Below are 72,089 nucleotides of genomic sequence, written 5' to 3'. Positions count from 1 at the left end.
ATATATTAACCCATCGGATTCTATGCTTTTTGGGCAGAGCTGCACCACCAAGAAAACCATCTGGAAGGATCAATGGAACATTGTTGGGATCCACGAAGTGGTGATATTTTCCTTATTCTTTCTCTGTCACTCTCTTTCTGTCCCCCCCACCTATTTCCTTTTTCTTTCTTTTCTCTCTCTCTCCCTCTGTCTCTGTCATATTTACTATTAAATAAAACCCATGCTATTGACTTTGGCATATAGTCTCATTTGCACCTTAATTCGGGCAGAGGCATTTCTAATAACTTTAATAACTGGATCATAACAGGAGCATAACCAGGACAGCTCACTCAGACTGGCCAAAGGGATATTCCACACCATAGAACGTCATGCCCAGTATATAAACTGGGGGAAATTGTCCGTGAAGGACTGATTGCTACTTGGAGATGGGCTGAGCAATTGTATTGTGTATCACTTGTTTCTCTTGAGTGTTATTCTCGCTTTGTTTCCTTTTAATATTATTAATATTATTATTATTATAGAATCATATAATAGAATGGTTTGGGTTGGAAGGGATCTTCAAAGATCATCTAGTTCCAACCTTCCTGACATGGGCAGGGAACCCACCCATTAGATCAGGTTGCTCAGGGCCCCATCCAACCTGGCCTTCAACACTTCCAGGGAAAGGGCATCCACAACCTCTCTGAGCAACCTCTGCCAGTGCCTCACCACCCCTCACAGTAAAGAATTTTCCAAGATCTAATCTAAATCTCTGCTCTTTTAATTTAAAGCAACCCCCCTTGTCCTATCACTATCTGCCTGTGTAAAAACTCTACCTCTTTTTTATAAGCCCCCTTTTGATGCCATGATGATTATTTGCCTTTTCTTTTATACCCCTTTTATATACCGTTTTATAGCTTTTGTATTCTCAGTGTTTTTTAGCTTACATTCTTAGACTTGTCAAGCTAAGAGACTAAACATCTTAGAAGCCTCATAGTTAGGGATCAGAAAGCCTTAGACACCAAGGTCCTCTCAGAACACATTTTGTAAACTAAGATAGAACCATCCAGGGGAAGGTTCCTTGGGGACGGAGGCTCGCTTGAGCCTCTCATTGGGGAATCTTTGATAGACATGCTAATTACTAAGACCTATAATGATATACCCGGTCTATTGTGTGTGTGCATTGCAGTGTGCATTTTGGTGCATTCCACCTGGACGTGGTGCACCTAAAGGCCCTTAAAATTAAATACTGAGGTAAAATCCCTTTTTCCCTTCTAACCGTGTTTGATTCTTGATTTTAAGACCAGGAAAAGGCATCATTTAAGTACCGGAATGCCACAATGAGATCTCCCCAGAGCCTTCTCTTCTCCAGGCTGAACAACCCCAACTCTCTCTGCCTGTCTTCATAGCAGAGGTGCTTCAGCTCCCTGATCATCTTCATGGCCCTCCTCTAGACTCCTTCCAAGAGGTCCATGTCTTTCTTGTGCTGAGGACTGGACACAGTACTCCAGGCAGGGTCTCAAGAGGGCAGAGTAGAAGTGGAAAGAATAATTTCCCTTGACTTGCTGGCCACACCTCTTTTGATGCAGCCTAGGATACAGTTGGCCTTCTGGGTTGCAAGCACACACTGCTGGCTCATGTCCAGCTTTTCATCCACCAGCACCCCCAAGTTCTTCTCCGCAGGGCTGCTCTCAATGAGTTTACCTCCCAGTCTGAACTCATGTCTGGGGTTGTTGCAACCCAGGTGCAGCACCTTGCACTTGGACTTGTTGAACCTCAAGAGGTTCTCATGGACCCACTTCTCAAGTTTGTCCAGGTCCCTCTGGATGGCATCCCATCCTTCTGTTATGTCACCTGCACCGCTCAGCTTTGTGTCACCTGCAAACTTTCTGAGGGTGCACTCAATCCCTTTGTCATTGATGAAGATATTAAAGAGCACCAGTCCCAAGATAGAGCCCCAAGGGACACTACTCATCACTGATTTCCATCCAGATATTGAGCTGTTGACCACAACTCTCTGGCTGCGTCCATCCAGCCAACTCCTTATCCACTGAATAGTCCACCCTTCAAATCCATAGCTCTTCAGTTTAGAGATAATGATGAGTGGAATTGTGTCAAAAGCCTTAGAAGATTCTAGGTAGATGGCATTGGTTGGTCTTCCCTTGTCAACCACTGCAGTCATTCCATCATAGAAGGCCACCAGATTGGTCAGGCACAATTTGCCCTTAGTGAAGCTGTGCTGGCTGTCTTGGATATCCTCCTTGTTTTGTTGAGCCTTAACATGTTTCCATGACATTCTGCTCCATGATCTTCCCAGGCACAGAGGTGAGGCTTACTGGTCTGTAGTCCCCCAGGTCTTCTTTTCTTCCCTTTTTAAAAATAGGAGTGATGTTTCCCTTTTTTCTGTCACTGGGGACTTTTCCCATATGATGGAGAGTCACTTGGCAACAACATCAGCCAGTTCCCATAAGGATGCATGTCATCAGGCCCCGTAGATTTGTGCCTATTCAATGTTATCAGGTGGTCTTGAACCTGCTCTTCACTTACAGTGGGAGAGGCTCTGCTCCCCCAACCCCCACCTTGAAGTCTGGGGACTTGAGAGACTTGGGAATCCTGACTGATGGTGAAGACTGAGACAAAGAACTTGTTGAGTACTTCAGCCTTCTCCATATCTGTTGTTACCAGTGCTCCATTCTCATTTATCCAGGGAGTTGTGAGAGACTGTAGGAGATCGCTGGCTCAAAACATTTTGTGTGTGTGTGTGCATGTGTGTGTGTGTGCGGGAAAGGGGCAGGTCGGGCCTTGCCTTTGGTGAGGCAATGCACTGTCTCTTATACCCCACCCTCTCCGGGCCTGTATCCCATCCCCACAGTGGCTGCCAATCACTGGCACACTGGAGGGAGTGCTCCATGCCTCACCCCTGATACCCCAATCTAGCCCCAGAGTGGCCAGGTGACTGGAAGTCCCACCTGGGGGAAGGGCCCAGGAAAGCCAAAGGGTACTGTCTTGGTTTGAAAGACAGATGTCTGCTAAGGAAGGCAGAAGACTCCCTCAGAATGGAAAATATAACCTCCTTCCCTCCGAATTGTTAAAATTTTGAAATTAAGGGGCTTTCAGGCAAAGATATGAGGAATAGGAATAACAGTTCTTTACTATTATATATCTATATGTGTATAACAAGGCAAACAAACAACCATAACTATGGCAGTAACAGCAAACAGAACCACAAACCCAGTGCCAGCCTTCTCGGCTGTCAGGCCCTTTCCCCTTCGGTGCAGTTACCGTCGCAGCCCGCAGGGGCCCTGGTGGCTCCCGGTGAGCAGGGCAGGTGCGATGATTCCCCGCGGCTGCAGGGGGTGCTCCGGAGCGAGCTCGGGGAGCATGAGGCAATGGCGGCTTGTGATCCTGGGAAGAGACGGAAGAAAGACTTCACAAACCCCCTGGGCAGCCGATCCTGGTGCCCAGCCAGACCCTCAGGAACAGCAGGATGGAACAGCAGGGACGAGCACAAATCTCAGGTGGCAGACAAGATGTATCAAACTGCGGAGCTGCAGTGGGAACCCCGGGACGTCCCGGCAGGCAGGGCGTGCGGAGCTGCAGTGTAGCCAAGGCTCGAAGCAACGGCGGCAAAGGAACAGTGGGGGCAGGGAAAGGCGTGCTTGGGATCCCGGGGTATTTCCCTGAGGCACCTGACCAGATGGTGAAAAGGTCCCTCTCTTAGTGGGGTAGGGTGTTAGGGTCCCAGTGTAACAGCCGTTCCAGCGAGCAAGCTCCACTCACGATAGAAGGAAGGCAGCAGAAGGCAGAAACCTGCAGCGGCTACAAATTCTCTCCACAACAATGTCAGCCTTTTTTTTCCTCCAAACGCCGGGAGAAAACAAGAGCCCTAGGGGCTGTACCCAACCCCTTTTTCCCAGTTCAAAATCTAGCATCATCCCTGGCCTACACGAGAAAACCCCAGGTGAAAGAGAGTGGCCAGTTGGACCCCTCCCCCTGTATCCGGGTCTTTTTGTCTCTCTTAAATACTCAGCAATTTGTCTCCTGGCAACACGTATGGGGAAAATTCTTTAAGAGAAAAAGAAAAACAAAAGGAGAACTCCTAAAACCCCAACATTATCCACCCCAAATTTTTCCCATACTAACATGTTGCATCAAATTTAAACCTTTTAACCATATACATACATGCATTACCCTAATTATATACATATATATATGCAGATACGGATAGAAGTACAGTGCCATGGGTAGTTCACCCTAAAACAAGGTCCCCTTGAGGTATGCATCGGGTCTCTCCATTCTTTGGCATCACCCACCAGGTGCAACCTGGTCCCTGAGCAAAAACAACCCCACGGATGGGTTTGTCTTTGCTCAAGGCAGACTTTACCCAAACAGTTTTTCCAAGCATACCTCTCATGTGCACCACTGGAACCTTATCCCCGTCTATTGTTTGTAAGGGTTCAAATTGAGCAGGGCCTGCTCAGCTGGTGGAGCCTCGGGTGTGAACTAACCAGGTGGCTTTTGCTAAATGCATCTCCCAGGTTTTGAAAGTTCCCACACCCAGTGCCTTCAAGGTGGTTTTAAGTAATCCATTACACCGTTCAACCTTCCTAGCTGCTGGTGCATGGTAAGGGATATGGTACACCCACTCAATGCCATGTTCTCTAGCCCAGGTGTTAATAAGGTGTCTCGGTTTTGAAAGACAGGTGTCTGCTAAGGAAGGCAGAAGCCTCCCGTGGAGTGGCAGATATAACCCCTTTCCCTCCGAGTTATTATAATTTTGAAATCAAGGGCCTTTAGGCAAAGATGTGGGAAATAGGAATAACAGTTCTTTACTATTATATATATATATATATATATACAGTCAAACAAAACAACAACAACTATGGCAGTAACAGCAAACACAAACCCAGTCCCAGCCTTCTCGGCTGCCGAGCCCTTTCTCCTCCGGTGCAGTTCCGGTCACAGCGGGAAGGGGCACTGGCGGCTCCCGGTGAGCAGGGCAGGGGCGATGGTTTCCCCGCGGCTGCAGGGGGTGCTCCGGAGCGAGCTCGGGGAGCACGCGGCGCCGGTGGCCTGGGATCCCGGGAGGGACAGGACAAAGGATTCACAAACCCCAGACGGCTGGCCCCGGTGTCCGGCTGGACCTTTGGGAACAGCAGGCTGGAACGGCAGGCTGGAGCTGCAGGGATGAGCAAAAATCCTGGGTGGCAGACGCGATGTATCCAAGCGGGGAACCCCCTGGAGGTCCAGGCAGGCAGGACGAGCACAGCTACAATGCAGCGAAGGCTTGAATCAGCGGCGGGGCAGGGTGGCCACAGCTCGGCCTCCAGCGGGGCAGGGAAGGTGGGCCGGGGGTCCTGGGATCTTTCTCGGCAGAAAGAAAAACGGCCGAAAAGAACCAGGCTCCTCTCCCAGAGAACGCCGAGAGCGAACTGACTCCACACCCAGGTGAAACAAAGGAGTAGCTAGGCCCACCCCACACCCAGTGGGCAGCTTTTTGTCTTTCTTAAGTACAGCCATTTGTCCCCTAGCAACATGCATATGGGAAAAAATTCCTTTAACAGGAAAAAAACTAGGACTAAACTAAAACCCCAACATAAGGCTATTCTTGAAATGAGTACTGTTGTCAGATTCAATTCTCTCAGGGGTACCACGCCTCCAAAGGACTTGCTTTTCAAGGCCCAGGATGGTGTTCCGGGCAGTAGCATGAGGCACAGGTTAGGTCTCCAACCATCCTGTGGTGGCTTCTACCATTGTGAGCACATAGCGCTTGCCTTGGCGGGTTTGAGGCAGTGTGATGTAATCAATCTGCCAGGCCTCCCCATACTTGTATTTGGACCATCACCCACCATACCACAGGGGTTTCACTCGCTTGGCCTTCTTGATCGCAGCGCATGTCTCACAGTCATGGATAACCTGGGATATACTGTCCATGGTTAAATCCACCCCTCGGTCTCATGCCCACTTATAAGTGACATCTCTGCCCTGATGGCCTGAGGCATCGTGGGCCCATCGAGCTAAGAACAACTCTCCTTTATGTTGCCAATCCAAGTCTATCTGTGACACCTCTATTTTCACAGCCTGATCTACCTTGTTGTTGTTACGATGTTCTTCATTAGCCCGACTCTTGGGGACATGAGCATCTACATGACGGTGATGCCATGATGATTTTTTGCCTTTTCTTTTATACCCCTTTTAAATACCTTTATACTGCTTTTGTATTCTTAGTGTTTTTTAGCTTACATTCTTATGCTTATTTGTCAAGCTAAGAGACTAAACATCTTAGAAGCTCCATAGTTAGGGATCAGAAATTCTTACACACCAAGGTCCTCTCCAGAACACATTGTGTAAACTGAGATAGGACCATCCAGGGGGAAGGTTCCTCGGGGAGGGGGACTCACTCGAGCCTCTCATTGGGCAATCTTTGATAGATATGCTAATTACTAAGACCTATACTGTTATACCCGATCTATTGTGGGTGTGCATTGCAGTGTGCATTTCAGCTCATTCCACCTGGACGTTGTGCACCTAAGGATCCTTAACATAAATACTGAGGTAAAACCCCTTTTTCCCTTCCAACTGTGTTTGATTCTTGATTTTAAGACCAGGAAAAGGCATCAGGTAGCTGACGACCACAAAGAGACCCTAGAGGCCTTGAAACTCACAGTCTTGGGTTGAAAAACATCTTGCTTTGCCCCTCTCTTTCTGCCGGTGAACTACAGAGGCTGAAGTGACAATCCAGGACAGTGACCAGGGCTTTAGGACCCAGCACGGAAAGACAGAAGCACAGAAAGGGAGGTCAGTTAAAAAAGAGACTGGTATTGTGCTAGCACTAGGGAAGGAAATCTCCTAGGGAGGTGGAAAGGTTGGGGTTTGAAAGTGTGGGCAGAGAGGCCCTTGTAAGGGGAAAGCTTAAACCCTTCCCCTGCAGATCTGTGGAGAGGAGGGGATGCCCTCCGTTGAATCCACAAGAGCCCAGAGGCTATAGGTTGGTTAGTTGGGAAGTCGGGAGGCTGTGAATTCAAATCCCGCTCAGACTAGATTTTCACTTACGCGCATTTATTCCTTGTTAAAGTTAGTTGCTTCTAGTAGTTTTAAAGTGCTGTAGTTTGTGTAGTAGGCTAGATAAATTGCCTGGGAAGTGGGAATTCTGAGGCCAGATTGCAAGCTGAATTCCGGAGCTAAAAGCTTTTCTCCGGCAGAGTTTTTCTGTTTGTTAGTAAACATGGGTGGTGTTTCTTCAGATGAAAACGTGAAAATTCCCCATGACAGTCCTTTAAAGTTGATAATAAAACACTGAAGATGGCTGACACGGCAGAGAACTACCCTTGACACCTGAGAATTGATCAGGTTGCCTGTGGGTTCTTGGGAGCTTTGGGGTTCAGTCTGGACCAGGCGTAGACGGATGGTGACGGGTGGGAGACGGTGACGGACGGATACGAGGAGATCTCTGAAGTCAGATCTTGGAACATGCGGTTTATTGCAAAGGGCGTGGGTACAGGGGCACTGCTTAGAGCTGCAGCTGGCAGCTCTGAGCAGGCCCAAGAGAGCAAGAGAGAAAGTGGGTAAGTAAAGAGAGAGAGGGAGAAAGAGGAATGAGGGTGAAGAAGTAGTGAGAGAGAATGTGTGTAGAGTATAGTAAGAGTGAATAGTAAGAGTGTCTGAAGTCCTGGTTACAATACAATAAATCATCTTTTGTACTGAATATTCTAATTGTCACTAACCAATCTAATACAAGATACAAATCCTATAGCATTTACATACAGCCTATAAGAGTTCTTATATTACCATAGAGTGTTACATCTTAACTTCTAAAAACTACTCTTTGGACCCCTTCTGCTGAGCTAGTAGGGTCTGCTCTGACCCTTGGACCTGCCTGCAAGCAGAGGGTATTGTTCAATCAAGAGGGGATTACATTCAGTCGGCCATACCATTGTTTTCCAGTTGCTCAGTAACTAAGACTTGGTATTTCAAAAGTGGCTTTCATTTCGATGTCGCTTATAGTTTTCATATTCCCAAAATCTTTTGTCAGGCAATCATATTTATAAGGCTTTCCTGTTTCATCTTCCCCAACATCTCCCCCGTTCTGACGCACAACTAAGATATTAGAAACAGTCCTACTTGTCATTTTTTGCACACACTGAAGTATACAAGGTACTGCTACTAAAACTATAATTATTACTACTAGAATAATCAAGCCTATCTTACAGAGTTCCCTTAGCCAAGGTGCAAAGCTCCAACCATTAAACAAACTGTCTAGCCAAGACGGGTTATCTGTTGTAATTTGGTTAGCTAGGTCCCTTAGGTTTTGTAACTGTACTAAAACCTTCTGGGAAAGGCACTCAATAAGTTGAGAAAGGTTTGTCAGGGCTTGTGTCAGACAGACAGATGGTATCGGAGCCTGACGATTTGGCTAAAGCAACCCAGACATTTGTCTTTGGTTGATTTACAGGTAAAGCTTCACTGCAAAAACAAAAACAAAAGGTTAAAAACAACATGCATCTACACAAATAATACTAGAACTCCATTCTTTTCTTGAGCCGTTTCTGGCAGATGATCTTCTCTCAGTGGTTCTGCCTAGTTCACATTTGGGTGACGGCTTCTCGGCTCCCACTCGCGGGGTCACTGGCTGAAGTGGAACCGACAGCAGGCTTTGATGCGTGGTACAGCTTCACGTTCTTTGCTGGAATCCACTTGGTTCCTTCACCCGTGGAGAGACATGCAAATCCCTTTCCCCACATTATAAGATTGTATGGTCTTTCTATTTTTCCTGACGCTAAATTCTTAATTAAAACTGGGGGGTGTTCTTTCAGTTTTGCTTTTTTATTGTTCAAGAAATATCTGTAAATGGGGGGATCAGGCTCTTCTGCAGAGCTGTTCAAGAAATTAAAAACATACAAGGTTTATTCAACCTTCTTTGAGGTGTAGCCTGGGCTTTTCCCCCTTTCTGTTGATTTAAAATGCGTTTTAAAGTTTGATGTGCTCCTTTTAGGGTACTTTTTAGCAGTTGTTTAAGATACGGTGAGCAAATGCCACTGTATCTTACAGCCTTTTTTAGTTCTTTAATTTCGAGAGTGGGGATGGGAGCCCACGTTTTAGGACTGTCAGGCTGTTGGCTAGCTATCACAGGCTTAGCTAATAGACTAAGACTTTCATCTTTACAGATTTGGAGTCTTATTTCATGCCAATCTGTTAATTGAGCATAATCTGAGCACTTTGGAGGATTTTTTGATTCAGAAGGTAGCGCTGACAAACTCTCGGAACTCGTTTTCTCTTTCTGGGTTGCAAGATCCCCGTCGCTCGCTGGCGGGACTCTGGGACTCATTGCAAACAAATCTGGCTGCTTTTCAGAGTTAACCTGTGTTAGATTTAAAGCATCAGCTCCGGCAGAGGGGCTCTCCGTCTCCCCTGCCACTGGAGCTGCATCATTCCCATCCGTTCCCTCCCTGCTCGCGGCTTCTGAGGCGAGGCTGCCCTGCGTGGAGGGATACGGCTGGGCGGCGGCGGGATACGGCTGCACAGTGTCGGGGGACCCTGGCGGGGGCGGCTGCGGCGCGGGGATGGGGCTTGGCGGGGGCGGTGATGGCACAGCAGAGCTCAGGAGTGGCGCAGCCGATCGAGGCAGCGGCGGGCGAGGAGGCGGGGGGACCACGGGGGACTCGCTCCGTGACTCCGGCACGGCCGATTGAGGCGGCGGCGGGCGAGGAGGCGGGGCGGAGCTGCGCGGCGGTGGGGGGGGCGCGGCGAATAGTTCCATTAACGCTGCACAAGCCGGGATGAGTTCTGCGGTACTCTTGTCCCAGCGTGATATGGCATTAAATAATTTGATTCCCACTGAGTCCCAAAAGTCTCTGGTGTAGACTGCTGAACGGTCAGCATTTGGGAAATTAATCAGAGTCCATTCTAAGAGGTTTTTTAGCTCCTGTTTAGGTAATTGTCTTGAACCAGAGCTTGGTAAATGCTTAAGTTGCTTATAGAGATCTCTGTCATGGGCAGAGTGCATTTGTCCCATTATTAGACCAGTATGATACTCACTTAGATGATGTCGTAGGAGCAGTGTCCTTACTCAGAGGTCCGTCGTGGGGGGCTGGCCAGGCACTCCACTCGGCGCTCAGGATGCTGCTTTTGGGTCCTTTCTCAGAGCTCTGGTTTGAGGCGTCGCGTGGCAACCGCTTTCCGTGCTCAGGACCTCACGGGTGGGTCTGAACTGAGAGCTCCAGTGTGGGCGGTGCTGAGCACTACTCGCCTGTGCTCGGGGTGCACAGCAGGGTCCCTCCTTAGAGCTCCGGTCAGCATTGCTTAGCAGCGTGTCCGTGCTCGAGGGGTGCCACGGCAAACTTCCTCAAAGAGCTCCAGGTAGCCGCTGTGCAGCAGTGGCCGTCTGTGCTCGAGGACTGCCAGGCAATTCCCTCCAAGAGCTCCAGGTAATCCCCGTGCTCGAGGGTTGCCTCGGCAGAATTATAGAGCTCCGGCTTTTACGATGCGCAGCAACAGTATGCCGTGCTCACGACACGTTCTAGGTGGCTATAACTGGTCTTTTAGTTACCGTCCATGGAGAAGTCTCCCACAGATGGAGAAAGCTGAACCGGGCCTTCAATCACGTTGTGCGCCAGACTGTAGGTGCTCGGGGGGTTCGGCAATCACGTTGGGCGCCAGACTGTGGGAGCGAGGGTGGGTGCTCGGTGCGGGTTCGGACGGTGACGAGTCGGAGACGGTGACGGACGGATACGAGGAGATCTCTAAAGTCAGATCTTGGAACATGCGGTTTATTGCAAAGGGCATGGGTACAGGGGCACTGTTTAGAGCTGCAGCTGGCAGCCCTGAGCAGGCCCAAGAGAGCAAGAGAGTAAGCGGGTAAGTAAAGAGAGAGAGGGAGAAAGAGGAATGAGGGTGAAGAAGTAGTGAGAGAGAATGTGTGTAGAGTATAGTAAGAGTGAATAGTAAGAGTGTCTGAAGTCCTGGTTACAATACAATAAATCATCTTCTGTACTGAATATTCTAATTGTCACTAACCAATCTAATAAAAGATACAAATCCTATAGCATTTACATACAGCCTATAAGAGTTCTTATATTACCATAGAGTGTTACATCTTAACTTCTAAAAACTACTCTTTGGACCCCTTCTGCTGAGCTAGTAGGGTCTGCTCTGACCCTTGGACCTGCCTGCAAGCAGAGGGTATTGTTCAATCAAGAGGGGATTACCTTCAGTCAGCCATACCATTGTTTTCCAGTTGTTCAGTAACTAAGACTTGGTATTTCAAAAGTGGCTTTCATTTCGATGTCGCTTATAGTTTTCATATTCCCAAAATCTTTTGTCAGGCAATCATTTATAAGGCTTTCCTGTTTCATCTTCCCCAACAGTTGCCTACTTGGGTTTGGCCGACTTTAAAGTTAAGTCAGGGAAGTTAGCCTCGCTTTGGTAGCTTGGAGAATGATCTCATTACTGACCTGATGGTAGAACTTAGATCATTATGCAGACTTGATGAATTAAGATATGCAGAGCTTTTTACTATGTATCTGAACAGAGAAAAGGCATATGTGATAAAGAAAAGCAGTTTAGAGATGACTTTGAGAAGAAGGAAAAAAGAGAAAACAGGGCTGCTGCAGGCTAACCTTACCGAAAAAATCGATATGACAGATGTAGATATGATAGCCCCAGCCTTGCGTGGTGGGGGGGGTCTCCCCTCCGTTCAACCACCGGGGCAGCCCGCACAAGTGGGGGTAGGGGATGGAAAAGCTGCGCTGCCGCCACCACCGCCGCCACCGCCTCCGCAGTCCCAGCAGAAGGACAAACGGGCGGTTGTTCCAAAGCCAGATGCAGCTGGCCAGGAGCTGTGGCGCGCAGCCGACTCAAAGCCAGAATCAGCTCTGCACGGAGTCTCCCTCCCCTCCCTCTTCCTTGCCTGGAGCGGAGGGCAGGCACAAGGGTGGAGCGGAGGGCGGGCACAGGGGTGGAGCGGAAGCGGGCTTGCCACCGCCCCCTGACTGCCCCAGAGGCGGGAAGGGGCGGACTGGCCACCGCCCCCCGATTTCCCCGAACACGGAAGTGAAGGCAGAATTGGACAAGGGCGGTTCCGGCCGCGTTCCCCGGCACGGCGAACCGCAAGCTTCAGAGCTGCAGATAGGTGCTGCAGCTCGCACTCCCCGCTCTGCCACGGGGCCAGTGTTAAAGCTGGCGTCAGACGGGATGGCCCCGACCCGGGTGGCTCTTGCCGAGCTAGGGACGGAGGAAGCTGCTTGCAGCCCCTGCCTCCCTGTGCCTCTAGCGCCTGAATTAAAAGCGAGGCAGTCCCTGATCAACATTCAGCTGAGACAATCTTTAATACCAATGAAACAGTTTCAATTAAAAGCGAATGGGATGATTCCGATACAGATGGTTCCTGCGGGGAGGGTGGTAGCAAAAGGGGGAAAATAGCCCAAGAGTTCATGAAAGCAGTCAGTCCCATTGCTAAACACACAAGGTTAAAAGCAGATGGGGGGGGGGGGGGAAGACCTGTATTGGAGGTACCTCTGAGTTGTCCCTCGGAGAACTACAGCAGTGGAAAAACTCAATTGGAAAGTACAGGGAAATCCCAGAAAAAGTATCTATGTGGGTGGAAATGGCCATCAAAGCTCAAAACCCAGATTGGGGTGACCTGAATGTTATGCTAGATGAGTTATTGGATAACACAGAGAAAGACATGGTCAACAAAGCTGCTATATCTGCTATAGAAACTCAAATTGCAGCTGGGAATCTCCAAAAGTCAGTTAATGACATTTATCCCCTAGCAATTCCTGGCTGGGATCCCAATGTCCCAGAACAGATGGAAAAGCTGAAGCGATACCAGAAATGGGTGGTTGTTGGGTTAAAATGTGCCATTCCTAAAGCAGTGAATTGGGCTAAGTTATATGAGATCAAACAAAATCCAAATGAAACCCCCACAGAGTTTCTGAATAGGCTCAAGGAGGCTGCATGAAAATACACTACCCTAGACCCTGACTCACCTGAGCAGCAGTTCCACCTGGCCTACCTGTTTATAGGCCAATCTGCTAATGACATGAGGAAAAAGCTGCAAAAATTGGATGGGACACAAGACATAAGTAAATTGTTGAATGTAGCCTGGAAGATATACCAGAACAGAGACTTAGCAGAGAAAGATAAACATAATAAACCCCACCACAAGAAGAGGTATGATAAGGGAAAGTCATCTAACACATCAAAAAAGGGTTCCCCTTTTCCCCTAGCCGAGGACCAGTGAGCAATTTGCAAGAAATGGGGGCATTGGAAAAATGAGTGTCCAACAGGGGCGGAAAAGAAGCCCCCAGTTCCAGAACGAACTGTAAATACGGACTGATGGGGATCGAAGGCAACTACCCCAGCAGAGCCTTCGGTTGTAGTTAAGCTGGGGAATGATGATGTTGAATTTCTGGTTGATACGAGAGCAACATATTCTGTGTTAAATACTTTAAAAGGTAAACTGAATCAAGACACTGTGGATGTGGTCGGAGCTACAGGGGTAAGTGAAACAAGGCCTTTTCTCCAACCTTTAAAATTTAAATTGAGAAAACACTGGGTGATTCACCAGTTCCTGTATATGCCAAATTCCCCAATGCCATTATTGGGCAGAGATCTATTGGAGAAATTGGAAGCAGAAATCAAGTTTTCCTAGGAGGGGGGAGTGAAAGTTATAATCCCAGAATCTAAAATTATCAAAGCAGCTGCTATACTTGTACAGGAATGCCATAGAAAAATTCCCAAAGAATTTGAAGAGGCTGTCATTCAAATAGTGTGGGCCAGTGATTCTCCTGGGAGATCCAAAAAAGCTGAACCTGTGAATATCACACTCAAAGTAGAGGCTACACCAGTAAAGCAGAGACAATATCCTCTGAAATTAGAAGCTCACAAGGGATTAGTACCTGTGATTGAAAAGTTTCTCAAATTTGGGTTGTTAGTGGAATGTGAATCCAGGTACATGTATTGGGTTGACCCTGAGTTGATGGACAGTCTTTAAGACCAATTACGCTTCTCACAATTTACATATTTAAACCGCACAGAAAGGCGGGACTCCCCTTTTGGTCGGAGCTCGCCTGCTGGGAGGTGGGGGCTCCGGAGCCTCCCGGCCCCGCCGGGCCGGGCCGGGGCCACTGCCCCTTTCCCCCTTTCCCCACGCTGTGGCACGGACCCTGGGTGGCTGGGGGGGACTGCCTCAGAGCCACAGGCAGCTAAAACCAGCCATGGACTGCTCACAGCTAAACCCATCCAGCGCGGCTTCTGGGGACCGGCGGGTCCCTCTCCTCTCCACGCGGGGCCGGCGGAGTCAACGGGAGCCGGCAGAGCCTCCTGTCTGCAGCCAGCACACTTCGTGCTGAACTGAAGAAGACACCACGCAGCCAGCAGCACAAAGGGAGCGAGGCTTTCCCCACCGTAAAGGCTGAACAAGAACACTCTTCAGCATGGCGGTGTCAGTCAGAGAGAAAGAGAAGTGAGTCACATGGGACAGAGCTGAGCATGGCGACTGGGAGAAAAGAGGGCGGTGCCACGATTCTGGCGGGCAGCTTAAAAGAAACCTTCTTGCATGCCGTGGTAAGAAACTGTAATACCACAAACTGTTTGTCTCTTTAATCCATTTGAAGAACATGGGGGGATGGAGTATCTTCGTGTTCCTGTGAAGATTGTGAAGAATGCCGATGCCAGGCTTTATAGTAGCAAGAGGCTGTTAGAGACTTGTGGCAAAGAAGAGCCTTTGTGTGCAGGCCAAAAGAACTTATCCTTAAAAAGATGAATAACCCCATGTGATGGCCCATGTTTTGCAGTGTGAAAGAACTGTGAGATTTTTCATGGGAGAGATGTTCTACACACAGCAGATTGTTTGTTTCCGGGCGGATCTGCTGTTAGTGGCAGTTTGGGAACCACGTGCAACTGAAGGAAAAACCCTTTTTTCCCTTAAGCATAAGAGAGAGACTTTTCAAGAACTGGAACACTGACTAACATCCCATGTTTTGTTATCCCTTGTGTGAGCTAGGTAAAAGGAGAGAAGTGCTGGCTGGAGGGGGGGGGGGGGATTTGCTTTAATTTTGTTTTGTTATTGTCTCTTTACTTTTAATTCTATTAGTAATAAAACTCTTTCATTGTACTGCAACTGTTTAAGGTTTGTGCCTGCTTTGCTTTTCTCCTAATTCTTATCTCACAGAAGGAAAACAAGTAAGTAATGAATATTTTGAACCAAAACCACTACATTTAATTGGTGTTTCCGCCCGGTTTCGAACTCAACCCGCTACAGTACAACACACCAATCTTGCCAGTAAAGAAAGCTGATGGTAAAAGCTCCAGGTTGGTACAGGATTTGAGGGAAATTAACAAGATAACATACACCCAGGGGTAGCAAATCCTTACACACTTTTGACCACACTAACAAATGAATTAGGGTAGTTCACCGTTTTAGATCTCAAGGATGCCTTTCTCTGCATTCCTGTGCATAAGAATAGCCAAGAACTCTTTGCTTTTGAGTGGGAGAGTCCTGAAACAGGGAGGAAGACCCAGCTCGCCTGGACAGTTTTACCACAAGGATTCAAAACCAGCCTGACCATATTCGGAAACCAGCTGGCAAAGGAGCTTGAGGACAGGAGGAAACAAGAACCAGGAGGAACCATTCTCCAGTATGTTGATGACATCTTGATAGCAGCCAAGACGCAAGATGACTGCATCAAGCTCACTGTAAGTCTGTTGAACTTTTTAGGCCAAAGTGGGTATCAAGTCTCGAAAGAGAAGGCACAGGTTGCCAGGGAAACTGTTAGAAAAAGTAATAGGAAACAGTAGTTTACCTGGGCCAGGAAATTTTCCGTGAACATCGACAACTCAGCAGAGAACGGAAGGAAGCCATCTGCCGACTTCCAGAGCCCCATACCGTAAGGGAGATGCAGGCCTTCCTGGGAATGGTAGGTTGGTGTCGCCTATGGATATCAAACTATGGATTCTTGGTAAGACCTCTGTATGAGGTCCTTAAAGCAGCTGAAAAGGGGACAATCATGTGGACAGAGAATGCCAGGGCTGCATTTAAACAGCTGAAACATTCCTTGATGTCAGCCCCAGCTCTGGGGCTGCTGGACTTGACTAAAGCTTTTGAACTCTTTACACATGAGCGACTGAATGTTGCTCTGGGGGTATTGGCCTGTGGAGGCTGGTGGGCCTGCTGCACAAGGAAGGAAAAGTGTCCTATAGTGAGATCCTAGGTTCCTTTCCAGCTTATGGTGACTGAAAAAGCCTCCCCAAGATTGCTCTGTTCTGTTATGTTAATATACCCCAGTTCTGCTTCCCTGCTTGGCTCCATTGGCTGCTACACCCCTTGTTACTTTATAAGCCCTCAGAGTTTCTCTATTGGTTCCTTTACCCTGGACCCCCTATTGTTCTCCCAAGACTTCTCTGGAAGCTTGCACGAGTGCAGATGCATTAAAATCTTTCCTGTAGAACCCCATGTGAATACCCTTCCTGCTCATTCACCTTTGGATTGTTTTTGCTAGCTATCCGGTGTGTGTGTGTACGTGTGTATGCAAGTGTGCTGGCTGCACCAAGAGGCTTCCTTGGAGGCATTTTTGGGAAGGTCGCAGCATTTTACCATCCAATATCAACGCAACACTGGCACAGCATCTTGGAGACCAGCGAAGAGCTGTGGGCTATTTTTCAAAACAACTAGACAATGTAGCCCAGGATTGGCCAAGATGCTTGAAAGCTGTGGCAGCAACAGTCCTTCTGATACAAGAGACCTGTAAATTCACCCTTGGGCAGCACATTGTCATGTATGTACCCCATGCAGTGATAAATGTGCTGGAGCAAAAAGGGGGACACTGGCTCTCCCCTAGCAGGATGCTCAAATACCAATCTGTGTTATTAGAACAGGATGATGTGACTCTAAAGACTTCTATAGTAAATCCTGCGATGTTTTTATCATCCATGTTAACTGACAGTGTGCCTGAGCATGACTGTTCGCGGACAATAGAGGAAACTTATTCCAGCAAACCAGACCTGAAAAATGTTCCTTTGAAGAGCCCAAACTGGGAATTGTACACTAATGGGAGCAGCTTCATGAAAAATAGTAGGAGGATGACCAGTTATGCTGTAACCACCTCATAAAAAATCATTGAGGCAAAAGCCTTGCCTCCAGATGTATCATCACAGAAAGCTGAACTCATCGCACTAATGAGAGCTCTAGAACTGAGCGAGGGGAAGAAGTTGAACATATGGACTGATTCCAAATATGCCTTCAGTGTTGTTCATGTCCATAGAGCTATTTGGAAAAAACATGGCCTGCTGACTGCTCAAGGTAATGAGGTTAAGCACGCCAAACAGATTCTTGCACTTTTACAGTGCATTTAGAAGCCTACAGAAGTGGCTATCATGCATTGAAAGGGTCATCAAAAAGGGAAAATAGCCCCTGAACTGAGAAATCATTTTGCTGATGAAAAAGCAAAGGGGATTGCAGAAAAAGGCATTTTTTCAGTGGTACCACAGAAAGAGATAGATTTGTCATCATTTACCCCAAAATACTATCAGAGGGATCACAAATTAATTAAGCTCCTTAAGGCTGAGATCAAAGAAGGTGGGTGGGCTGTTAGCCCAGTAAGACAAGTCGTAGTTCCACCCCTGATCCTTCGGGAAATAGCCCAACGAGAGCATGAAAGTAGCCATGGGGAACAGAAAATCTTTTAAAACATTTGAAGAAAGTAGTGATAGGGAGAGGGATGACTGATATTGTACAATCTGTAGCAAGCAAGTGTGAAACCTGCTGTAAAAACAACCCTGACCCACACAAGAGAGTTTTGTTAGGAGTGACAAAGACAGGAGATCTCCCGGGAGATTATTGGCAAATAGATTTTGCTGAGATGCCACGCAAAGAGGGATGCAGATATATACTGGTACTGGTTGACACCTTTAGTGGATGGCCTGAGGTGTTCCCCTGTTGCACCAACACAGCAAAAGAAGTAGTGAAAGCTTTGCTTGTGGGAGTGTGTTTTGTTTGGTTCAGTCCGGGTCTCCCCTTTGGGTTTTGTGTTACTGTAGCATCCCAGTTTATACCCTCCTGGTTTCGTGTTCATAACCCTGCTTTCTCTATTTGTCTCCTCCCAGACCCCTGCCAATCGCCCCGGCACCCCTCCCAAGCTTCTAGAAAGTTCTGGCAGGGGTGTCGAGTGATTGGTCTTGGGGGGAGGATCCCTCCCTTCCTTTCCCAAGATAGGTTCCCTTGTGTGTCCCTCATCCCGCAGACCCATCCTTCTCCTTCCCTGATTCGATGCCTTTGTCATCCCTCCCCTGTCGCCACCCCCCCCATAAAACCCCTGGCAGGCGCGCTCAGAGTTGCTCATTGCTGGACACCCCCGGGGGTGCGAGGTCCCCTGTTCGGAGACACAATAAACCTTCCGGATTTCATCCACAATTGAGCCTGCCTCCTTCTTCCACCACCTGCCTCTATTGCCGCGGTCCTGTGGAAGGACCCACGAGCCAGACCTCTGGTCTCCCGGATTCCGGAGGTTGGTCCCCGCAGCCTCCTGCGTCCAGAGCTGACCGGGCAAAGTGGGAACTGCTCCAAAAAGGACGCAGAGGCAGCTTGGCAGCCAACGTGGGGCCCCTGCTTCCACCGGACCCCACGGAAGGGACTGATTGGACTTCCAAGTGTGTCCTTGGGACGCCAAGCTACCCCAGTTGTAGCACGCTCCATTTTAGTGAGCTGCGCTCCTGGGGAGGAGGACGGTAACTCCGCCCGCGCCAGCAGAGTCGTCCTCGGTGGAAATCAGGACGCCTGGAGCTTGCCTGGACACCAGCAGGTAAGTATTTCCCCGGGGGGGGAACTTACCGTAAAGCCTTTCGAGGCAGTTCCCGCGTGCGGGCGGAGCCACGCGAGCCGCAGTCGGCGGCGGAGCGAGGCGCGGCGGGACCCGGCGGTGCCCGCCCGGCCGCGCGCAGCGCGTGGTGAACGGCTTCGCACAGTCCGCGGCTCGTAGAAGCCCAGGGTAGGCTGCGCAGCCCGGGGCGACTGTGGTCCGGTCGCCTCCGGTTTGTGCTGGGAGCTAATGTCCAAGGGTTGGCTTATTTTTAAAGCTCCAGACGTCGTGGTGTGGATTATGGGCTCAAAATTGTCCTCAGCACAAAAGGGGGTATTTTTCCAAGTTGCGGGACTCCTGGAGGGGGGGGGGGGGAACGTTTTTCTAAAGGGTGTTTAAAACGGTTTGTGCGGTGGCTGTTCCAGCACTTCCCTCAGTGCTCCCACAGTTCGGTTTTAAGCGTTCCCTTTTGGAACGCCGTGGGAGCAAAATTGGCGCAATCTCAATTGGCAAAAGAAAAGGATTTAGATAAGTTTTCTTTGTTATATCTACAGATTCGGTCCGCTCTAAACAAAAAAAGGGAGAGGGAAGGACAGTCAACCCCGGGTTCCCCAGTTACCCCTAAGCCTTCTCCTAAACCCGTGTCCCCTAAACCGGGCATCCTGAAGGAAGCAAACCGCGATGCTGCGCAGGGTTGCTACCGACTCCCTGGCCCCCCTCGGGATTCTCGGCCTCCCCGCCCAGACAGTCCTGGCCAGACTGCCCGGGGCTCCTCGAGTTCCTCTTATTCCCCAGTTGTTAGACCCCGAGTTCGCTTCAGTTGTTCGGAGGGTTTAGAAAATGGATTCCCTGCCCGACGAGGACAAGATGGCGGGTGCCACATGGCAGAAACCCGCTCTTGCCCTCCCCCCGTTTCTTCATCCCAAAACCCCTTTCTCCCAAGTCCCAACTCCTTTCGTCATGACCCCTCCCAGTACCCTAACTCCTCCCACACCCAAGCTGGGTCCACCCCTGTTGCCCCTCCCACCTGTCATCAGTGCACACCCCCGTGCTGTGCCCCTAGAAGTTGTTGTAGGTCCGTGTCTGGTTGCCACCCACTTCCTGCTTCCGGTTCCCACGCTTGGTCTTCCGGTTCCCACGGTGAGTGGCCAGAAGGGGAGGGGCCTGAGGACCGGAACCCGGAACTGGACTCCGTTCCTTCGGCCGCTCCGGTTTTTTATCAAAGGTCCAGGAGAGTGGGAATGACCCACACCAACTGGGAACCCCTCTCCCACCAAACGATCAAAGAACTCTGCAAGGCACAGAAAGAGTTCGGGAGAGAAAGCGAATATTTTCGTGGCCTTTTAAAGGCAAATCTCTCTGGAGCAGTAATGACACCTTTTGACCTGCATCAGCTTTTCTCGTGCTTGCTTTCCTCGGCAGAGTTTCCGCTCTGGAGGGCGGCATGGGAAAAGGAGCTCCGCCGACTCCTTCCTGCGCTTCTGCAGAGCTCTGATACGGCTGTTGATGCTGACAACCAGGCATTAACTGTGGACCATTTAAGCGGCGAGGGGGAATGGGCATTGGCGCCGAAGCAGGCCCAGAGTCTGCCCCTAGAGGTGCTGCAGCAGGTCAAGGAACTGGCCAGTAAGGCATTCCTTGGCCTGAGGCCGGACGCACCCGTGCTAACGTACTCGCAGGTCCATCAGCAACCCACTGAATCGTTCCTAAGGTTTGTGGAGCGATTAACCCGAGCCGTAGAGTTGCAGGTTAAGCAGCCGGCGGCCAGAGAGGAGGTCATCACAGAGATGGCAATGGTCAACACCAACCCGCAGTGCAAGGCGGCCATCCTGAGCCTCCCCCTGGACCCTCCGCCGACGATACAGGCGATGTTAGAGGTTTGCGCTGCGAAGGCGCCACACCTACAACCTGCCGGCTCGGATAAGCAGCGATCCCGGGGAACGATTTTGGTGGGAACAGCAACACACCATACTGCTGCGGACCAGAAGAGGACCGCGGGCCGAAGCAACAGACCACCTCCGGCAAAGAACAGCCAGAAGCGGCCTCAACAGCAGACCAAGAACACCTGCTTCCTCTGCGACCAGCCCGGGCATTGGACCAAAGATTGTCCACTCAAGAGACAGTTTTATCAATTTAAAAGAGAACAAGGGTTGGGGGGGCTTGAGGGCTGGGAACAAAAAAAACTGAATGAGGAGCGCGCGCCCGCCCCGCGTGAAGACAAAGGGACGGGACGCGAGGGGGAGGAGGGACAGGGGAGGGCAGATAGCGATGACACAAAATCACTGGATATTACACTTCAGCCAAACTTGACTTCTTTTTCTGACAGTTCTTTCAGGTTGCAGCTGTTGACACCGCTCCTCCTGAGGAATAGCGAGTGGCACGCCGCACCAGTGAGCACCGGTGGTGAGCTGGGGGCGGGAGATCAGAGCCCTGACAGGTATGTCATCGTCGGAGATGTTAACTGCACACCACCCGAGATCGAAGTCGCTCCGGGGCTAATGACATCTAGTCCCGAAGGACCCGTTCTCTGGCTGCGCTGTGTCCGTCCACCTCTTTTTATGCCCAGAGGGCAGATGGTCGCCCAGGCTATCCCTGCAGGAGAGCCACACCCAATGGTGTGTGCCACTCATGTAATAGGGACAGGGAAGCCGAGGGTAGACTGTAAAATCAACAGAGGGGAAGAAGTCCTTCACCTCAAGGGACTTCTGGACACAGGGGCAGATGTGACGATCATTCCCACACAAGAATGGCCGACACATTGGGAATTGCAAAACGTGACCGGACACGTGCAGGGTGTTGGGGGCATCCAATTGGCTAAACAGTCTAAAAGCGTCGTACAAATTACGGGGCCGAGCGAACAATTGGCCAATATACGTCGGTTCGTATTGGATTACAAGGAACCCCTCTTGGGGAGAGACCTCATGCAGCAGTGGGGAGTCACCATTGACATTCCTGACCCCCCGCAGAATTTTTGCACAGCGGTCACTGAGGAGCACCCTACCCAAAAACTGAATTGGAAAACGGACCGGCCAGTGTGGGTAGAACAGTGGCTGCTCTACGGTGAGAAATTAGAGGCGCTCGAGAAGCTCGTGGAGGAGCAGCTCAGGAAGGGGAATATCGTGGAAACCAACAGCCCCTGGAATTCCCCTGTCTTTGTAATTAAAAAACCCAACAAAGACAAATGGCGGCTCCTCCAGGACCTTCGCCAAATTAATGATGAAATTGAGGACATGGGCTCTCTCCAACCAGGGATGCCGTCCCCGATGATGCTTCCCCAAAATTGGAATTTGGCTGTGATTGACATTAAAGATTGTTTTTTCCAAATTCCTCTACACCCTGATGATGCCCCACGTTTTGCCTTCTCGGTTCCGGTCATCAACCGAGGAGCCCCAAGAAAGAGATATCATTGGAAGGTGTTGCCACAGGGCATGAAGAACAGCCCGACCATCTGCCAATGGTATGTCTCTTCCTTGCTTGCCCCAGTTCGCGCAGACGCAAAGGAGGCCATCATCCTTCATTATATGGATGATGTCCTCGTGTGTGCCCCCGATGATGACATGCTTGCGAGTGTGCTTGACCTGACAATCGGAGCATTGGTTGCTGCAGGGTTCAAGCTCCAAAGTGAAAAAATTCAAAGGATGCCACCTTGGAAATACCTGGGCCTTGAAATTACAAAGCGGACCATTGTGCCGCAAAAATTGGCAATTCAAACGGATATTAAGACATTGGCGGATGTCCACAAACTGTGTGGGTCCTTAGACTGGGTAAGGCCGTGGCTGTGTCTGTCCACTGAAGACCTAGCCCCCCTTTTCGATTTGTTGAAAGGGGGAGAGGAGCTTAGTTCTCCCCGGATGCTTACCCCAGAGGCATGGACAGCCTTGGAGAAGGTGCAACACCTGATGTCCACCAGGCAAGCAAGCAGGTATAGACCTGACTTGCCATTTAAGTTCATCATCCTGGGTAATCTGCCACACCTGCACGGGGTTGTCTTCCAATGGGAAGACAAGAAGAAGAGCAAGGAGGACCGGGACCAGAGGGACCCCCTCTTGATAAAAGAGTGGGTCTTCCTCAGTCATCACAGGTCCAAAAGGATGACTAAGCCACAAGAGCTGATGGCGGAACTGATCCGGAAGGCTAGAGTCCGGATCAGGGAACTATCAGGGTGTGACATTGATTGCATTCACGTACCAATCAAGACACAAACAGGCCAAATTACCAAGGCAATGTTGGAGAGCTTGCTTCATGATTGTGAAGCTTTGCAATTTGCTCTGGAAGGTTACACAGGCCAAATTTCGTTACATAGGCCGGCCCACAAGATTTTCAATTCGGAAGTTCAATTTGAGTTAAGCACAAGGAGTGTTCAGAGCAAGGAACCTTTAAAGGCCTTGACCATTTTTACTGACGCGTCTGGGGCGTCTCACAAGTCAGTCATGACTTGGAAAAACCCCCAAACTCAGCGGTGGGAGGCTGATATTAAAGAGGTGGAAGGATCACCTCAAGTCGCTGAGTTAGACGCAGTCGTCAGGGCTTTTGAAAGGTTTCCCGAACCTCTAAATTTAGTAACCGACTCTGCATATGTTGCAGGAGTAGTCTCCAGAGCCAAATATGCCATCTTACAAGAGGTCTCCAACACGGCTTTATATGAGTTGCTCTCAAAATTGGTTAACTTAGTCTCCCACCAAGAGCAACCGTATTACGTGATGCACGTCAGGTCACACACGGACCTGCCCGGGTTCATCGCGGAGGGCAACAGGAGGGCAGATGCCCTTGCTGCGCCAGTCGTGATAGCCCCGATCCCGGATGTATTTGAGCAGGCCAAAATTAGCCATCGGCTGTTCCATCAAAATGCACCTGCCCTGGTCCGGCAGTTCAATCTGAAGCATGACCAGGCCAGGGCGATCGTGGCTGCAAGTCCCAAATGTCATCAATTAGCTCTTCCTGCCATTGGCACCGGCGCAAACCCCCGTGGCCTTAATAGTTGTGAGGTGTGGCAGATAGACGTGACACATGTCGCTTCATTCGGCAGAATGAAGTATGTACATGTGTCAGTAGATACCTTCTCTGGAGCCGTCTTTGCCTCTGCCCACACAGGGGAAAGGGCTAGCAATGTCATAAGGCACCTAGTGCAGGCATTTGCTACCCTGGGCATCCCCAAAGTTATTAAAACTGATAACGGCCCAGCCTATACCTCCAAGGAGTTCAGGAGCTTCCTACAGCAATGGGGAATAGAGCACAAGACGGGCATCCCCTATTCCCTGACAGGTCAAGCGATAGTTGAGAGGGCTCACCAAAATATTAAGAGGATGCTACAAAGGCAAAGGTCCTCAAAGAAATTAGAATCCCCAGCTGTCAGGCTCTCAAGGGCACTGTTCATGCTAAACTTCCTCAACTGTGCCTTTGAGAACCTGAATCCACCGATCGTGCGGCACTTCAGGTGGTCTCAGCAGCTGCAAATGAAAGAAAGGCCTCCGGTGTTGGTTAAAGACCCAGAGACTCGGGAAATACAGGGCCCTCATGAACTAGTTACATGGGGGAAGGGATATGCATGCATATCCACCCCCGAGGGCCCCAGGTGGATCCCATCAAAATGGGTGAAACCGTGTATTTCCCAGCCCACCGGAGGAAGGAGTCAAGCACCCCCTAAAACTGGGGTGGGTTAATCCTACGCCCCTTTGGACCCTAAGTTCGCCCCCAGGTATTCTTCCCAATTTTGATATTCTTCCTTTTGAGTTTCTTTCTAGTTTAGAGACTACAGAAATGGATCCTGCACCGTCCATCCGAGCCGTCGCCAGAAGCCTGCAGCTTGTTGTCATCCTGCAGCTGCTCCCATGGCCTGCGTCGCCGTGGATAGTTCCCCAACCGGCAGCAAACGTGTGGTCAGTCCTGGCGCAAACCATGGGCCAAGACCACATATGTTTACATCAAGGGCGGAGAACATCCACAGACAAGATGCAGGCCATGGTGATGCAAATTCAGAAAGAAACTGGTGACTGGCTCAGCGACATCTTCAGCAAATGGGGACTATCCGGATGGGCAGGATCTATTTTCCGATCTGGACTGATTTTTCTTTTTGTTTTGTTGGTTGCCCTAATTTTGTTTGGACTCCTCAAGAGAATGTTAGTAAAGTCGATTACAAGCTCCCCCTCCCCTACGGATATTGACCGAGCAGAGGTACTCCCGGATGCAGAGACTCTGCAAGAACCGGAGCTCGAACCTACGGCTCCTGAGTTGCAAGAGTTCGAAGTCTTTTATCCGGACTCTGAATATTACCCCCAGCCGAACTTTAAACCATCTTAAAAAACAAAAAAGGGGGAGATGTGCGAGTGTGTTTTGTTTGGTTCAGTCCGGGTCTCCCCTTTGGGTTTTGTGTTACTGTAGCATCCCAGTTTATACCCTCCTGGTTTCGTGTTCATAACCCTGCTTTCTCTATTTGTCTCCTCCCAGACCCCTGCCAATTGCCCTGGCACCCCTCCCAAGCTTCTAGAAAGTTCTGGCAGGGGCGTCGAGTGATTGGTCTTGGGGGGAGGATCCCTCCCTTCCTTTCCCAAGATAGGTTCCCTTGTGTGTCCCTCATCCCGCAGACCCATCCTTCTCCTTCCCTGATTCGATGCCTTTGTCATCCCTCCCCTGTCGCCACCCCCCCATAAAACCCCTGGCAGGCGCGCTCAGAGTTGCTCATTGCTGGACACCCCCGGGGGTGCGAGGTCCCCTGTTCGGAGACACAATAAACCTTCCGGATTTCGTCCACAATTGAGCCTGCCTCCTTCTTCCACCACCTGCCTCTATTGCCGCGGTCCTGTGGAAGGACCCACGAGCCAGACCTCTGGTCTCCCGGATTCTGGAGGCTGGTCCCCGCAGCCTCCTGCGTCCAGAGCTGACCGGGCAAAGTGGGAACTGCTCCAAAAAGGACGCAGAGGCATTTGCTCAATCATATAATACCAAGATTTGGGGTTCTTTGGGAATGTCATCAGATAGGGGACCACATTTTGCTGCAACAGTGGTTGGGGAAGTTAGCAGGATTTTGGGACTTACCTGGGACCTGCACACACCATACAGGCCCCAGGCCAATGGTAAAGTTGAATGCATGAATGGGACCCTCAAAACCCAGATTTGCAAGATTTGTCAAGAGACATCCATGACATGGGTTCAAGCCCTGCGTATAGCCCTGCTGAGAGTCCACATACAGCCAAGGCAAAGGGACAACATAAATCCCTATGAAATATTATATGTCAAGCCATACCAGGCTCCACACATCCCGGGGGAAATTCATATGAGAGGTAAAAATGATTTGCAGAAATATTTAATGGCTCTGAGTTCCACTTTGCAGAAGCTCCAGAGATTCGTCGTGTTATCCAAACCAATAGGATTGGACACACCTGCTCATCCATTCCATCCTGGAGATTGTGTCTAAATTAAGTGGTGAGACAGTGACCCCTTGCAAGCCAAGTAGAGGGGACCATTCCAAGTTTTGCTGACCACTTTTACTGTGGTCAAGGTTGCTGGCAAGGGACCATGGATTCACTACTCCAGGGTGAAGAAAGCTTCTGCTCCCGAAACCACCAAGAAGACAGAGACTGATACAAATCAGAAGGATGCAGTCTAAACTGTTTTTTACATGTTTGCTGTTTGCCCAACTGGTAACCATGGTTCTGGATTCAGCCCATGATTTGCATAAGACTGTGGTCCAAAATGTGTCCAAGGTTCTTAATAAGAGCAATTGCTGGATATGTACCCAGTTACCACCCCTGGATGGGAGGGGTCACTGGCCATTGATTGGAATTTTAATGGAAGAGAACCACACTGAAACGTGAGAACCAATGAATAGCACCCTTATTCCCCCCCATACCCCTGAGCAACCTGGTAGAGCATGCAAACTATACGGTTCCTTGTGCGATTGTAAACACCACAGGAAAGGCCATTCTTCCTTCATATTGTCATAAGACCCATTTCAGGGAAATAATAGACCCAAGAATTGAAGAAAGGATGAAATTGACAGGGTCGAGACTGGCTCAGCCATTTGGGACGGGGTTGTATTGGATATGTGGTGATAAATCCTAGAAAGTTATGCCTGTGAACAAAGACCAGGCTTGTGCCATTGGGGCTGTGGTCCCGATGTCTTGGGGTGACTTTATGATGATGTATTCCCTATCCCTGCTCTATGCCCAGAAATTAATTTTGTGCCTTTCTATGCCTTTAAACTGAGCCAGAGAGGGGGGAGAGAAAAAAAATGAGGGAACTTGTTGGGGTTTTAAGAGGTCTAGTTTTTTTCTGTTAAAGGAATTTTCCCCCATTCTAAGACGATAAATCGCTGGGTACTTAAGAAACAAAGAGCTGGGGGTGGGGTGCGCCTGGCTACTCTTTTGTTTCACCTGGGTGTGGGGTCAGTTGGGTCTAGGCGTTTGGAGAGAAAGGAGCTGCTGGTTCTTTTTTCGGCCGTTTTTCTTTCTGCTGGAAACAACGCTGGGATCCCAAAGCCACCTTCCCTGCCCTGCTGGAGGCCGGGCTGTGGCTGCCCTGCCCCGCTGCTGCTTCGAGCCTTTGCTACGCTGTAGCCACGCTCGTCCTGCCTGCCCGACCTCTGGGGGGTTCCCCATTTGGATACATCTCGTCTGTCCTCCGGGATTTGTGCTCGTGCCTGCCGCTCCAGCCCGCTGTTCCAGCCTGCCGCTCCAGCCTGCCATTCCAGCCTGCCGTTCCAGCCTGCTGTTCCCGAAGCTCCAGCCGGACACCGGGGCCAGCTGTCCAGGGGTTTGTGAAACCTTTGTTCCATCCCTCCCGGGATCCCAGGGCACCAGTGCCGCATGCTCCCCGAGCTCGCTCCGGAGTGCCCCCTGCAGCCGCGGGGAAACCATCGCACCTGCCTTGCTCACCGGGAGCTGCCAGCGCCCCTGCTGGCTGCAAGCAGAACTGCATCCGAGGGGAAAAAAAGGCCTGACAGCCGAGAAGGCTGGGACTGGGTTTGTGATTGTTTGCTGTTACTGCCATAGTTATTGTTGTTTGTTTGACTGGTTATATATATAATAGTAAAGAACTGTTATTCCTATTTCCCACATCTTTGCCTAAAAGCCCTTGATTTCAAAATTATAATAACTCGGAGGGAAGGGGGTTGCATCTGCCATTCCAAGGGAGGCATCTGCCTTCCTTAGCAGACACCTGTCTTTCAAACCAAGACAGAACTCTTCAAAGCAGTTTGTTTTCAAGGACACAGATAAAACCTCTCTGCGTTCTGCTGCGGTGAGAGAGAGGAGTGGGAGGAAGCACTGCTTGCTTTCCAGCCAGCTTTCGGCTTTCTTTTTCTCCGGAGAGCAACGGAGTGTTGAACTTTTGTTTTCCTGGGACTTTGTTTTTTCCCTTCTTCTTTTTTCGACTGTTTCAACATCAGAACACATCGGGACTTTTTCCACCAAGGTGGAGGCCCTGGAGGAGGGCCCACCTCGTCCCAGCTCCAAGGAGGAGGGGAGAAGCTACCTATGGAAGGACTCTGAAATTTTCCCAGGTTTTCTCTCCACAGCAACAGGTTCTATTATTTAGCATTATTATCCTTTTCCTGTGTGTTTGTTAAATAAATAGTTTTTATCTCTTTCACTTTCCTTCGAGGAAAATTTATTTTTACCCCAACCTGGTGGGGGAGGGATGGTTGTAACCTTCCTTCTCTCAGAGGATAAATTTCCAAATTTGCCCAAACCGGCACACCCAAATATAACAATATTTGACCATCTTGAAAAACCAAATGAGAGGAAAAAAGGATCTCTTAATCCCCTCACTGAACGTCCCACACTTTTCCATAGTATAGTCAGAGCTCTCGTACCCTTTTCTGGAGTGGTTGAACTAGAGAGAAGAATTCTAAACATCTCGGCCGTCATTGAACGTATTGAGCAGCATTCTGCAGATGCAACTTCAGCCTTACAGGAGGAAGTTGACAGTCTGTCCCGTGCAGTTATGCAAAACAGGATAGCTCTCAATTTCATACTTGCCGCACAAGGAGGTGTATGTGCTATTGTCAATAACACCTGTGTAGATACAAAAATGCTGCTAGCAAGGATTTTCTTGCTATTTTCTAAGTCCGTGAGAGACTTTTCTCTCTCACAGAAGAGGTAGCAGTTAACAACCAAACCACCTGCAAACTTGAAAAGTCTTGTTTATAATATAGTAGAAAAATATTTTGACAATGGATGTTTTAGGATTTTAGCCAATCACCCCAAGAGGTGGCTGATCCTTTGTCCAATTAGACTATGAAGAAAAAAGTCTATAAAAGAGTTTGTAAAATAATTAAATCAATCAATCTTGCTGCACAATTCCTGCCTGCTGGATCTTCTCTCCTCCTCCTCCATATGGCTGCGGGACACAATGATATACCCTAGGGCCTAGGCCTGCGGCAATACACCTGTTGTTCTTATACGGACCAAAGTGGGAGAATTAAGAAAGATTTGGATTTAATTTGGAAGTGAACTCAAATTCTACATGAAGTAGCTTCCAGAAATAACACCTTAAAATTTGATCATATTTTTGATACCCTCACCTCATGGTTACCAAATTTGGCCTGGTGTCATAGGTTAGCAAGCATAGTCCCGGAGGAGATGTCCTTGAAAAGGGGTGCTTACTGTTTCCTCTATGACCTGATAGAGCCTATCAGCTGGCCAGTTTGAATATGGACAATTCTCTAAGCCACTTAAAGTTGTGAGCGCCTCTGTGATACACACTTGAGAATAGACAAACTCCCCCCCCAAGCTCTCTCTCATTTCCGGTGCTGGGACAGGTGGCTGCAGGGCCTGAGCGGGGCCCAGTGGGCCCGGCCCATGGCCCCAGGACGACTCCCTCCCCCCCCCCCAGCAGGGCTGTGGGCAGCCAGAGCGGCTCGGAACCAGCCCCCCCCCCCCCCCCCCCCCCCCCTCCACTGCGGCCAAGATTTCAGCAAAGCGCACCTCTGTCTGGCAGAGGTCAGGTGACCAACAGCGATAAGCCACACAGCTGCAAGGCCGAGGTGAGATTAACCCTTTTATTGCTGTGAAGAGCTGAAAACCTGAGGGAAGAGAGAGAGGAGATGCTTAAAGCTGAAATTCTGTTGTGAAGCTATGATATGTCAGAGTATCCCGTTGTAATTTCATGAAGATATGGGGGGTGGAGTGTTCAACTCGTAAGCAAAAGCACCTGCACTAAGATAGGCAGATGCTGACACAGCTGTAATTTCATGAGAAGTTTGGACAGGGAGAGATGGACCAGATGAGGACTTTTGCTCCAAAGGGAAAGGAGAAACCTCAGTTCCTAGAGATGGTCCCAGAGATAGTCCTAACGATGAAGATGAGGAAGACCCTTTGCTCCCAGGGAAGGAGAAGGGCCTCTGTTTTTTGTTTCTGAACGGCTCAACCTTAAAATTGTGCCCCAAAAAACTTCAAGAGTGGACCCTCAAAAGCAGTCATGGGAAAAGCTGCAAGTCGAGGGGGAAGGGACTCACATGCGAGCAGAGAACCAACCCGGGCGGCTGTCTCGTTGCGATACTGTTTTCATAGCACGAGCAAGAAGAGACTTCTCTTTCTAAATGGACTGAACAAGGTTATTATGGAAGTGGTAAACAGACTGAACATCTCAAGGGTTGTCTTTTTACATTGTCAGTGGGAGAAGGGAGGAAGGTGGGGGGAGGAGGAGAGTTCTGAAGGTGGTATAATTTTTTTTCCCCTCTTTTAGGTCTGTTAATAAACTTTATATTCTTTCAAGTGTGGTGCCTGTTTTGTGTTTCTCCTAATTCTTATCTCACAGAAGATAAACAGTAATGAGTATTTTGGACCAAACCACTACAGTATCGAACAGTGATATCGCAACTTAGCAAAATGTGATATGATCACATTAATGGTAGGGCGAGGTGCCATGCAGACGGAGCCTGGTGTAGCTGAAAGAGCAGAGGAGTTCTGCCAATGTCCCGGGTCATGATTTGATACCTTGTGGAGCTTTTCTCAAGGCAAGCCACCAGGACCAGATTAAAATGGGAAATAATTTATCAAAAGAGGAAAAGACTGTAGTGTCGATCTGGAAGGTGCTTTTAAAGCAAAAGGGTGTTAAAACCACAGACTGCCCTTCAAAGCATCTTGCTGTGGGCGCAGTCCCAGGACTTCGCCGTGGACCCTCGTGTAGCATTCAGTGTCTGCGTGGAAGGTGGTGGGGGAGAAACTTTGGGATGTGATATCCACTGGAGACAAGAATGCTGCAGGCTTGGCTCCCACCTGGTGACTGCTGTATGAAATGCTGAAGGAGTGGAAGAGCAAGCAGGACCAGAAAGACAGGGAGGTGGCAGAAACTGCGCAGTTGGGGGCTGATGTGGAGGGGCACGTGCCGATGGCAGAAGCGGAGAAGGGGGAGACCTTGGGTGCTTCGGGTGCTTCAGGTGCCTGCTTAGGTGGGCTGAACAACACGCCCAACATTGTTAAAGTAGAAGTAAGAAAGAATCCTGGCGGGTCTTCCATGTATCTGTCTCCAAGAGACTATGTTAAACATATGTATCCCTCCCCTGCTGACTATGTTAAACCTAAGTACCCTTCTCTCGCTGAGCAGCTGGCCGAACTTTCTCTGAAACATCACAAGGGAGCACTTCCAACTGTGCCCTCTGTTCTGCCGCCCCTGTCTCCGCTGGACCTGGGTGGCGATTGTCAGCTGCTGGGGGAGCGACCATATCCCCTGTTGCCTTACAGCTCTGAGAGTGACGCAGAGGACTCTGTCGTGGTTGCAAGGAAGGAGTGTCAGCAGGGACAGACAGGTTCTAACCGCCATCCCTTGAATAGATCAAAACCAGGACAACCATGGACACTACACCCTTATCAGGTGACTGTGCAACCCAGACAGCCTCTCTGATTTTGGGATCAAGTTAGACGGAAAGCTGCGGAGGTTGGGGACTGGGATTTGGTTGAAAAAATTGGAATGCCTAGATCCGGTGATGAGTTAACTGTGGGGGAGGCAGCTGAAATGGTGGGTGAACAGATGGCTTGCCCAGTTTTTAAGGCAGCCCCCAATTCAGGCCAAAATGATGACCATCATGTTATAACGTGGAAGGTTGTGCAAGATTTACAAACAAAGGTGGCTAAATATGGAATCAATTCTACAGAAGTAATGCAGGTGATTCGGGTTATTAACACTGATCTCCATGCACCTTATGATATTTCCCACCTGGCACAAGTGATATTTCAACTGGTGCAGTTTACTGATTTTCAAAACACCTGGAGGCAGCTTGCTGAGAGAACTGCATTAGAAAATATGCAGCTCCCCCAGCAAGATCCATGACATGCTGTGGGAGTGAATGACTTAATGGGGTCTCAGTTGTTTGCTAACCCTCAGATACAGGCTCACTGGGATCCCCTTGTGCTGGAGCATTGCCAGAGAGTTGGCATGACAGCACTGATAAAATGTTACAATATGGCAAGGGATAAGGGAACTTTTTTTACAGCTCATGGAAAAGATTGCTGCTGCTCTTGAGAAGCAAGAGGAAGATGAGAATTTGCAGCAAGTTGTTCCGGTTTGGCCAAATTTAGAAATATATCCTCTGAGAGAAGGCACAACCACCCCTCCCCCACCAGGTTCGGGAAAAAATAAATTTTCCTCGAAGGAAAGTGAAGGAGATTATTTATTTAACAAACACACGGGAATAGGAAAATAATGCTAAATAATAAAATCCTTTGCTGTGAAGAAAAAAACCTGGGAAAGTGTTAGAGTCCTCCCTTTGATCTCCTCCTCGGAGCTGGGGCTTGGCCCAGGGCCAGGCCCTCTGCACTCGCTGGAAAGTCCTCCTGATGTGTTCTAATGTAGCAGTCCAGTGGAAAAGCGAGAAAATCTGAAATTCCAGGTAAGGAAAAAAATTCAACTCTCAGTCTCTCTCCAGAGAACAAACAGCTGAACAACTGGCCAAAAGCTGACCGGGGAGCTGCAAGCCGGTTGCCTCCTCCCTCCCCTGCCGCAGCTGGAAAAAAACGCTATCTGTGTGAGACCTTGGACAAGCTGCAAACTGCTTTGCAAAAGTTTTGCTCAGTTTTTTCCTTCCCCCTCTCAGGCTCAGTTTAGAGGCATAGAAAGGCACAGGAATTAATTTCTGGGCATAGGCAGCGATATGGGATACACATCATAAGGTCACCCCAAGACATTCCACCCCTTATCCCATATTGTTGGCTCAATGCCCAAAGATATTCTAATTCTACACACACATTAATACATACATATATATATATATGCACAGCTATATACGAACAGTGACAGTGACACTCAGCAAGCAGTGGCATACAAGCATTTCACACTACAGGTGGTTTTCATACAACAATCAGATCTCCCTGTGGTACACAACGTGTTGTTCCATCTTTCTGCATTACCCACCATGTGCAACCAGGTCCCTGAGCAAAGACAGCCCCACGGATGGGTTTGCCAGTACTCCAGGCAGAATTCATCCACACAGTCTTTCCTAACAGACCTCTGACATGCACTACTGGGACCTTATCTCCATCTACTGTATGCAGGGATTCAGATTGGGCTGGACCAGCTCTTGGTGGAACCTTGGGTGTTAACTAACCAGGTGGCCTTTGCTAGATGCTGTTCCCAATTTTTAAAAGTTCTCCCACCCAGTGCCTTCAAAGTGGTTTTCAACAATCCATTGCACCGTTCCACTTTGCCTGCAGCTGGTGCATGGTAAGGGATGTGGTACACCCACTCAATGCCATGTTCTCTAGCCCAGGTGTTAATAAGGCTATTCTTAAAATGAGTCCCATTGTCAGATTCAATTCTCTCAGGGGTGCCATGCCTTCAAAGGACTTGCTTTTCAAGGCCCAGGATGGTGTTCTGGGCAGTAGCATGAGGCACGTGGTAGGTCTCCAGCCATCCTGTGGTGACTTCTACTATTGTGAGCACATAGCGCTTGCCTTGGTGTGTTTGAGGCAGTGTGATGTAATCAATCTGCCAGGCCTCCCCATATGTGTATTTGGACCACCGCCCACCATACCAGTGGGGCTTCACCCACTTGGCCTGCTTGATCGCAGCACATGTCTCACAGTCATGGATAACCTGGGAGATACTGTCCATGGTTAGATCCACCCCTCGGTCTCGTGCCCACTTATAGGTGGCATCTCTGCCCTGATGACCTGATGGGCCCATCGAGCTAGGAAGAACTCTCCCTTGTGTTTCGAGTCCATCTGTGACCCCTCTATCTTTGCAGCCTGATCTACCTGCTTGTTGTTTTGGTGTTCTTCGTAAGCCCGGCTCTTGGGGATGTGAGCATCTACATGGCCGACTTTCACAACCAGCTTCCTTACTCAGGCAGCGAAGTTTTTCCACTCTTCAGCAGCCCAGATTGGTTTTCCCCTATGCTGCCAATTAGCTTTTTCCCACTTTCCCCGCCATCCCCATAGAGCATTGGCTACCATCCATGAATCAGTGTAGAGGTAGAGCTTTGGCCACTTCTCTCTTTCAGCAATGTCCAGGGCTAGTTGAACAGCTTTGAGTTCAGCAAGTTGGCTTGATCCACCTTCCCCTTCAGTAGCTTCTGCAACCTGTCGTGTGGGACTCCATACGGCTGCTTTCCACTTTCGTTTCATCCCTACGATGCGAAAAGAACCGTTGGTGAAAAGAGCGTAGTGTGTGTCTTCTGATGGCAGTTGGTTATACGGTGGAGCGTCTTCAGCGCGTGTCACTTGTTCTTCATCAGCAAGACCAAAGTTTTCACCTTCAGGCCAATTTGTGATTATTTCCAAAATCCCAGGGCGATTCAGTTTTCTGATACAGGCGCGCTGTGTGATTAGAGCAATCCATTTGCTCCATGTGGCATTGGTGGTGTGGTGGGTAGAGGGAACCTCTGCTTTGAACATCCACCCCAGCACCGGTAGTCGGGGTGCAAGGAGGAGTTGTGCCTCAGTGCCGATTACCTATGAGGCAGCTTGGATTCCTTCATAGGCTGCCAAGATTTCCTTCTCTGTTGGGGTGTAGTTGGCTTCAGACCCTCTAGCTTCGGCTCCAAAACCCCAGTGGTCGACCTCGAGTCTCACCAGACATCTTCTGCCAAAGGCTCCAGGACAGACCATGTCTCCCAGCTGCAGAGTAGAGCACATTCTTCACTTCGGGTCCTGTCCTGACTGGGCCAAGGGCTACTGCATGAGTGATTTCCTGCTTGATTTGGGCAAAAGCTTTTGCTGTTCAGGACCCCAATGGAAATCATTCTTCTTGCGGGCAACCAGGTAAAGAGGACACACAATCTGTCTGTACTCAGGAATATGCATCCTCCAAAAACCTATGGCACCTCAGAAAGCTTTTGTTTCCTTCTTGTTGGTCGGTAGAGACATTGCTGTGATGTTATTGATGTCCTCAGTGGGAATCTGATGCCATCCATCTTGCCATTTCACTCCCAGGAACTGGATCTCTTGAGCAGGTCCCTTGACTTTGCTCTTCTTGATGGCGAAACCAGCTTCCAGGAGAATTTGGATAACTTTCTCTCCTTTCTCAAACACTTCTGTTGCGGTGTTCGCCCACACAATGATGTCATCAATGTACTGCAAATGTTCTGGAGCCTCACCCTTTTCTAGTGCAGTCTGGATCAGTCCATGGCAGATGGTAGGGCTGGGCTTCCACCCCTGGGGCAGTCGGTTCCAGGCAGTCGCCCGGGTAATCTGAGCTCTCATTCTAGACAAGCTGCAAACCACATAGAGGAAGATTACCAGATTAAATACCAGGAGGGTGGTCTCTTTAACATCCAGGGGAAACTGAACACTCTCAAAAGATAACCTGCCAAATTTAAAGGGAAGGGAAGCCCCGTCTCCTCCTCCTCTAACAGTCTGGGTGCAATAACTAATAAATTCCCAAAACAGGCTACTGAAGCTAGGACTGGGGTTAGGACGGAGAAACCACTTATCATACACACTTCGAACAGCTGTCTGTACCTCTGTCAACTTCTTATAAATCATTATCACCGAGCACAGCAAGATAGAAATCCTGATTCATCTCCCTTCTCTGTAAAATTTACATATCAGGGACAAGATTGCAGCAAGTTGTGAATAGGCAAACAACCCTAGGGACCAAAAAAGCACTAGTACCTCAATGAAGCCTAAGGACCAGAAAGACATGAGTATATCAAGCCAGAGAGACATTATTAACTCACCCAGCATGGTGACTACTTTACCCCAACACAGAATAAGTAAATTCAAACCGAAATGTAATTAGCACAGTTTTTTTCACTTTCCTTCGAGCCACGCAGTTGGGCGCCACTAAATTTGTTCCGGTTTGGCCAAATTTAGAAATATATCCTCTGAGAGAAGGCACAACCACCCCTCCCCCACCAGGTTCGGGAAAAATAAATTTTCCTCAAAGGAAAGTGAAGGAGATAAAACTATTTATTTAACAAACACACGGGAAAAGGAAAATAATGCTAAATAATAAAATCCTTTGCTGTGAAGAAAAAAACCTGGGAAAGTGTTCGAGTCCTCCCTTTGGTCTCCTCGGAGCTGGGGCTTGGCCCAGGGCCAGGCCCTCTGTGCTCTGTGGAATGTCCTCCTGATGTGTTCTAATGTAGCAGTCCAGTGGAAAAGCGAGAAAATCTGAAATTCCAGGTAAGGAAAAAAAATCAACTCTCAGTCTCTCTCTGGAGAACAAAGCAGCTGAACAACTGGCCAAAAGCTGACCGGGGAGCCGCAAGCCGGTTGCCTCCTCCCTCCGCTGCCGCAGCTGGAAAAAAAACGCTATCTGTGTGAGACCTTGGACAAGCTGCAAACTGCTTTGCAAAAGTTTTGCTCAGTTTTTTCCTTCCCCCTCTCAGGCTCAGTTTAGAGGCATAGAAAGGCACAGGAATTAATTTCTGGGCATAGGCAGCGATATGGGATACACATCATAAGGTCACCTAAAGACACAAGTCCTCTGCAGACAATTGGCTAAGGACCATGCAAATGAAGATTGTAGGAAAATTATTGAAGCGCTGCAGGGGGATCCTAGTCTAGCTGATATGGTCACTGCCTGATCTAAATTTGGGTCAGTAGAGCACAAAATGTCTGTTTTAGCTGCTGTCCTGCGCCCATCCCAGACATGCTTTACATGTGGGCAGCAGGGACACATAAAGGCTGATTGCAAACAGAGACAGGACAAAAGAAAAAGGAGGTTAGAAATTTTGGAGTTTTTTCATGTAATCGTTGTGGAAAGCCTGGTCATTATGCGAGACATTGTAGATCTAAGTATCATATTAATGGTCAGCCTCTGAGGGAGTCGGGAAACGGGAAGAGGAGCGCAAAGGGGAAGAACACACAGACACAAACACTTCCCTAGGGAATGTCACCGTTATAGGCCTATTCAACCAATTTAGCAGGAGCACCAAGGGAGCAGCCAGCGTGGATGTTTCCACCACAGCAACAGTAACTTTGGAGTCTTACTGGGTGTACAAAATTTCCTTGATTGTGTGTGGGCCTTTGGGCCAAGGTCTGAGTGCATTGCTTTTTGGGAAATCTAGTGCCACTATACAGGGAATATTTGTGCACCCTGGAATTATTGATGCTGATTTTATGGGCCAAATTTATGCTATGGTTTCTACTCCCACACCCCCTGTTACAATTCCAGAAGACTTGCATTGCTCAACTTGTACCTTTTAAGTCATGTGTTCCCAGAACAGATCAGCGAATTCGTGGAGATGGAGGTTTTGGATCCACTGGGGTGCCGCAGGTTTTTTGGGCCAAAGACATTTCCGGACGAAGGCCGCACATGACCTGTACTGTAATTCTGCCTGAAGCCAGTCCGTCACACATCCGGCTCCAAGGTTTGATTGACACTGGTGTTGACGTGCCCATCATTTCCTTCTCTGCATGGCCTCCTATGTGATCTTTAACATCCGTAGGGCTGGGTATTGCAGGGTTGGGGGGAACAACTCAAAGTTATTTAAGCAAGCAGCCTGTGTTGGTTAAAAATGAAGAAGGGCAAGTAGCCACAATCAGACCTGTCACATTGACTGCTGCTGTCTACTGCCCAGGCTAGCTCCAGAGGTGTGTGGCAGGAGTGGGGAGCAGCCAGAGGCACGGAGCTTTAAAGCTGCTCCTCTGAAGCCTCTGCTCTACCCTGTGGAGCACCGGCTCCAGATACTGTAGCAGCCAGCAGCCCCCGACGAAGGGAGAGATAAAAAGTAGCGAGGAGGCTTGCCGCGGGAGGTAATCCAACTTTATTGAAGGGTCTCCTCTGAGGACAAGCCCCGCCTGCAACGAGACCATACCTTACAAAGGGGGGTTGAACAAGGGGAGTAAACCAACTAGGGACCAATAAGCTGATTAGGAGGGAGGGACGCTGGAGGGATGGACTCACATCTGGTCCAATGGTCTTGGTGGGTGGAGGGAGAGGGGTCAGATGCCCCAATGGGGCCTCGAGGTTTAGGGGATTTCCAAGAGGGGAGGTATCCAAGGGGGCAGGATCTCGGGGGACTGATGGGGGCCATATAAGGGTAATTAGGGAGGGCTCAGGTGATGGACACCGAACCTTCGGGAACAACAGGAGGGGTTTGGGTGATTGATAGGGAATGAGTCAGAACAAGGGGAGGAGAAGAACCATATAGGGAGCACCGGGGGAGCGGCTTGGGTCTGGGGCAAACCAACTGGGAGTAGGAGTGGGGAAGGTAGGGATGAACCACTGGGGTACAGAAAACATATGAAAATACAATAAAAACCTTGTATCACCACAAGACCTTATGTTACTACAGCACCTTTGAATCTTTGGAGAAGGGATGTGCTAGCGGCCTGAGGGGTGAGAATTGGCATGGATTTTTGATAGGGGTCACTGTGCAGAAGGGCACACAGTACCCTACACTGCCTTTGTAGTGGCTCACAGAACGGCCTATATGGGAAAACCAGTGGCCCGTATCAAAAGAGAAATTAGCCGCCCTTCAGGAATTGGTTCAGGAACAATTACAGCAGGGACACATTAAACCATCTACAAGTCCCTGGAACACACCTGTTTTTGTGATCAAAAAGAAATCAGGGAAATGGAGATTGCTCCATGATTTACGTCGAATTAATGCAGTGATAGAGAGCATGGGTGCTTTGCAACCTGGAATGCCTTTGCCCACAATGATACCTACAGGGTGGGAGATTTTGATTATTTTGAAAGATTGTTTTTTCACCATTCCTTTACATCCGAAAGATGTGTTGAAGTTCGCCTTAACAGTGCCTTCAATTAATAATGCCGAACCTGTGAAGCGATATCAGTGGAAGGTGTTGCCTCAAGGTATGAAAAACAGCCCGACTATTTGTCAATGGTGTGTGGCACAAGCCTTGTCTATTGTTCGTGAACAGTTTCCTGGTGCATATTGCTATCACTATATGGATGATATACTGGTAGCAACACCGGCTGAGGAGGAACTGCTGAGGATTCAGCCTCAATTGCTCACTGCATTGCAGTCATACAGGCTGCAAGTGGCCCCAGAGAAGGTGCAGCGACACCCTTCCTGGAAATATTTAGGAGTCAAAATTCTTGAATGAACCACACAACATCAAGATATGCAGTTCCAAAATTCGATTAAAACTCTGAATGATGCTCAAAAATTGTTCGGTACCATTAATTGGCTATGTCCTTATTTAGGGCTAACCACAGCTCAATTGTCTCCATTGTTTGATACATTGAAAGGAGACCCAGATTTGAATTCACCACCAACCCTGACTCCTGAAGCACGACGAGCATTAGAAGAGGTTCAACATGCTGTTTCCACCCGTCAAGTATATCGAATGGATCCTTCCATTGATGCCATTGGTTTTTTTTTGTCATTCCAGATCGCCATCCTACAGGGATCATTGGACAGTGGAATGAACAATGACCTGATCCTTTGCATGTTTTGGAATAGGTCTTTTTGCCTCACCAGCCTAAGAAAACAGCACCTACGCTGTTTGAACTAATTGCCCAACTGATCATCAAATGTCAGCAGAGGTGCCTGCAATTGATGGCCGAGGACCCTGCAAAAATTGTGCTTCCTGTTCTACAAGAGCATTTTGAATGGTGCTTTGCAAACAGTGCTCCTTTACAGAGTGCACTGCAAAACTTTCTAGGGCAGATTGCTTACCATCTGCCCAGCCACAAATTGCTACAATTGGCAAAATCAACCAATTTGTCCTTACGGCCAGAGAACAGTTGTGTGCCGTCGCAAGGACCCACAATTTTTACTGATGGATCAGGAAAAACGGGAAAGACCATTGTCACCTGGAAGGGTGAGTCTGGGTGGCAGGTGCTAGAAAGCCATGAGTCAGGCTCTGCCCTGCTTGTTGAACTAAGGGCCATGGCTATGGCATTCCAGCATTTTTCTCATGTACCACTGAACCTTGTTACTGATTCTGCTTATGTTGCAGGCATTACACAGTGCCTTGATTGCTCATTTTTGAAGGAAGTTAAAAATGCTGCTCTTTTCCTGCCACTGGAAACCCTGCGGTGTGCGATTCAGAATTGAGTCCATCCCTATTACATTTTATACATAAAAAGTCACACCACTTTGCCAGGATTTATAGCAGAGGGTAATGCCAGAGCTGATAAGTTAGCCAACCCTGTGTGGGTAGCACCTCAACGTGATAAAATAGCACAAGCCAAAGCATCACATGATTTTTTCCGTCAGAGTGCACATACATTGCAAAAGCAATTTCTGCTAAAGCCTACTGAGGCTCATAACATTGTCAATTCCTGTTCTGACTGTCAAGGGTTCACCACAGCTTTACCAGCAGGCGTCAACCCCAAAGGCCAACAGGCCTTGCAGATTTGGCAGACAGATGTCACTCATATTGCTGAGTTTGGTCGTCTCAAGTATGTGCATGTTTCTATTGATACCTTCTCCTCTGCCATGTGGGCATCTGCACACACAGGAGAAAAGAGTCGAGATTCTATAGCACATTGGCAGCTGGCTTTTGTTGTTTTGGGCATACCTTCCTCTGTGAAGGCGGACAATGGTCCCACCTACATCTCTGAGAAGACGCGACAGTTTTTACAAATGTGGGGTGTGACACATAAATTTAGTATTCCCCATTCTCCCACTGCTCAAGCTATTATCGAGTGTGCTCATGGTCTTTTAAAGCATGTTTTGGAAAAACAGAAAGGAGAAATGCTTGGAGAAACCCCACAGAGCCGTTTGGCAAAAGCTTTGTACACAATTAACCATCTTACAGTGTCGGGGCCCCTTCCCCTGCCATGTAGCCCTGGGAGAGGGGCCCTGAGGGGACAGACACGGGGTTTCCCGAGCCCCTGGTCAGCCTCGTTCCCCACTGGTTGTTTTGTGTTTCCCTGCGCGGGCAAGGACCCTCGGGCCAGACTGTGAGGGTTCCTCGGCAGAGCTCCGGCCATGCAGCTGGAGAAATAAACATCTCTGAAACATCTACCAAGAATCCGTCCATAAATATTTCTTTTCCACGGGACTCCTGGTTTGATATATGCATGTTACAGTAATCCCCGCTGTAACTAATGGTGGTGAATTGTGAGCAGAACAATCCCTGATCCCTAAGTAATTGATGCGTATGAGTAAACCCTAGAAACTTTGGATTCCTCTTCTTGGTTTTGTTTTGCTATTCCATATCTAAACTATGGAGGAACTGTGGGAAGACTCTTGTCTCTCAGAGCCACATATGGACATTTATCTTAAACTTGAAAAGATTCTTGAAAAACGATTTGTAAATTTTAGCTTGATTCAAGCTCAAAAAGAACTGAAACATTTCCTGGCATGGCTGTTTAAGAACTTTTTCTATGTTTCTTGGAATTTAATACTTACCAAAGACTTTTGGAAGACCGTTTGGACACAGTCAATTTTTGAGTCAAAATATGTGCCGATGGAAGAATATTTTCGTGAATATTATTTAATTACCGAGACTGTTGAGCAATGTCAGCTGTGTCCTGGCAAAGGGAAGCCTGGCTCAGGGACCGTGCGGCCTTGGCCATGTGCGCCGAGCGCTCTGTGAGCAGCAGCGAGGCAATCCCCGCACGCGGGCGGAGTCACGTGAGCCGCAGTGTCGGTGGCGGAGCAAGGCGCGACGGGAGCGGGACAACCCAGTGGTGCCCGTCTGGCCCCGCACAGCGCTTGGTGGAGCGAGCCCCGTGAACGCCCGACCAAGAGGGGCGGCATGAGGGTGGCGGCTGGCAGCGGTGGCGGCGGAGCGAAGCCTCGCCCAGCCGAAACACGCGCTGAAGCAGGGCGTGGGAGAGTCACCGCTCGGGGGCCCAGCCGAGACGTGGATGCAGCGCCTGGCAGCAGAAGCAAAGCTGCGACCAGAGGAGGCGAAGCACGGAGAACTGAGTGGCGTGGCCCGGCCCAGCCCGCGCAGCCCCTAACGCTACCCCGGGAAGACTGCGCAGGCACAAGCAGCCCCGACAATTCCAACACGGGAGCGACCGAAAGAGAGAGCAAAGACGCAGCGAGACAGAAAACAGCAGCCACTCAGAAAAAGGAAAATACCATTGTAGCTAAGATCTTAGGGATAGTAAAATGGTATAATGTTAAACAAAATTATGGTTTTATAACGAGATGTGACAACCAGCAAGACATATTAGTGCATAGAACTGCTATTAAAAAGAATAACCCTGAAAACTACATCCCAAGCTTGGGAGATGGAGAGGTGGTGGAATTCCAAATTGTGCTAGGGAGAAAAGGGTTACAAGCATCGCAGGTCACTGGGCCTGATGGTGTTCCTGTGAAAGGCAGTATATATGCAAAAAATCGTAGTCATGTTAAACAATATCTCCATTATAAGCCCCCCCTACAGTCTCCCTTTCCTAATCCCACCTTTCCCTTTTAGCCTATGTTCTATTACCCCCAGTGTATTCCCAATCTGTTTTTTCATCCATGGTTTCCCTCACAAAAGCATACCTTTGCCAATTGTTTCCCCAAAAATCCCTTTCCAATGCTGAGTGGGGGATGAAAAGGGGGAGGGAAGAAATTAAATCCTGGATCCCTTCGAGCTGGGACCTCAATAAACCCCTCAGAACTCCATACAAAGGACCCCTCCCGCCTCTTTGTTCCCGGTGATGCTGCAGAAGCTATCCGGCACTGTGTGTGAGTGGTTGCGAGTATCCACCAACTCCGGTGTGTCAGAGTGTGTCCTAGTGCGTTTGCTCCAAGGCACGCTTTTGGGACGGACGTGGCACTCTTTCCACCCCCTACTCATGCCGTGTCACTGGGTTCAATCTGTTTTATTCAGAGATTTAATTTTCTTTGCTCTTCTGTACTTAAGTCAGCTCGTAACATTTTTAATTGGTGTCACCGTGATGCCTTAAAGAACCTGGAAATAAAAAAACACACTTTCAAGATAGTATAGGAGTTAATATAAAGGTTGGTCTTTATTGGAGGCCTCCAGGGGCAGATATGGAAAATGTCCACAAAATGCGCCCCTCCATGGGGTGAATACAGTTTTATAAGTTTAGCAAATTAGCATAATTGGCAAAAATCACCAATTAGAGAAATAAGTGGTGATGCAATTTCCCCCTGGTTCAAGTCCCTCCTAAATCCTCCCCCCTCAGATGTATGGCGTGAGTTTCTGTGTGTGAATCGCTCCGAAACCGGGCCAGGAGACACTTCAGAGACAGAGTCAGAGAAGTTGGTATTTGCTTTATTCTGCACGCCAGGTGTGTGGGGATCACTCCTCCAAACACACACACACCGGTGCTCCCTACAACACAGTATTATGGGTTAAATTATGAATATTAATCACATTCCTTGGGACAGGCGCGGTTATACAAATTATTTCTCGGAAATAATTATTATCATTAGCATACGGGTCACGCATGCGCTGTGTGTCCTTGTGGTCGCGCTGAGGAAGGCCTCTCCTCTTCCTTGGGGATCTTTCTGATGAAGACCAGTAGTCTTCCTCACAGTGCACTTTTCACCTTTCTCCCTGGGCATGCGTAGTCCTTTGAGGAATGATTCAGCGGTCTCTGAGATAATCCTTGTCCCCTCTATCTTGACAAGATTAGGGTGAATTCGGTTTCTTAGGTTTTGTAATTAACATCTGCTGTATGAACTAACATTTGCTGTCTCCCAATAGTCAACTTGTGCTTACATGAGTTAACTATTGACTGCCCCTTCCTCAATCCCCCCTTTTCTTTGGTTATTTGTAATTCTTTACAAATCTCGCATGTCTTTAAAGTAAGTACCCTTCTCTATCTTATTTCTAAGTTTGTGCTTGTGCCATTGAGCATAAGCATCGCGATTTTAAGTACATAATATCATACAACAGTAACTACTAATACAAACACTAAGTAACAATGCAATAACACAAATAGCTATTACAAACAATTGTTTGAGCCAGGATAAGTTGGGTAACCATGATGTAAGTTTGTCCCATACCTCTTTAAACCCGCAAGAAATGTCATCCAAGGTGATCTGATGTAGTGTCTGTGTTTTTTCCAGAATTGTCTGCAAATCTGTTTCTATTTGTTTGTCTAAACATAGCTACAACAGCTTGTATTTATAACTATACATACTCCTCCTTCCTTGGCATACAGCAAATCTAATTCAAGTCTATTCTGTATGGCTAATTGTGAGATGCTCTTAATCTCGATTTGCTGGGCTCTTATGGCATCTGCACTGGCATTCATTATGGTTTCTACAGTAGCAGAAAGGTTCACTATTGCTTTCTCTAGTTCAGTTACTCCAAGTCCGGGTATAAACCATCTGGCAAAGCTGTGAAATCTAGTGGGCCTATCTATTAAGGGGTTTGATGTCCTTTTGGTCCTTCATATAAAAGTTCGGAGCAAGCCTTGTAGTTGAGAAACAACAGTAATGTGGGGAAATACTGGTCCTATGGCACAGCGGCCTTGCTATCCCAAGGGTAAGACTTTAGAGGCGTTGTGACCACATATCTAGTACCAAACCCGCCCTGTGGGCACTGGCCAACCCTTAGGCTTTGGTCCTCATCTTGTTTGATTCTTATTCCACATGTTAGCCCCCCCATAGGTCCAGAATTCTGAGCAGTTAGCATAACTCCCTATAAATGTTAAGTTCTCGCATTTGGAGTCTGTCTTATTCCCTCCTGAGTTTTTAGGTACAGATTCTTCCTAGCACCGCTGCATGCAGGATACTGGTGAGGACCCAACTATTGGCTCTTCAAACTCTAATTTCCACTGAAGTTGATCTAGGGATATGTTGAAATAATGTGAAAGCCTGTTAGTACTAAGTGCAGCATAGATTGTTGTTGTATTAGGGAATGTTGCCCCAACCAAAGGAAAGCCTCTAGCAGAATTTTCAGGCAGCTGGGAACATATCCAGCAATCAGTTAGATTAAAGTTCTCAACAACACCTTTGAGCAATCGAAGGTATGTATTTTGATCCCATGTGCCCACCCCAGTTACCAATGCCACTAATATGGTCCAAATCATGTTGTGTTGATTTTTCATATTTGAAGGCGCAGAGGTCCTGTTCTTCTTGCCTCCCACTCTTGTTTTGGCGTAGGTTTGGTCCTTGTATACTGGATCCAAGTCGGTTTTCCTTGTACTTGAATTGCTGTATGAGTGGTCAGCAGTGTCTGATAAGGTCCTTCCCATTTTTCCTGGAGTGGATGCCCTGAAAGAGACTTAACATAAACCTAATCCCCCGGTTTCACATTATGAAAGGCTTTATCAGGTGGCGGTGGTTGACAATTAACAACTGTAGTGCATATTGATTGTAATTTTTGACCTAAATGCTTTACATAATCTATTAAGTAGCTTTGCCCTACCAGAGCCACACTGTCATTGTGAATCACGTTTGTTCCATAGGGCTTTCCATACAGAATTACAAAGGGACTTAATTTTTCTTTGAGCTGTGGTTTTACTCTGATTTTTAGCAAAGCCATGGGCAGAGCCTGATACCAATATAAATTAGTTTCTTGACAAATTTTGGCTAATTGTTGCTTTATGAAGTGATTCATCTTTTCTACTTGTCCACTTGCCTGAGGCCTGTATGGTGTATGTAACTGCCAGTGTATGCCCAGTAGATGATTCACTCCCTGAACCACCTGGGCTACAAAGTGTGATCCTCTGTCAGAACTAATTTCTCTGGGTACCCCAAATCGTGGAATAATTTCTTGTATTAAAGCTTTAACAACTTCTCTAGCTTTATTTGTCCTACAAGGGAAAGTTTCTGGCCAACCTGAGAAAGTGTCTGTGAGGACTAAAAGAAGTACTTGTATCCCCCCCTCCTAGGTAATTCAGAAAAGTCAATTTGCCACACATCCCCTGGTAAAATTCCTTTAGTGATAGTTCCTGTGCTTAGCCTAACAGTGATATTAGGGTTGTTTTTAAGACAGATTTCACAAGTGGAAGTTATGTCCTCAATTGTTTCTTTTAATTTTGATGCTGTCACTTTGTCCTTCAAATGGTTATATAAAGCATCAACTCCCCAATGTGTCTTAGAATGTTTGCTCTGGATGAATAATTTTAGCAGTTTTCTGGGTATGACAATGAGATCCTTTATTCTAGCCCACCCATCAGATCCTATTTGTCCCTTCTTTTCTTGTATCCAATTTAGATCATCAGTGTCGTATGGTGGGGGTTTTTCACCCATAAGGATGTTAGAAGGGATTAGAGCAAGGGCTTGAATTTGATCCCTGCTAGCCACTGCCTTTGCTGTTTTGTCTGCCATAGCATTTCCCAGTTCAGGGATAGTGTTACCCTGGGAGTGTCCCTTACAATGCATTATAGCCACTTTTGAAGGTTTTACCACTGCTTCCAGTAACTGTACAATTTCAGTAGCATGCTTGATTTCTTTCTTCTGTGAGGTTAATAAACCCCTTTCTTTCCAGATAGCCCCATGAGCGTGTACCACCACAAAAGCATACTTTGAATCAGTCCAAATGTTGATAGGCTTTCCTTCGGCCAACGCCAAGGCTCGAGTTAGGGCTATTATTTCAGCCTTTTGAGCTGATGTCCCCACAGGTAACAGTTTTGCCTCAATGACAGCGTCTGTGGTTGTAACTGCATACCCAGCGAGCCGCTTACCATTCTTGACATAACTGCTCCCATCGGTGAACCAGTTTTCTGCATTTTCTAGTGGAGAGTCCTTTAGGTCCAGGTGGCTGGAGTAAACTGCCTCCATGGTTTCGATGCAGTCATGCTGTACAGGCTCCTCAGTAGCCTTGCCCTGGAGGCAAGCTGCTGGGTTTAAAATGTTAGTTACTTGGATACTCACATCCTCCCATTCTGTTAGGACAGCCTGGTATTTGAGAAACCGAGATGGGGTTAACCAGTGACTTCCTTTCTGTGTGAGCACTGCTGACACTTTGTGAGAGACAAAACCAGTTATCTGCTGTCCCAGTGTGAACTTGCGAGCTTCCTTTATGTTTAGGATCACAGCTGCTACTGTACACAGGCAGGCAGGCTATCCTTGGTGTCTTTGGGTGACTTTATGATGTGTATCCCATATTGCTGCCCTATGCCCAGAAATTAATTCTTGTGCCTTTCTATGCTTTTAAACTTAGCCTGAGAGGAGGAAGGAAAATCTGAGGAAAACTTTTTCAAAGCAGTTTGCAGCTTGTTCAAGGTCACACAGAGATAGTGACTCTTTTTTTTTCTAGCAAGCTTTTGGCCAGTTTTTCAGTTTCTTTTTCTCTGGAGAGAGATTGAGAGTTGAAATTTCTTTCCTTCCCTGGAATTTCAGATTTTCTCCCTTTTTCTGCTGGACTGCTTCAATATCAGAACACATCAGGAGGACTTTCCACCGAGCACAGAGGGCCTGGCCCTGGGCCAAGCCCCAGCTCCGAGGAGACCAAAGGGAGGACTTGAACATTTTCCCTGGTTTTTTTCTTCACAGCAAAGGATTTTATTATTTAGCATTATTTTCCTTTTCCTGTGTGTTTGTTAAATAAATAGTTTTTATCTCTTTCACTTACCTTTGAGGAAAATTTATTTTTCCCGAACCTGGTGGGGGAGGTGTGGTTGTGCCTTCTCTCAGAGGATATATCTCTAAATTTCAGCCAAACAGGAACAAATTTAGTGGCGCCCAACTGCGTGGCTCGGAGGAAAGTGAAAAGTCTGTGCTAATTACATTTTGGTTTGAATTTACTTATTCTGGGTTGGGGTAAAATAGTCACCATGTTGGTTGAGTTCATAACGTTTTTCTGGCTTGATATGTTAATGTATTTCTGGTCCATAGGCTTGTTTAAGGCACTAGAGCCTTTCTGGTCCCTAGGCCTATTTGCCTATCCACCACTTGGTCTGATCTTATCCTTGATAAGGAATTTTTGCAGAGCAGGGACAGGAATTCGAATTTCTATTTTGCTGTGCTCGGTAATAATGATTTATAAGAAGTTGACAGAGGTATCGGCAGCTGTCTGAAGTGTGTATGATAAGTGGTTTCTCCGTCCTAACCCCAGTCCTAGCTTCAGTAGCCTGTTTTGGGAATTTATTAGTAATTGCACCTGGATTGTTAGAGGAGGACAAGACAGGGTTTCTCTTCCCTTTAAATTTGGTAGGTTATCTTTTGAGAGTGTTCAGTTTCCCCTGGATGTTAAAGAGACCACTCTCCTGGTATTTAATCTGGTAATCTTCCTCTATGTGGTTTGCAGCTTGTCTAGAATGAGAGCTCACTGTTACGGTTTGGCCAAATTTAGAAATATATCCTCTGAGAGAAGGCACAACCACCCCTCCCCCACCAGGTTAGGGAAAAAATAAATTTTCTTCGAAGGAAAGTGAAGGAGGTAAAGCTATTTATTTAACAAACACACCGGAAAAGGAAAATAATACTAAATAATAAAATCTCTTGCTGTGGAGAAAAAAACCTGGGAAAGTGTTAGAGTCCTCCCTTTGGTCTCCTCCTCGGAGCTGGGGCTTGGCCCAGGGCCAGGCCCTCTGCACTTGCTGGAAAGTCCTCCTGATGTGTTCTAATATTGAAGCAGTCCAGCAGAAAAGGGAGAAAATCTGAAATTCCAGGGAAGAAAAAAAATTCAACTCTCAATCTCTCTCCAGAGAAAAAAGAAGCTGAACCACTGGCCAAAAACTGACCGGGGAGCTGCAAGCAGGTTGCCTCCTCCCTCCCCTGCCGCAGCTGGAAAAAAATACTATCTGTGTGTGACCTTGAACAAGCTGCAAACAGCTTTGAAAAAGTTTTGCTCAGGGTTTTCCTTCCCCCTCTCAGGCTCAGTTTAGAGGCATAGAAAGGCACAAAGTTAATTTCTGGGCATAGGGCAGCGACATGGGATACACATCATAAAGTCACCCCAAGACACTCAGATTTCCAGGGTGACTGCCGAGACACCTGACCCAGAGGTGGAAAATCCTGAGTGGTGTGGGGAATGGGAAGATATGGGCCAAATCCTGAAGAAATTCTCTGACCCAATGGTTTGCAATTTCCCCCATGAACAAGTTCAGAAACCAGCTGAGGTGAGGAAATATCTGAAAGAGAAATACAATGACAATTCTAATGAGAACAAGCTCCTTGCAATATGTTGGGCTTTTGCATATGCCTATTGCACACTGCAGCAGGTAAAGGTAGAGGGGTAGGAAGATAAATCAGCAAAGCCTTCAGACACCCCAGTCACTCAGGCTGCAGCCAAACCAGACAGCCCCAGTCCAAACCAGATGGAGAGTCTACCCCATTGACAGTGGCTCCTGTCACGAGGAAAAAACACACAACCAAAACTGATCACCCAGTGAAAGATGACGATGATGCAGGGGAAGGAACCTCTAAGATGCAGGCCCAGGGAAAGAAGGATAACCAGGCATAGAGGGGCCCTGCCTCTAGCCAGGTAGAGGTCAGGGAAAAACGTGTTTTTTGGACTATGTGGATTCATTGGCCTGGTACATCAGAACCACAAAAATATGATGCCTTGTGTCTTGGTTTGAAAGACAGGTGTCTGCTAAGGAAGGCATGAGCCCCCCTTGGAATGGCAGATTCAACCCCTCGTGCCTCCGAGTCTTTATAATTTTGAAATCAAGGGGCTTTTAGGCAAAGATGTGGGAAATAGGAATAACAGTTCTTTACTATTATATATCTATATGTGTATAACCAGTCAAACAAACAACAATAACTATGGCAGTAACAGCAAACAATCACAAACCCAGTCCCAGCCTTCTCGGCTGTCGGGCCTTTTTTTCCCCTCGGGTGCAGTTCTGCTGGCAGCCGGCAGGGGCGCTGGCGGCTCCCGGTGAGCAGGGGAGGTGCGCTGGTTCCCCTGTAGCTGCAGGGGGCGTTCCAGAGTGAGCTCGGGGAGCACGCGGCAGTGGTGCCCTGGGATCCCGGGAAGGGATGGAACAAAAAAAAAGCTTCACAAAAGCCCTGGGCAGCCGATCCCGGTGTCTGGCCGGACCCTCGGGAACAGCAGGCTGGAACAGCAGGCTGGAATGGCAGGCTGGAATGGCAGGGACAAGCACAAATCTCGGGTGGCAGATGAGATGTATCCAAACGGGCAACCCCCCAGAGGTTTGGGCAGGCAGGTTGAGCAAGGCTACAATGTAGCGAAGGCTCAAAGCAACGGCAGGGCAGGGCGGCCACAGCCCGGCTCCCAGCAGGGCGGGGAAGGCCGACTTTGGGATCCCGGGGCTTATCCAGCAGAAGGAAAAGCAGCCGAGGTAAGCAGCCTCCCTCTCTGTCCAAATGCTGGAGACCGACTGCCCACACACCCTGGTGAAACAAGAGTAGCCAGCTCTTTTGTTTTTCTGAAGTACTAAGCCATTTGTCCCCCTAGCAACACATGTGGGAAAAAATTCCTTTAACAGAAAAAAAAACCCAGGAGAGCTCCTAAAACCCCAACACCTTGGTTGACACTGGTGTGCAGTGCACAATAATCCCATCACAACATGTGGGGATAGAATCTGTTTCAATTGCTGGTGTAACAGGTGGATCACAAAATTTGACCCTGGTGGAAGCTGAGGTGAGCCTGACCGGAAATGAGTGGAAGAAACATCTCATTGTGACTGGCCCAGAGGCCCCGTGCATTTTGGGCATAGACTTCCTCCAGAATGGGTATTTTAGAGACCCAAAGGGACTCGAGTGGGCTTTTGGAATAGCTGCTGTAGAGACAGGGGGCATTAAGCAATTGAACACTTTGCCTGGGCTATCAGAGAACCCATCTGCAGTCGGCCTTCTGAAGGTGGAAGAACAAAGAGTACCAATTGCTACCTCGACAGTGCATCGCCGACAGTATCGGACAACTCGAGATGCTGTGATTCCCATCCACAAGATGATCCGTGAGCTAGAGAGCCAAGGGGTGGTCAGCAAGACCCACTCACCCTTCAATAGTCCCATTTGGCCTGTGTGCAAATCAGAAGGAGAATGGAGATTGACTGTGGACTATCGTGACTTGAATGAAGTGACTCCACCATTGAGTGCTGATGTGCTGGACATGTTGGAGCTCTAGTACGAGCTGGAGTCCAAAGCAGAAAAGTGGTATGCCACTACTGACATTGCTAATGCATTTTTCTCCATTCCTCTGGCAGCAGACTGTAGGCCCCAGTTTGCCTTCACCTGGAGGGGCTTGCAGTATATTGGAATCCACTGCCCCAGGGGTGGAAGCACAGTCCTACCATCTGCCATGGACTAATCCAGACTGCACTAGAAAAGGGTGAGGCCCCAAAACATTTGCAGTATGTTGATGACATCATGGCGTGGGGGAACACGGCATCGGAGGTATTTGAGAAAGGAGAGAAAGTTATCCAAATTCTCCGGGAAGCTGGTTTCTCCATCAAGAAGAGCAAAGTCAAGGGACCTGCTCAAGAGATCCAGTTCCTGGGAGTGAAATGGCAAGATGGACAGCGTCAGATTCCCACTGAGGTCTTCAAATAAGATAACAGCAATGTCTCCACCAACCAACAAGAAGGAGACGCAAGCTTTCCTAGGTGCCATAGGCTTATGGAGGATGCACATTCCTGAGTACAGCCAGATTGTGAGTCCTCTTTACCTGGTTACCCGCAAGAAGAACGATTTCCATTGGGGCCCTGAACAGCAACAAGCTTTTGCCCAAATCAAGCAGGAAATCGCTCATGCAGTAGCCCTTGGCCCAGTCAGGACAGGACCCGAAGTTAAGAACGTGCTCTACTCTGCAGCCGGGAGCCATGGTATGTCCTGGAGCCTTTGGTAGAAGGTGTCTGGTGAGACTCGAGGTCGACCACTGGGATTTTGGAGCCGAAGCTACAGAGGGTCTGAAGCCAACTACACCCCAACAGAGAAGGAAATCTTGGCAGCCTATGAAGGAATCCAAGCCGCCTCATAGGTAATCGGCACTGAGGCACAACTCCTCCTGGCACCCCGACTACTGGTGCTGGGGTAGATGTTCAAAGCAGAGGTTCCCTCTACCCACCATGCCACCAATGCCACATGGAGCAAATGGATTGCTCTTATCACACAGCACGCCTGTATCGGGACACTGAATCGCCCTGGGATTTTGGAAATAATCACAAATTGGCCTGAAGGTGAAAACTTTGGTCTTGCTGATGAAGAAGAACAAGAACAAGTGACATGTGCTGAAGAAGCTCCACCATACAACCAACTGCCATCAGAAGACACACACTACGCTTTTCACTGACAGTTCTTGTCGCATCGTAGGGATGAAACGAAAGTGGAAAGCAGCCGTATGGAGTCCCACACGATGGGTTGCAGAAGCTACTGAAGGAGAAGGTGGATCAAGCCAACTCGCTGAACTCAAAGCTGTTCAACTAGCCCTGGACATTGCTGAAAGAGAGAAGTGGCCAAAGCTCTACCTCTACACTGATTCATGGATGGTAGCCAATGCTCTATGGGGATGGTTAGAAAAGTGGGAAAAAGCTAATTGGCAGCGTAGGGGAAAACCAATCTGGGCTGCTGAAGAGTGGAAAAACTTCGCTGCCCGAGTAAGGAAGCTGGTTGTGAAAGTCCGCCATGTAGATGCTCACATCCCCAAGAGCCGGGCTTACGAAGAACACCAAAACAACAAGCAGGTAGATCAGGCTGCAAAGATAGAGGGGTCACAGATAGACATGGACTGGCAACTCAATGGAGAGTTGTTCCTAGCTCGATGGGCCCATGATGCTTCAGGTCATCAGGGCAGAGATGCCACCTATAGGTGAGCATGAGATCCAGGTGTAGATCTAACCATGGACAGTATCTCCCAGGTTATCCATGACTGTGAGACATGCGCTGCAATCAAGCAGGCTAAGCGGGCGAAGCCCCTGTGGTATGGTGGGCGGTGGTCCAAATACAAGTATGGGGAGGCCTGGCAGATTGATTACATCACACTGCCTCAAATGCCAAGGCAAGAGCTATGTGCTCACAATGGTAGAAGCCACCACAGGATGGCTGGAGACCTAACCTGTGCATCCCGCTACAGCCCGGAACACCATCCTGGGCCTTGAAAAGCAAGTCCTTTGAAGGCATGGCACCCCTGAGAGAACTGAATCTGACAATGGGACTCATTTTAAGAATAGCCTTATTAACACCTGGGCTAGAGAACATGGCATTGAGTGGCTGTACCATATCCCTTACCATGCACCAGCTGCAGGCAAAGTGGAACAGTGCAATGGATTGTTGAAAACCACTTTGAAGGCACTGGGTGGGGGAACTTTCAAAAATTGGGAACAGAATCTAGCAAAGGCCACCTGGTTAGTTAACACCCTCGGTTCCACCAATAGAGCTGGTCCAGCCGAATCTGAATCCCTGCATACAGTAGATGGAGATAAGGTCCCAGTAGTGCATGTCAGAGGTCTGTTAGGAAAGACTGTGTGGATGAATTCTGCCTTGAGTACCAAAAAACCCATCCGTGGGGTTGTCTTTGCTCAGGGACCTGGTTGCACATGGTGGGTAACGCAGAAAGATGGAACAACACGTGTACCACAGGGAGATCTGATTGTTGTATGAAAACCATCTGTAATGTTAAATGTCTGTATGCCACTGCTTGCTGAGTGTCACTGTCACTGTTCGCACATAGCTGTGTATATATGTATATATATATGTATATATGTATTAATGTGTGTGTGTAGAATTAGAATATATTAGTTTGGGCATTGAGCCAACGATATGGGATAAGCGGTGGAATGTCTTGGGGTGACTTTATGATGTGTATCCCATATCGCTGCCCTATGCCCAGAAATTAATTCTTGTGCCTTTCTATGCTTTTAAACTGAGCCTGAGAGGGGGAAGGAAAAACTGAGGAAAACTTTTTCAAAGCAGTTTGCAGCTTGTTCAAGGTCACACAGAGATAGCGACTTCTTTTTTTTTTTCTAGCCAGCTTCAGCCAGTTTTTCAGTTTCTTTTTCTCCGAGGAGAGACTGAGAGTTGAATTTTTTCCTTCCCTGGAATTTCAGATTTTGTCCCTTTTTCTGCTGGACTGCTTCAATATCAGAACACATCGGGATGACCTCCACTGAGCACAGAGGGCCTGGCCCTGGGCCAAGACCCAGCTCCGAGGAGACCAAAGGGAGGACTCTAACATTTTCCCTGGTTTTTTTCTTCACAGCAAAGGATTTTATTATTTAGCATTATTTTCCTTTTCCTGTGTGTTTGTTAAATAAATAGTTTTTATCTCTTTCACTTTCCTTTGAGGAAAATTTATTTTTCCCGAACCTGGTGGGGGAGGGGTGGTTGTGCCTTCTCTCAGAGGATATATCTCTAAATTTGACCAAACCCGAACACTTGGTGGACCACGTCCAGCTGCTTGGAGAAATAAGCCACTGGCCTTTTGTATGGTCCCAGTTTCTGTGCCAGAAGTCCTAGCGCCAGTCCTTGTCTCTCATGTGAGAACAACAGAAAAGGTTTAGTGACATCTGGTATGCCCACTGCTGGAGCTTGCATCAACTCACATTTCAGAGTTACAAATGCATTATTAATTTCTGGTGTCCAGCATAGGTGAGTTCCCCCAGTCTCTTTTAGGAGTTGGTATAAAGGTTTCCCAATGAGTCCATAGTTGTAGATCCACAACCTACACCATCCTGTTATTCCCAGAAAAGTTCTCAGTTCTTTCGTTGTAGTTGGCTGGGGCATTTGACAAATTGCCTCCTTCTTGTTATTTCCCAAGGCTCTCTCTCTTCTCGCCAGTTCATACCCCAGATATGTAACTTTCTGGAGGACTAGCTGAGCCCTTTCAGGAGAGACTCTATATCCACTTAGTCCCAGAAAATTTAAAAGACTTACAGTCCAGTTCTTGCAGTCTTCACGGGTCCTTGTTGCTATTAGTAGGTCATCAACGTACTGCAGAAATGTACCTTCCCCAAGTGGCAGTGTCCAGGCTTCCAGTTCTTGAGATAATTGACCTCTAAATATCGTGGGGCTATTTTTGAATCTTTGTGGCAATACAGTCAATGTGAGCTGACTCTTTCTCCCTGTTTTGGGGTTTTCCCATTCAAAGGCAAAAATTTCCTGACCGTTTTCAGCTAATGGCAGACAAAAGAAAGCATCCTTTAAATCTAAAACTGAAAACCACACCCAGTCACTTTGTAATTTTGTAAGTGTAAGGATTGGCTACTATGGGATGCAGTGTTTTTGATATTGCATTTATTGCCCTCAGGTCCTGGACTAACTGATAACTTCTGTTTGGCTTTTGTACTGGTAGAATTGGGGTGTTGTAGGGAGACCTACACTCTCTCAGCAACCCTTGATCGATAAATTTGGTAATTATTGGTTCTATACCCACTTGTGCTTCATGCCTTAGTGGATATTGTTTGACTGACACCGGCTGTGCCCCTTCTAATAATTCAATAACCACTGGGGAAGCTCGTTTTGATCTTCCCGGGATTTTGACATCCCATACTAGTGGAATCACTTGATCTGTTATCTCATCATCTATGGGTAGTCCTCTTTTTTCAGGGACATTTGCTAAACTTAAGGCCAAAATTAAGTTTTCTTCAGGAACTTGTAGTCTCATTCTTTGTTCTGTGAATTCTGTTTTTGCTTGTAGCAAGGTTAATAGATCTCTGCCTAGCAGGGGTTTAGGCAAGTTTGGAAGATATAGAAATTGGTGTATTCCCATCTTTTTGCCTAATGTAAATTTTAAGGGTCTCAAAAAATAGGCTTTCTCAGTTTTCCCTGTAGCCCCAACAACTTGGATATAATCATTACTTACAGGACTCAAAGTCTGATTCAGGACTGAGAATGTGGCTCCAGTGTCCACCAAAAACTCCACCTCCCGTTCTCCTAGCTTAACTTTGACCAGCGGGTCAGCTAGGGAGGGACCCGCTGGTCCCCCTCACTCATGGTATAGCTGTGCTACAGTCACTGGTCCCGGCTGTGCTGATGATTGTGTCGTTGGAGTCAAGGCACGGTTCATAGGACAATCTCGTTTCCAGTGCCCAGGCTGACCGCATAACAAACATCGATCTGAGCCTGGGCGTTGCTGCCTATGTCCTCTAGGTGGGGGCCTTCTCCTGCCCCTGGGGAATCCCGATCCCCTGACCTGGGTCACATCGACTGTGTGGGGCTGTGCCCTGTTTTTATAAACTTCCCATGCCACTGCTAGAAGTTTCTCTAAGTTTCGGTTATCTGGTTCCTTAATATTTTGCAGTTTTTTATGTATATCTGGTGCTGATTGCCCCATCAATAAGGATATTAACTGTTGCTCCCAATTTCAGAAGCTGGGTCTAGTGTAGTGTGTCTTCTCATATTATCCCTTAATTTTTCTATAAATGCGCCTGGGGATTCAGTGGTTTCTTGGTGAATACTGAATAGCAATGACTTGCAAAATGATTAGAGGATCAGGGGCATGGGTCATTGATAGAATTATGGAATCAATAAAAGAACTGTACAAGCAAAAGTCTGCAACCAAAAGGCCTGCATGAGAAAAACCCTCCATGAGAAGTGCCTGTGTGAGAAACAGGCCTGAGAACAAAAAGGGAGTTTTTGAGGATGTGCAGCTGTGCAGATAAGATGTACTGACCAGGAGAAGGGAGGGTGAACTCTGAATTCTTTAATCATAACATAACTAGTAGAAGCTTGCCAATGTAGTCTAATTACGTAGAAGCAGAAATGCGCTTTGATAGGGTTAAGCCAACTAAGAGTTAACAAGCTTGGATACTATATAAGTGCCTCTGGATTGCTAATAAACGGAGCTTGCTTTTATCAACCATATTGGCTGGTCTGCAATTTCTCTCCCTGCCGAAGTCCTCGAACCTTTCCAACTAAAGACCAGTTAACTGTTTTAGGTATAGCATTTAGAAGCCCCCAGTGTACTAATTTCCTGTATCTAACCAAGAACGGATATGTTTGTGGATCACTGGGGTCCCAGTGTGGATCTCCTGTAGGAAAAATGTTATCTACATTTCCATGCAGTGTCCCAGCAGCTATCTGCCCCTGCATGTGTGTTCTTGCTGTGGATACTACAGCAGCTTTTTCTGTCTCAGTTAATTCTGATAGCATTAGGTCTATATCCTCCCAATCAATATCTTGATTTCTAACAACCAATTCAAACCTCTTTGCTACCTTTTCAGGGTCTTCTCTATACATTCTGGCTGCCTCCCTCCAGGTATCTAAATCCAAAGCTGTAAATGGTGTTTTAACTTTTGTTATTCCCCTGTCTGGCCCTACCACTTGTCTAAGTGGTGCTATGAGCTTCTTTTCTACAGGGGCATTGCTCCTAGTTCTGGATGATATTCCTGAGCCAGTCTCACTTGTTCCTTCCTCCCCACTATCCTCTGAGGATGTTTGGGGCACTGGGGACATTGTTCCCGATGTTAGGGTGCCACCACTGCACCCCATTAGCTCCTGGGTTTCCAAGGCATCCTGGTCTCTCTCAGCTTTGAGCTTTAAATATCTTTGCCCAATACTGCATGATGAGCAACACCTCTTCATGCAGTTTTTTTCCTTTTGCCTCTTTTCCTAGGAGGAAGACCATAGAGTCCTGTGGTGCCAGATTGATGCCACATTGTTTCTGCCACTCTGGTTTGCATCTTAAGGTAAAAAACCAATCTGTATAGGAGGTCTCATCCCATTTATTCTCCCTCCTTAAAAATAACATTAGTTGCAATAGAGTGTTATATCTTAAAGAGCCATTCTTTGGCCATTTTTCACCATCATCCAATTTGTAGAGTGGCCACCACTGATTACAATATTTAATTAGGGTGCTCTTTTTCATATTCCCTCCAGGGACTCCCCCCAGCTCTTTCCAATGTGCCAGCACTCATCCTAGGGGAGTTTTCCGGGTTATTTCTTTACTTTCTGATGATCCCATTGCCTCTTTTGTCCTTTCTCTCCCTCTTTTCTCTCTTCCACGGCCAAAAACCCCCAAAACCAGAGAACCAACTCCTTCCTTCCACAAAGCCACACTCTGCCACTCTTGTCTAATACCAAACTCTCTCCTCCAGCAACTTGGACACTGTCCACTCTTTCTAATAGACAATACCACTTTCTAATACATGTACACAAAACCCAAGCTTCACACCTGTTTCCACACTAGGCATGGGATTTCAAAAGGGAAATTAGCTGGGGCTATATTAGAAAAGCATTGGGGCCTGGGTGTTCTCAATTCAGTAACTAAAATCTTTCTCCTCTAAAAATCCGCCCCCCTTCGGACAGTAAGGTTGAATTCCAAACCAACGGTTTATATGATTTATACTCATTCACTCTTTGCCAAACACTTCCCTTTTCTCTGGCTGAGCCCGTTGCCAGGGTACAGAACTGCAGATAGAGCCCCTCACTCGCTTCGCACTTTGACAGCACATCTCATCCACTCTCACTCACACAGCAGCAGAATAGCAACAGACAAAACAAAAAATAGCAGTACAATAGCACATGACAGCAGGGTCCAACCCCTTAAAGGTACCTTTCACAGTGGGGTCCAACCCCTGGGGGTCCAACCCCTTTAAAAGTAGTTTTCCTCTTGCCCAGGACTAATTTTGGGAGACCCAGTCTTCCTCGGGACTTTCAACCCACCCTCGGGGACTCAAACCCTGGACCTGCAGGTATTTCTGTGTTTAAAAGGAATAGCAAATACCTTAATTTGGTGCAGATGGTCCTTGTCTGCCCCTGCCATGAGCCAAAGGACAGCTGAGCTCCCCCTGAAAATTCAGGGTTGCGACTGGGATGTCTGCTTACCTGTGGATCCGGCAGCCGGGCAGAGAGGGTCCCATCTCAGGGTGCCAGATGAATAGTGCCGAAACCGAGCCAGGAGACACTTCAGAGACAGAGTCAGAGAAGTGGGTATTTGCTTTATTTGGCACACCGGGTGTGTGGGGATCGCTCCTCCAAACACACACACCGGTGCTCCCTACAACACAGTATTATGGGTTAAATTATGAATATTAATCACATTCCTTGGGACAGGCGCAGTTATACAAATTATTTCTCGGAAGTCATTATTATCATTAGCATACGGGTCACGCATGCGCTCTGTGTCCTTGTGGTCACTCTGAGGAAGGCCTCTCCTCTTCCTCGGGGGTCTTTCTGATGAAGGTCAGTAGTCTTCCTCACAGTGCACTTTTCACCTTTCTCCCTGGGCATGCGTAGTCCTTTGAGGAATGATTCAGCGGTCTCTGAGATAATCCTTGTCCCCTCTATCTTGACAAGATTAGGGTGAATTCGGTTTCTTAGGTTTTGTAATGAACGTCTGCTGTCTGAACTAACATTTGCTGTCTCCCAATAGTTAACTTGTGCTTACATGAGTTAGTTATTGGCTGCCCCTTCCTCATGTGCTGTGTTGTAGCGGGGGGGGGGGGGGTCCCAGGAGCAGGGGAATCCAGCCAGAGTCACGATACGAACACCAATACGATTCGAGCATCGTGCATCAGTTTTATTATTTGGTTACACCAAGTTATACTTTTTTCCAAAGTTCACGCCCCTTTTCCATAAGAAAGCCTCTAAGCAGTGGGGGAGCTGACCAGTGTATACCTTTTCCCAAGGCTGTTCAAGGCTGCCAGCTAGCAGGTGCCTTGCAAGCCTGTTTTCAGCCTGAGGCCCCGTCAGGGGTACTTCTTCAGCAGCCCTGGCATGCCCAAGCCCTCCTGGGGTATCCTATATTCCACAAGGAATCCCTCTACACATCCCCCGTTTTCATTTTGGGCAACCCAGGTCTGGTCGATGATCTATCGCAGCCCCGCGTTAAGGCAAAAAAAAAAATACACCCAAGTATTATTAAACCTAATATAACTACAAATAGCAATCGCCAGCCTTCTACTACCAAGGTACACAGCCATCTGGTGAAGCCCAGTGTTCCGGTTTGGCCAAATTTAGAAATATATCCTCTGAGAGAAGGTACAACCACCCCTCCCCCCACCAGGTTCGGGAAAAAATAAATTTTCCTCGGAGGAAAGTGAAGAAGATAAAACTATTTATTTAACAAACACCCGGGAAAGGAAAATAATGTTAAATGGTAAAATCTTTCACTGTGGAGGAAAAAACCTGGGAAAGCGTTAGAGTCCTCCCTTTGGTCTCCTCGGAGCTGGGGCTTGGCCCAGGGCCAGGCCCTCTGTGCCCGGTGGAAAGTCCTCCCGATGTGCTCTGAGGTTGAAAACAGTCCAGTAGGAAAGGGAGAAAATCCGGAATTCCAGAGAAGGAAAAAGCAAAGTCCAACTCTCAGTCTCTCTCCGAAGAACGAGAAACTCAAAAAACTGGCCAAAAGCTGAGTGCCAAAACAGCAAGCTGGGTCCTTCCTCACTCCCCTGCCGCAGCTGGGGGGAAAAAAAAACCTGCTATCTTTATATGACCTTGAACGAGCTGCAAACTGCTTGGAGAAAGTTTTGCTCAGTTTTTTTTCCTCTTCCCCCTCTCAGGCTCAGTTTAGAGGCATAGAAAGGCACAAAAATTAATTTCTGGGCATAGGCAGCGATATGGGATACACATCATAACGTCACCCCAAGACATTCCACCCCTTATCCCATATTGCTGGCTCAATGCCCAAACTAAGATATTTTAATTCTACACACACATTAATACGTATATATATATATATATACACAGCTATATATGAACAGTGACAGTGACACTCAGCAAGCAGTGGTACACAGGCATTCCACATTACAGTGGTTCTCACACAACAATCAGATCTCCCTGTGGTACACAACGCGTTGTTCCATCTTTCTGCATTACCCACCATGTGCAAGCAGGTCCCTGAGCAAAGACAACCCCACGGATGGGTTTGTCTGTACTCGAGGCAGAATTTATCCACACAGTCTTTCCTATCAGACCTCTGACATGCACTACTGGGACCTTATCTCCATCTGTCGTATGCAAGGATTCAGACTGGGCTGGCCCAGCTCTATTGGTGGAACCTTGGGTGTTAACTAACCAGGTGGCCTTTGCTAGATTCTGTTCCCAATTTTTGAAAGTTCCCCCACCCAGTGCCTTCAAAGTGGTTTTCAACAATCCATTACACCGTTCCACTTTGCCTGCAGCTGGTGCATGGTAAGGGATATGGTACACCCACTCAATGCCATGTTCTCTAGCCCAGGTGTTAATAAGGCTATTCTTAAAATGAGTCCCATTGTCAGATTCAATTCTCTCAGGTGTACCATGCCTCCAAAGGACTTGCTTTTCCAGGCCCAGGATGGTGTTCCGGGCAGTAGCGTGAGGCACAGGGTAGGTCTCCAGCCATCCAGTGGTGGCTTCTACCATTGTGAGCACATAGCGCTTGCCTTGGCGGGTTTGAGGCAGTGTGATGTAATCAATCTGCCAGGCCTCCCCATACTTGTATTTGGACCATCGCCCACCGTACCACAGAGGCTTCACCCGCTTGGCCTGCTTGATCGCAGCGCATGTCTCACAATCATGGATCACCTGGGAGATACTGTCCATGGTTAGATCCACCCCTCGGTCTCGTGCCCACTTATAGGTGGCATCTCTGCCCTGATGGCCTGAGGCATCATGGGCCCATCGAGCTAGGAACAACTCTCCCTTGTGTTTCCAGTCCAAGTCTACCTGTGACACTTCTATCTTTGCAGCCTGATCTACCTGCTCATTGTTTTGGTGTTCCTCATTAGCCCTACTCTTGGGGACATGGGCATCTACATGGCAGACTCTCACAACCAGCTTTCTTACTCGGGCAGCGATGTTTTTCCACTCTTCAGCAGCCCAGATTGGTTTTCCCCTACGCTGCCAATTAGCTTTTTCCCACTTTTCTAACCATCCCCATAGAGCATTGGCTACCATCCATGAATCAGTGTAGAGGTAGAGCTTTGGCCACTTCTCTCTTTCAGCAATATCCAGGGCTAGTTGAACAGCTTTGAGTTCAGCGAGTTGGCTTGATCCACCTTCTCCTTCAGTGGCTTCGGCAACCCGTCGTGCAGGACTCCATACGGCTGCTTTCCACTTTCCTTTCATCCCTACAATGCGACAAGAACCGTCGGTGAAAAGAGCATAGCGTGTGTCTTCTGATGGCAGTTGGTTGTATGGTGGAGCTTCTTCAGCGCGTGTCACTTGTTCTTCTTCATCAGCGAGACCAAAGTTTTCACCTTCAGGCCAGTTTGTAATTATTTCCAAAATCCCAGGGCGATTCAGTTTTCCAATACGGGCACGCTGTGTGATGAGAGCAGTCCATTTGCTCCATGTGGCATTGGTGGCGTGGTGGGTAGAGGGAACCTCTGCTTTGAACATCCACCCCAGCACTGGTAGTCGGGGTGCTAGGAGGAGTTGTGCCTCAGTGCCAATTACCTCTGAGACGGCTTGGATTCCTTCATAGGCTGCCAAGATTTCCTTCTCTGTTGGGGTGTAGTTGGCTTCAGATCCTCTGTAACTTCGGCTCCAGAATCCCAGTGGTCGACCTCGAGTCTCACCAGGCACCTTCTGCCAAAGGCTCCAGGACAGACCATTGTTCCCGGCTGCAGAGTAGAGCACGTTCTTAACTTCGGGTCCTGTCCTGACTGGGCCAAGGGCTACGGCGTGAGCGATTTCCTGCTTGATTTGGGCAAAAGCTTGTTGCTGTTCAGGGCCCCAATGGAAATCGTTCTTCTTGCGGGTAACCAGGTAAAGAGGACTCACAATCTGGCTGTACTCAGGAATATGCATCCTCCAAAAGCCTATGGCACCTAGGAAAGCTTGTGTTTCCTTCTTGTTGGTTGGTGGAGACATTGCTGTGATCTTATTGATGACCTCAGTGGGAATCTGACGCCATCCATCTTGCCACTTTACTCCCAGGAACTGGATCTCTAGAGCAGGTCCCTTGACTTTGCTCTTCTTGATGGCGAAACCAGCTTCCAGGAGAATCCGGATAACTTTCTCTCCTTTCTCAAACACTTCTGCTGCAGTGTTCCCCCACACAATGATGTCATCAATGTACTGCAAATGTTCTGGGGCCTCACCCTTTTCTAGAGCAGTCTGGATTAGTCCATGGCAGATGGTGGGGCTATGCTTCCACCCCTGGGGCAGTCGGTTCCAGGTATACTGCACACCCCTCCAGGTGAAGGCAAACTGAGGCCTGCACTCTGCTGCCAAAGGAATGGAGAAAAATGCATTAGCAATGTCAATAGTGGCATACCACTTCGCTGCTTTGGACTCCAACTCGTACTGGAGCTCCAACATGTCCGGCACAGCAGCGCTCAATGGTGGAGTCACTTCATTCAAGGCACGATAGTCCACAGTTAATCTCCATTCTCCTTCAGATTTGCGCACAGGCCAAATGGGACTATTGAAGGGTGAGTGGGTCTTGCTGACCACCCCTTGGCTCTCTAGCTCACGGATCATCTTGTGGATGGGAATCACAGCATCTCGAGTTGTTCGGTACTGCCGGCGGTGCACTGTCGAGGTAGCAATTGGTACTCTTTGTTCTTCCACCTTCAGAAGGCCGACTGCAGATGGGTTCTCTGATAGCCCAGGCAAAGTGTTCAATTGCTTAATGCCCTCTGTCTCCACAGCAGCTATTCCAAAAGCCCACTTGAGTCCCTTTGGGTCTCTAAAATACCCGTTCCGGAGGAAATCTATGCCCAAAATGCACGGGGCCTCTGGGCCAGTCACAATGAGATGTCTCTTCCACTCATTTCCAGTCAGGCTCACCTCAGCTTCCACCAAGGTCAAATTTTGTGATCCACCTGTTACACCAGCAATAGAAACAGATTCTACCCCCACAAGCTGCGATGGAATTATTGTACACTGCGCACCAGTGTCAACCAAGGCATCATATTTTTGTGGTTCTGATGTACCAGGCCAACGAATCCACACAGTCCAAAAAACACGGTTTTCCCTGACCTCTACCTGGCTAGAGGCAGAGCCCCTCTATGCCTGGTTATCCTTCTTTCCCTGGGCCTGTATCTTAGAGGTTCCTTCATGGGAATTGGACATGCCATCGTCTTTTCCATCATTTCCGGCAGTTTGGCTACATGCAACTGGAGCTACTTCCTTTTTGGTAGATCCTCCTTTCTGAGACTTGCGCTCCTTCAATTCACTCACTTGTGCTGCCAGAGCAGAAGTGGGTTGTCCACCCCACTTCCTCATGTTTTCCCCACTGTCACACAGGAAATTCCACAGCTCACTTCGTGGGATGTACCTTCTCTCTGGGGAACGTCCACGGAGAAGGCACTCTTTAATCTCCTGGTGATTCCTTTCCATCTTATCTTCCATTTTCTGCATACGTGTTTCCACAGCTGAGATTCTTGCATGTGTTGGGCCATGCACAGAGTCTGCATATGCTCGGAGCTTCACTGCCATATCCTGCACGGTCTCATTTGCACCATAGTCCGGCTTCATTATTGCTAAAGCAGAAGCGTATTCTGGTGGCCCAAGATGTATGAGTTTTCGCCACATGTATGGAATAACTCTGGCCCGGTCTGGACTTCTCAATCCTGGGTCATTTGTGAAGATAACCTCTACCACCCCTAGTTCTCTCAGGCATTGGATCCCTTGTTCTATGGTCTTCCATGGGGTTTGCTGCATGTAGAGATCATCTCCGCACATATATCTTTCAGCCACGCCTGTCAAAACCCGCCTCCAAAGACTGGTAGAGTCAGCCCCCCTTTTCATCACTTGGTCGATCACTGGATCATGTGACAGGGATCCCAAATGCCTCACTTCAGCACCATCCAGCATCACATCATCACCTGCCGCATCCCAAATACGGACCATCCAACTTATTATGGATTCATCAGACCGTCGGGTGTAATCCTTTCTTAGGCTGTGAAGGTCCTTTATGGACATGGACTCAGTAATGGTTTCTGTGCCTGAGTCCATTGGTGGTTTTGAGGTTCCTTCCCCTGCATCTTTTGAGGTCCCTTCCCCTGCATCATCATCATCTTTCACTGGGCGATCAGTTTTGGTTGTGTGCTTTTTCCTTGTGACAGGAGCCACTGTCATTGGCTTTGACTCTCCATCTGGTTTGGGCTTGCTGTCTGGTTTATCTGCAGCCTGAGTGACTGGGGTATCTGCAGGCTTTGCTGATTGATCTTCCTGCCTCTCTACCATTACCTGCTGCAGTGTGCGATAGGCATATGCCAAGACCCAACATATTGCAAGGAGCTTGTTCTCATTAGAATTGTCATTGTATTTCTCTTTCAGATATTTTGCCACCTCAGCTGGTTTCTGAACTTGTTCAGGGGAAAAATTGCAAACCATTGGGTCAGAGAATTTCTTCAGGATTTTGCCTATATCCTCCCATTCCCCACACCACTCAGGATGTTCCACCTTTGGGTCAGGTGTCTCGGCAGTCGCCCGGGAAATCTGAGCTCTTATTCTAGACAAGCTGCGAACCTGTAGCGGGTTGAGTTCGAAACCGGGCAGAAAACACCAATTAAATGTAGTGGTTTTGGTTCAAAATATTCATTACTTACTTATTTTCCTTCTGTGAGATAAGAATTAGGAGAAAAGCAAAGCAGGCACAAACCTTAAACAGTTGCAGTACAATGAAAGAGTTTTATTACTAATAGAATTAAAAGTAAAGAGACAATAACAAAACGAAAACAAATCCCCCCCCCCCCCCCTCCAGCCAGTACTTCTCTCCTTTTACCTAGCTCACACAAGGGATAACAGAACATGGGATGTTAGTCAGCGTTCCAGTTCTTGAAAAGTCTCTCTCTTATGCTTAAGGGAAAAAAGGGTTTTTCCTTCAGTTGCACGTGGTTCCCAAACTGCCACCAACAGCAGATCCACCCAGAAACAAACAATCTGCTGTGTGTAGAACATCTCTCCCATGAAAAATCTCACAGTTCCTTCACACTGCAAAACATGGGCCATCACATGGGGTTATTCATCTTTTTAAGGATAAGTTCTTTTGGCCTGCACACAAAGGCTCTTCTTTGCCACAAGTCTCTAACAGCCTCTTACTACTATAAAGCCTGGCATCGGCATTCTTCACAATCTTCACAGGCACACGAAGATACTCCATCCCCCCATGTTCTTCAAATGGATTAAAGAGACAAACAGTTTGTGGTATTACAGTTTCTTACCACGGCATGCAAGAAGGTTTCTTTTAAGCTGCCCGCCAGAATCGCGGCACTGCCCTCTTTTCTCCCGTCGCTATTTCCAGCTCCGTCCCATGTGACTCACTTCTCTTTCTCTCTGACTCTGACACCGCCATGTTGAAGGGTGTTTTTGTTCGGGCTTTACGGTGGGGAAAGCCTCGCTCCCTTTGTGCTGCTGGCTGCGTGGTGTCCTCTTCAGTTCAGCACGAAGTGTGCTGGCTGCAGACAGGAGGCTCTGCCGGCTCCCGTTGACTCCGCCGGCTCCGCATGGAGAGGAGAGGGACCCGCCGGTCCCCAGAAGCCGTGCTGGATGGGTTTAGCTGTGAGCAGTCCATGGCTGGGTTTAGCTGCCTGTGGCTCTAAGGCAGTCCCCCCCAGCCACCCAGGGTCCGTGCCGCAGCATTGGGAAAGGGGGAAAGGGGCAGTGGCCCCGGCCCGGCCCGGCCCGGCCCGGCGGGGCCGGGAGGCTCCGAGCTGCCCCCACCTCCCAGCAAGCGAGCTCCGACCAAAAGGGGAAGTCCCGCCTTTCTGTGCGGTTTAAATATGTAAATTGTGAGAAGCGTAATTGGTCTTAAAGACTGTCCATCAACTCAGGGTCAACCCAATACAGAACCACATAGAGGAAGCTTACCAGATAAAATGCCAGGAAGGTGGTCTCTTTAACATCCAGGGGAAACTGAACATTCTCAAAAGATAACCTATCAAATTTAAAGGGAAGGGAAACCCCGACTCCTCCTCCTCTAACAATCTGGGTGGAGTTACTAATAAATTCCCAAAACAGGCTACTGAAGCTAGGACTGGGGTTAGGACGGAGAAACCACTTATCATACACACTTCAGACAGCTGCCGATACCTCTGTCAACTTCTTATAAATCATTATCACCGAGCACAGCAAAATAGAAATCCAAATTCGTGTCCCTGCTCCGCAAAAATTCCTTATCAAGGATAAGATCGGACCAAGTTGTGGATAGGCAAATAAGCCTAGGGACCAGAAAGGCACTAGTACCTTAAACAAGCCTACGGACCAGAAATACATGAATACATCAAGCCAGAGAAATGTTATGAACTCAACCAGCATGGTGACTACTTTGCCCCAACACAAAATAAGTAAATTCCAACCAAATCCAACCAAAATGTAATTAGCACAAGTTTTTTTCACTTTCCTTCGAGCCACACAGTTGGGCGCCACTAAATTTGTTCCGGTTTGGCCAAATTTAGAAATATATCCTCTGAGAGAAGGTACAACCACCCCTCCCCCCACCAGGTTCGGGAAAAAATAAATTTTCCTCGAAGGAAAGTGAAGAAGATAAAACTATTTATTTAACAAACACCCGGGAAAGGAAAATAATGTTAAATGGTAAAATCTTTCACTGTGGAGGAAAAAACCTGGGAAAGCGTTAGAGTCCTCCCTTTGGTCTCCTTGGAGCTGGGGCTTGGCCCAGGGCCAGGCCCTCTGTGCCCGGTGGAAAGTCCTCCCGATGTGCTCTGAGGTTGAAAACAGTCCAGTAGGAAAGGGAGAAAATCCGGAATTCCAGAGAAGGAAAAAGCAAAGTCCAACTCTCAGTCTCTCTCCGAAGAACGAGAAACTCAAAAAACTGGCCAAAAGCTGAGTGCCAAAACAGCAAGCTGGGTCCTTCCTCACTCCCCTGCTGCAGCTGGGGGGAAAAAAAACCTGCTATCTTTATATGACCTTGAACGAGCTGCAAACTGCTTGAAGAAAGTTTTGCTCAGTTTTTTTTCCTCTTCCCCCTCTCAGGCTCAGTTTAGAGGCATAGAAAGGCACAAAAATTAATTTCTGGGCATAGGCAGCGATATGGGATACACATCATAACGTCACCCCAAGACACCCAGACCCTTAAGCCAATCTCCAATAGGGTCGTCTGTCTCCTGAAGGTTGTGCAGGCCCCTCTGGAGGTCAGAGAGGTGCTTGTGAATTGGGACAGAGTGGTCAGAAAGATTCATACAGCACATAGTCTGGAACTCTTCGCAGCCGTGGCCATGAGCTAGTAGTAGAAAATCAATGGCTGCTCGATTTTGTAATATTGTATGTCTAACACTAGTAACATCTACGCTTAACTCATTAAGCATCTGCGAAGTTATGTTTAACTTATCCCTCTCCCAGCAAGCAAGTTTATGCAAAATAGCGTGAGCCCTGGCTGCCGAAACACCAGGTAACAACATAGATGCTAGCCAAATTGACTGCCTTCACTCGATCTAAATGTGCAGACAGCTGATTGAAAATGTCCACTAATGCTCCTGTCTCAAGACAGTCAAAAAACAATTTTTCACTCTACCTCTGTGTCTGGTGCTATACCCAAAAATTTATGCAACTCTCCTTCTTGGTTTTGCCTTTGGAGAGGGTTCCCTGACACCCACCACAAGTCACTAGCAACCACCTAGGGCAGCTGTTACATTCGCCCCAGGGTCTTGCTATCTCTCCTGCTACGGAGAATGGTGGATCTGGCAAGTCCTCAGCTCCTTCACTCAGCCACGTCTGCAGCCTCTCCCAAGGCTTCTTGGGACGGAGGTCCCGGAGTTCCAGCTGATGAAGTAGTGGCGTCACTTTCCTCAGGAGCTGATGCTGCCTGCACCTTCTCGCCTCGGGGACCTGCATGCGTAGCACGGCACCACTTACTGGGCACCCACAATGGTCCTTCTGAGGAGGAAACACACATATATCCTCGGCCGTTAAATAGCACTGGGCTGGGACCCTCCCACAAACCCGTTCGAGGGTTACAGTATGACACACTTATACCTGGAAGGGCCTGCTCAACTCCCCTATGAACTGTCTGATGATGGATTGCCACCGGAGGCTCCTCCCTATCTCCAGCCAGAGAGAGGAAGTTCAATGTAAACAGTACTTGCTTAACCGCTTACTTGGTTCCATCTCTCCCCCTTTCTGTCAGTCCAGATATTCTTTCAGTGTACGATGGGCTCTCTCTACCACCGCCTGACCGGTGGGAGAGTGCGGGATCCCCGTGATATGTTCTACCCCCCACTGCTGCATAAATTTTTTTAGGCGACCCCTGATGTATGCTGGCCCATTGTCCATTTTGATCTTTTTGGGTACCCCCATTACTGCGAAGCAAGAGAGCAGATGCCGCTCCACATGCAATGCCTTCTCTCCTGTCTGAGCAGTAGCCCACAGGAAGTGTGAAAAGGTGTCAGTTGTTACATGGACATAGCTCTGTCTGCCAAACTCAGGGACGTGAGTGATGTCCATTTGCCAGAGTTCGAGGGCTTTCAAACCCTTGGGGTTAACTCCCACACCCAACCCCGGGCCGTGATGGCTACAGCGGGGACAAGCCCGCACTATGCCCTTCGCTTCTATCACCGGGATCTTAAACTGTCTCTGCAGGGATTTTGCGTTTTGGTGGAACAAATCATGGCTACATCTGGCTTGCTCAAAAGTGTTTTCAGGCAGGAGATGCACTATGGGGGCACAGGTCACCGCCTCGTCTGCATGGGCATTGCCCTCTCCCAGTCCGATGTTCCACTGGTGTCTTCGAACGTGTAGGATACAGTAGGGGTGTGTCCGTTGTTGCAAGGTGTGCCACAATGTGATAAGCAGTCTGCCCAGATGTTCATTGTTAGTACTCCGAATTTCTGCATCATGGATCCGTTGGGCTACTCCAACGACATATAGGGAATCACTGACTACATTCACTGGTTCCTTCAACCACTGTTGTAAGGCCCATATCACGGCGGGCAGTTCGAGTGTTTGCAGGCTGTCGGCAGGTTCTCCTGCTATGATGTGAATCTTCCAGCAGTCATTCTCTTTCCACGCACAGGCGGCCCGCTTTGTCTTCCTCCCCGCATCCATTAACACTGTGAGCCCTAGTACCGGCCGTTCTACATTCAGAGGGCGGTCCAACCACTCATAGCGCCCCAGCAACTGCACCAGCCTTCCCTGTGGGCGCTTGTTATGGACCATGCCGGTGAATCTGAGCAGAGCTTCCTGCAGTGCCTCCGCAAGGCGTAGCATCCACTCCAAGTCCCCTGTTCGGACTGGTAGACTGATGTCCTCTGCCTCTCTGCCGTCCAACTCCACCACTCGATCACGACTCTTTCGGATTAAAAACGGCACTTGCTCTACCCTGGACTGCAGTCTGAAGCGTGGCTGAGTCGGTGGGAAGATACATTCAAGAATCCGGATGTCCTCCCCCTTTTCCTTCTGCCATTGATGGATGATGGCATGTGAACCTGCTGCACTGATCAGGGTGATAAGGATGGTAAGTGGGACTTCTTCTTTTCTGCGTGATACCCATGCGTGCCGCAGCTTATCTGTGACTTTGGCAAGAGCTGCTGCTTGGTCCGGGGAGCATTCTCGAGGTTCGGCAGTGTTCGTCCCATGCAGCCATGGCAGGAAGGGGGCGAGGTCGGCGTTCGTGATTCCCCCAACCCCGCGGACCCATTGCAGATCTCCCAACAGCCGTTGTGCATCATAGAGCGTGGAGATTTCTGTGTGTAGCTCGATCTTTTGGGGCCTAATTTGCGAATCTGATATGAGCCAGCCCAGGTACTTCCATGGTGCAGTCCGCTAGATCTTCTGGGGGGCACTCTCTAATCCAGTCTTATGCAAGTGTTCTCTGACCCATTGCATCTCTTGGTCTGAGAACTCTGTGGCAGTAGCTATCAGGATGTCATCCATGTAGTGGTAGATGAGTGCCTCTGCGTAACGTCGTCGAATCGGACGGAGCACCCAGTCAACATATAGCTGACACAGTGTGGGGGAGTTTTTCATTCCCTGGGGTAGGACAACCCACTCGTAGCTCTTAGCAGGCTCACTGCGATTCTTAGTGGGCACTGTAAAGGCAAAACATTCCGTGTCCTTTGGATGCAGTAAGATTGTAAAAAACCAGTCCTTTAAGACAATTACAGTGATTTTCCATCTTTCTGGAATCATTGTAGGAGATGGTAGCCCAGGCTGCAGTGTCCCCATAGCTTGCATGCGCGCATTCACTTGGCGAAGGTCATGAAGGAGGCGCCATTCTCCTGATTTCTTTGGGATCACAAAGATGGGGGTGTTCCATGGGCTGACCGATGGCTTGATGTGTCCTGCTGCTAGCTGTTCTGCAACAAGTTGTTCTACTATCTTCAGCCTTTCGCCCCTTACTGGCCACTGCTCGACCCAAACAGGGTCATCTGTTAACCAGGTGAGAGCCCGTATGGGCGGCTGATCGGCAGCAGCCATCAGCATAAATGCTGGTCTGTGGTGAGCACAAGGCCTAGCTGCGCAAGGATGTCACGTCCGATCAGGCCTTGCAGGGTCTGAGGCAGCTTCATAACATAGGGGCGACACACAATGGTTTAATTGTCCTCAAATTCTAGGGTAATTGGGGTTGCACTTACTTGGGGGATTTGTGTTCCTCCCACCCCTATCAGTGTGGCTGCTGGTTTTTCCAGTCCCCAACCAGGTGGCCATACCACTTGGTTGATTATGGTAACGTCAGCACCTGTGTCGAAAAGCGGCTGTACTTTGATGGCTTCTGCCCCCCTTCGCAGGATCACTTGCCGCTGAGGTCTCTGGGCCAAGTTCAATGTCCAAAACACATCAAACCCAGAGGACCCAAAACCGTGGTCTCCACGGACATTGTAGTTGCTGGTTCCCCCCTTGATCATTAGGGGAATGGGAACGATTTGGGCAATGCGACTGCCCTGCGGGATAGTCACGGGTGGTTGCAGCGCGTAGGCCATGATCTTAATTTCACCAGTGTAGTCTGCATCGATGACTCCAGGCAGCACCACTACTCCCTGCCGACTGGTTGATGACCACCCCAGAAGTAGGCCACCCAGACGAGGGCCATCTGATGACAGGGGGCCCCTGGCTGTAGTTGGGATCAGGGTGACCTGGCGGTCCATCAACGTGACTTCTATTGAGATTGCCATGTCCACTCCGAGGCTCCCTCGGGTGGCTGGCTGGTTCTGGTGAAGGAAACCACGGGGGTTGCACTTGACTCGTGGGTCTTTGGGGCGCTCATTTGTGTCCTGGCGTGAGACCCCATCGCGCTGTGCTGGCCGTTTCTGGCACGACGGCATGCCATGGTGGCATGGTTGCCGGAATTGCAGTTATGGCACCACACCGGTTTCTGGCAAGTGCGCCTCAGGTGCCCCTTTTCACCTCATTGAAAACAG

Source organism: Coloeus monedula (genome assembly GCF_965178545.1).
Source record: "Coloeus monedula genome assembly, chromosome: W".
In the NCBI taxonomy this organism is placed as follows: domain Eukaryota; kingdom Metazoa; phylum Chordata; class Aves; order Passeriformes; family Corvidae; genus Coloeus; species Coloeus monedula.
The sequence above is the reverse complement of the archived record's forward strand: the minus strand, read 5'-3'. Positions refer to the sequence as shown.